This window comes from Pelmatolapia mariae, linkage group LG12, assembly GCF_036321145.2.
Source record: "Pelmatolapia mariae isolate MD_Pm_ZW linkage group LG12, Pm_UMD_F_2, whole genome shotgun sequence".
Lineage (NCBI taxonomy): Eukaryota > Metazoa > Chordata > Actinopteri > Cichliformes > Cichlidae > Pelmatolapia > Pelmatolapia mariae.
In genome coordinates, this window is record NC_086237.1 from 25,604,373 (window position 1) to 25,665,320 (window position 60,948).

The 60,948-nt window shown below is 39.6% G+C and overlaps 3 protein-coding genes across 8 annotated transcripts; all 3 read right to left on the reverse strand.

Annotated features, from left to right (window-relative positions):
• Positions 1-6,454: 6,454 nt before the first annotated feature.
• Positions 6,455-15,041, reverse strand: ndc80 (NDC80 kinetochore complex component). The gene is made up of 17 exons (XM_063489738.1): positions 14,947-15,041; positions 14,389-14,487; positions 13,948-14,031; positions 13,489-13,615; positions 13,123-13,295; positions 12,866-12,968; positions 12,628-12,717; positions 12,318-12,411; positions 11,717-11,817; positions 11,474-11,618; positions 11,001-11,206; positions 10,599-10,748; positions 10,355-10,444; positions 10,172-10,264; positions 9,819-9,949; positions 9,525-9,627; positions 6,455-8,229 (listed from the first exon to the last, which is right to left on the reverse strand). The coding sequence occupies exons 1-17, from the start codon at positions 14,952-14,954 to the stop codon at positions 8,101-8,103; spliced, it is 1,926 nt and encodes a 641-aa protein (XP_063345808.1). The 5' UTR covers positions 14,955-15,041; the 3' UTR covers positions 6,455-8,100.
• A 2,182-nt stretch (positions 15,042-17,223) lies between these two features.
• Positions 17,224-44,203, reverse strand: nipbla (NIPBL cohesin loading factor a). Of its 5 annotated transcripts, none has more exons than XM_063488996.1 (49): positions 43,844-44,203; positions 42,268-42,334; positions 39,348-39,497; positions 38,924-39,089; positions 38,264-38,364; positions 38,027-38,132; positions 37,699-37,862; positions 36,003-36,151; positions 35,718-35,808; positions 35,259-35,480; positions 34,859-35,107; positions 34,005-34,732; positions 32,385-32,598; positions 32,107-32,283; positions 31,786-31,959; positions 31,351-31,512; positions 31,152-31,258; positions 30,965-31,051; positions 30,476-30,707; positions 30,060-30,211; positions 29,873-29,953; positions 29,653-29,753; positions 29,329-29,458; positions 29,133-29,215; positions 28,689-28,821; positions 28,235-28,378; positions 27,993-28,079; positions 27,503-27,723; positions 27,307-27,409; positions 27,122-27,220; positions 26,770-26,916; positions 25,622-25,756; positions 25,414-25,512; positions 25,231-25,284; positions 25,022-25,130; positions 24,764-24,894; positions 24,408-24,548; positions 24,201-24,294; positions 23,796-23,950; positions 23,472-23,562; positions 23,084-23,257; positions 22,717-22,907; positions 22,345-22,452; positions 21,650-21,850; positions 20,950-21,096; positions 20,464-20,849; positions 20,190-20,364; positions 18,283-18,480; positions 17,224-18,168 (listed from the first exon to the last, which is right to left on the reverse strand). In XM_063488996.1, the coding sequence occupies exons 3-49, from the start codon at positions 39,409-39,411 to the stop codon at positions 17,806-17,808; spliced, it is 7,626 nt and encodes a 2,541-aa protein (XP_063345066.1). In that variant the 5' UTR covers positions 39,412-39,497; positions 42,268-42,334; positions 43,844-44,203; the 3' UTR covers positions 17,224-17,805. The 5 variants fall into 5 exon arrangements, with proteins under 5 accessions (XP_063345066.1, XP_063345069.1, XP_063345068.1 ...); XM_063488999.1 differs by having other exon boundaries at positions 34,557-34,732; positions 42,268-42,337; XM_063488998.1 differs by having other exon boundaries at positions 31,152-31,255; positions 42,268-42,337.
• Positions 44,204-46,867: 2,664 nt separating this feature from the next.
• On the reverse strand, positions 46,868-60,640 carry LOC134638904 (excitatory amino acid transporter 1-like). 2 transcript variants are annotated; one of them, XM_063489850.1, is made up of 10 exons: positions 60,521-60,640; positions 59,754-60,078; positions 58,740-58,877; positions 52,592-52,796; positions 52,211-52,253; positions 50,353-50,615; positions 50,039-50,272; positions 49,607-49,801; positions 49,226-49,360; positions 46,868-48,630 (listed from the first exon to the last, which is right to left on the reverse strand). In XM_063489850.1, exons 2-10 carry the CDS (start codon positions 59,935-59,937, stop codon positions 48,423-48,425), a joined length of 1,605 nt encoding a protein of 534 aa, XP_063345920.1. In that variant the 5' UTR covers positions 59,938-60,078; positions 60,521-60,640; the 3' UTR covers positions 46,868-48,422. The 2 variants fall into 2 exon arrangements, with proteins under 2 accessions (XP_063345920.1, XP_063345921.1); XM_063489851.1 differs by lacking the exons at positions 58,740-58,877; positions 59,754-60,078; positions 60,521-60,640 and having other exon boundaries at positions 52,627-52,689.
• Between the last annotated feature and the right edge of the window lie 308 nt (positions 60,641-60,948).

Consider the following 60,948-nt stretch of genomic DNA (forward strand, 5'->3'; position numbering starts at 1 on the left):
AGCTCCAAAAAAAAACCCAAACCAAATAAGGATGTTGTCCAAAAAATACAAAACCTTGGGTATAAAGCCCACAGCTAAGATAAATATGTCGCATGTAAACAACAAGAAAAGTTGATTATTTCAAAAAATTTGCAAATTTGCATCAGTCACATTGAAAAGTCCCCAGCTTGCTCAAAGTTATTGGAAACATGTAAAGGAAAATTACAAAATGCAACGGTAGGAAGGGGAAATTTCCTTCTAAATTAATGCAATATGTGTTTAATTGCTTTGTAGAGAAATAGTCATATTAAACAGGTTGCATTTAATATTTAACAGAAAGATTTATACATACATACACTTGTAAATACACATTTTTGTTGCTATAATTGGGAAGAAATTAATTGGCCTAATGCATTCCTTTTCCCCTTATGTCAGACTGGCCTAGATATAACCTTAACCCTAAAACCAAGTCAGGGCAAAAAAACAGCACTCTTATTAGGTGCAGAAATGTCCTCCCACTGATCTTCTTAAACTGCTCATCACTAAGATAATGGATGGCTAACATACAAATACAGACATGTATGAGCTGTGCTCTTGTCTTCTAACAAAAGCCACAACCACACTCTAAGCTTGAAGCACATGGAAAAAACAACAGCAGAGCATGCCAAAAGTTGACATACAGTACCACTGGACCATATGTGCCTACATAAATCTACTGCTCATCACGATGCTAAAACAATATGTGCTTCCCAACCAAGCAAGCATTCTTCCGGCATTGCACAAGTGTGTCCTCATTTTGTCCTTTATCAGGGAAAGAGAAAAGGATATGGACTGTATATGCATTCATTTTTAAATGAATTTTAAAATGAAGTACATATTACATATATATACATTCATATATATTTGACCTAATGGTCACCCTTTTATCACAATGTTAACCTCTACTAAAGTGACTAGCAGCAGAAAATTTGCAGACAAAGATAGTTTCAAATATCTTCACAATATTATGATCACATGTTCATATCACCCTATTAGCACATTTGAATGCTGTGCATACATTTCATGTTAAACACATGTGCTTGTGCAGAGCACAAACTGCACTTTAGCACGTGAATGGAGAGTAGACTTTTTTTTAAATACCAAAAATACTACTGTTCATAACAGAACTTGTGATCAAATCCAAACCAAACATTAGTGTGTGAGATCCCAAAAATACCTACACAAGTATTTATAAGCCTCTGATCCCCTAACAGACATCTGTTTTCCCCCTGAGGTGAGCGGACCCTGAAATGGATCCCACTAAGCCAGAAAATGACTCACAGAGAGCCAGCAGTTCAAACCTCTGACTCACAGCCCCTTTACAACCTTTCATAGCCTCAAATGACCTTCTTGTGACCCCTCACAATGCCTTAATAACCCCCATTCAGGCCTGAGTGAGTCAGACAAAACTGATGGAAATTTGATCTGTCATGCCCCCCTCACTCTGTAATTCACTCACACTGTCAACTTCTGACATGAAAATCTACATGCTTGCAAGCGCTCAGACATTCATCATGGGCACGCGCACATACGGAGACACACGCTGACTGATGACTGGTGGCTAACTGTCTGTATGAGCGATACATTTCTCTATATGAATATAACAGATAATCACATGACATGATTATTCATGCTTTGATTTGCTTTGGTTGCATGATACAGTAATGTCAATGGTAAAATGGCTTTATTTTGAGAATGTCAAAGTAATTCAACAACAACTTCCTAAATCCTCACAAATCCTTCCTTACAATTTGTTGTACTTGGTTGTATAATCCCAGTAACACACCAAGAGATATATTGACAGATATATATACATATACACACACATAGTGTGTAAATAGTGGATGAAAAGATGCAGTAAAAGCCCTTTTTTATCCCTGTACCTTGAGGTAAAGTGGTTTACGTCACTACGAAGCAGGCAAATATTCAGATGATATTACAAGAAGAGAAAACAAAACATTGTTTCTGGCATACAGAACAGCAGTGAGGGTCTAAAAAACAACTCCATCACACACTGACGGGAAAAAACCACTGGCTTCTTCAAGTAAAGCCAAAAAATTATTTTAATTCCTGTTTTTTACCGTAGTTGAGAAGAGACTGTCCAAATTCTGGTTTTATGGAAGGCTTTTTTGAGTTTTTGCATTCATGCTTCTGAGCGAGTGTTTAAAGAGAGGTATTCACTTTGTTGAAAATTACCAATATCACATAACCAACTAGTTATTCCTGTTGTAGTTTTCTATAAAAATGCAAATTAAGAAGGATATAGCCTCACTTAAGATGACATTTGTCAAGCAGACCCAGTAGACCCACAGAAATCACAGAAGCTATCTAAGTGTCACCTGCTCTTCTTTGATTTTTTTTGTTTAATCTCCAGAAGCTTTATGTATGCCTTATGCTTTTGCTTTGACTAAAAACATCCAGACCTACAATCAGAAGAAGTTGAAAGCACACACATGATGTTGTATCCTTTTATCATGTTTAGTACACGACCTAACATCCTGATACGCAGAACAGCACTATGTGTGAAGTTCACGAAGGTTTACAGCTGTTCTTCTCTTTCCTCTGCATGACTCTGGCATCACTGTGGGAAACATTTTCTGTCTTATTTTTGTAGATAAATCTGCAGTGGAGCTTCCATACTGTGGACACTGTAGATAAATGGCTGTGACACGAAAGGAAAACATTTGAGGACCGGCTATGTCGAATAATGAGCGAGCTTAAATGGAAAAACCTGCTGTGTCTAAGCTGGTCACTCACTGAATCTATTATACAATGAAAGATATCCTGATTGTAGCACTTCACACTGAGGCTGAACACACAGGGATCTGTCATCACACAGTGAAGTCACACAGGAAGCTGCTGTTTTGTCGCCACGGCACGCTGTCATCAAGGGAACCGTAACAAGAAGGAAGCGCCCTTACACGTGCACATGGAGCCGTCTCCTCCTATCATGACAGGCTGAGTGAAGCCCTGCTGCTCTACACAGCTCTCTCACCACCCACCATTCACCCAACTATAAAAGACTTGGTCACTGTTGAAGAGCAAGCTTAGTTAAAAGTTTTGTTAATCAGGTACAGCAGCAAGATTGCGTCGCATTTCCATAAATGTAGCGGAGTCACAAGAAAGTTTTAATCCGTACAATGACTCATCCTACAAAAACACTGGATCTACAGTTCCCATAAGCTAATCTTTTTAATAGATCCACCCTGACTGGTAAATTCCCACATCATCCAGACTCATTGCTTTTACTGTTTAATATATGATATCACCAGGGTCATTTTCTCTGACTTGCCAAAGTCCTCTAGCAGAACAACAGAGAGCAATTATGCAACAGTTTTCACTGTTTGAGAAGCAGAGTTAAACTCAACAAGTATGAAACATTCCTCAGAGATATTAATATGATGGCATCACACAGTTGCTGCACATCCGTGATGTTAATCTCCCACTCCACCGCATCCCAAAATGAATCTTTTGGACTGATATGATGGATCCTATTGCCATTCTCTCACTATCATGTTCAAGATTTGAGGTTTGTGATGTGATGTGTTTTAACTGGTACACTATCCCTGAAAGGGCGTAGGAAAAGTTCTACGCACATTTTCTAGAGCTGTCCACTGGACCAGATTGGAGTGTTTGTTGGGCTAATTCTGGCCCCTGGACCTTCTGTTTGACATCCCTGCTTTAGACTATTCTGGTCGATACTTTGTATACTTGCGATACCCTTATGGGGACAAAATGCCTGCCGCCACGAGTTTGAAAGCATTTTTGAGACTCAAAATGTGGTTTTAGTGTCAGGGTTACAATTAGGTTATGGTTAGGTTTAGACTAAGGGTTAGGGTTAGGCATTCATTTTTGATTTTTAAGGTTAGGGTAAGCAGCTAGGGAAAGCCTTATGTCAATTAGACAATTAGATGTCCCCACTAAGATATGAAAACATGACAGCGCGTGTATGTGTATCTGTGCTTTGATGGAAATAATTTTCATCCCTGTGATTACTTGCAATAAGGATACAAGTCAATAGAAACTACAATATGAAAAAATCTTGTTAAAAAACCACAGACAAATTAGGAGCAGCACAGTGAAATACTTCAAATAAAAATTGGCCAGAGGTTTTCCAGAGTTGGAAAACTACACACCAGATGAAAATGCAACACACCTGTCTCCCCAAAAACATTTTGTACGCAAAGCAGCATAATCTACATTACTTCTATGTCTGCCAGTAAGTTCCCGTCTATAATTAATTTCAAATTCACGTAGACAAGCAGACATTAATCATTCTCCAGGATTTTAAGAATAAACTAACCTTAACCACGGCCCTCCTGCTTTATATCCTTCAGCATTTCAAGCACATTACAAAATAGCTCAAAGAAACAGTTTGTAAAAAGAAAATATGTCACGCACTACGCTTGATACCAACAAAAGCTCATGTAATTATTTCTGAAAGTGGTTGTGTTATTGTTATTAGGAACTGAAGATAGAAGGTAAAGTTTGTCTTCCCCCCCCCTGCATCACTACTGCATGCGTCTGCCACACAGCTATAGCAGAAGTTGATTTGTCCACTAAATCTGGAGACAATTAGTCGCTGGAACAGAAATCAAAATGCCAGAGCTAGTCATAATATAGGTCTAAGGAAGACAGATTTCAGCTACAACAATGGTGTTTTGACAGGGAGCAGGGAGAAAGAAAATAAGAGCGAGTGTGCCTGCGTTTTAAGGCAGAGCATGCTTCTTTCTTTCTTTTCCCCTTTTCTCAGCACCCATTTCCCCACATCTGTAGAACAGATCATACTAGTGGCGGATGGATGAGAGTAACCCCTAATAAGACTCCACATTAACACCTCAGTGCTCTGCTCCATCTCCAAGTCTCTGGTATGATGAATTAGCTGCTGGAAGTCTTGTACGACTTGTGAAGTAACAACACACGCCTTCTATAGGAAACACCAGGATAACCTTTGTATTTCCACACCATCGTATGCAATCCTTCTAACATGTCTCCCAAAATCACAGGCCCTGTGAGCTAGACACAAACACACTCTCACTGAGACAGACAGTGTTGAGCTTTAGCACTCAACCCAGGTTACATTGACTTCCCCTGTGTGAGAGCCAGGGCGTACAGTGTATTAAGAATTCATGGGGGATTTGCATCTTTGACTGCAACAATCCACAATAGAAAATAGGTCGACACAGGCTGAGAGCCACAGCCAGTAAAGGAGTAAACATGTATGCACACACATACTCACGAAAGCACCACACAACGCATAAAGAAGCATGAAAACAAACACAGAGCACAGGTTTTTGCAGAGAGAGAAGCACGCAAATTCCCACGCGCCGAGTCATACACACACACATTTGGGCCACCGCGTACATCCCTCCAGGGGTAGAAAGATACACAAGTCATGACATTCATTCTCTCACACATGCTAAGACGGGTCCTGTAAAATGGCTTTTATGGATGCCACCTGTCTGTATGGGATCAGATAAACATACCGAGGCCTTTCATGTTTAGTTGAATTAAGCCTCTGTGGCTGTTAACTTTCTCTCCGCTACCTCGCCCCACCCAACACACACACGCTCAGTTTGGGATTGTTTCTGCAAGCAGTGGAAGTTATCCATCACATTTTTCATTCCCTCTCTCCATGGAGCCCCTCACAATCACCTCATCTCTCCTTATCACATCTGCCAAAACATTTCTCTCACGCTTGCTGTGCTGAAGGTTTTCAAACGTTCCCTTCTACAAAAAAACCCCACCTCTCACTTTACTGTATTGACACGATGTGGAGTTTCAGGGTTCGGCCGTCACCCCAAATTCCGTGGATGATACTTCAGACATCTGTGCTGTTAAAGGGTGGCGAATTTTTTGGGCGATTGCAACAAACCATTGTTTTAATTTCAGATTTTTTTTGCAGATATTTGATAAATTGCTTAAGCTATAATAACTATACTGCAAGGATGTGCAAAACCTAGATGTAAAAGAAAAGCAGGAAACCATTATATCTTAAATGCTAAGCCGTTTTTTTTTTTTTTTTTTAACTCAAACAATTGACAAACATATGATATTGAATTAACCAGCTGGTTTAATGAACTAGCCATCACTCAGAATTAGAGCAGCAAGTCCAAAAGTAACACACACGGATGCCACCTCCTTTTTTCAGCAGCTACAGAACCATTAAAGCAAAGAAAGAAACCCTAAAGTCAGATTTAACTGCTTTGGGGTTTTTTTGTTTGTTTGTTTTTGCTCCAATTAAACAATCTCTTAATGCTGGTGCCTGTATTCATTCACTTTTTACAGTTTTTTTAGTTAGTTTTTTACTAAGACACCCACAAACCAGCAACAACACATGCAGCTTCAGTTTCACAACAACATGAGAGAACCGGAAAAAGATGTGCTTGTGTGAAATCATAAATCAACACCACCATGTGCAGCAAGGGAGACTGAATCAGAAAAACAGACATCTTTATTTTAGAAGGATCCTTTGAGTCTGTAAACGCTAAAGCTTTGAGACAGTTTGACAAATCCTGGATCGGGAGTGATATTACACCATAGAAAAAGATTTAAAGCTCCTCAGAATGTGTTTTCAAAACCTAAAGTAAGCCAGAATCGCAGTTTGAAGTATACAGATTGCCACAGGGTATCTGGATTCAATATCTGGACTGAGTATTGATGCAAAAAAAACCCAAAAGAAATATTTTGATGCCAAGTATGTAGAGTTAATTGGAAACAGGTACATTAAGCTATGCTGACCATTTCTGGTGAAAGCAGTGAAGAGAGATATGTACCACTTCCTGTTTGTGTCCTCACTGCCAACTTTGCTTCAGCATTTGCAATAAATGCTTCTGCCAGAAGAGCAGAAAATGTTCACTTCAAAAACAAACACTTCATTTACTAATGATCCAGTCAGTTTTATGGGCTTTGGCTGATAATGTGGAACCTAAATACGTTAATGTGCTCGGTAAAAAATAGAATAAATGAGTCTGACACAAATGGAAACTATTCCTGATGTTTGTCCATTAGGTAATTATTTCCTGACCCGATATCTGACTGGAAATTCACAGCTTTAAAAGGTTTGTAAAATAGAAATGCATCCAAATAAACAGAGTATGCATGCCCATTTCCTTATCTTATCCATATTGATTAACCAAAAAATCGATAAAGACTTAACATTACTTAGATTTGGTAGTATTGAAGAAATTGCCTTTACAGAAAGACAGAACTCAACAGTAAATCTTCTGTCAGTTCACTAGAATATGGAGGTAATAAATTCAGTTTTTCCAGCACTATATAAAATCATCATTGTTTTAGTGATCTCATTTTTCAGTCAGACAAGAAGCAACTTGAAACATTTGAGCAGCTGGTGGTGTGTGCTGCCATCTAGTGGCTTCAATACACCATAACAGTTCTAATGAGGTACATGATCGCAATGAGGACTAAAATTCTACATGTCGATTACAGATTCAGCACAGGACAAGCACTACATTTCTTTTCAATTTTCTCAACATCTTTTATTATATCAAATATAACTTAAGAGCTTTTTTTTTAAGTTTATTTGCATTATCGCAAATCTATGTACCCCCCCTCATCATAACTATTTAAAAATTTCAATTGTCATTTCAGCTGCTGTTCTGTAGTTTCAGCAGGGATGCATTCACAGATCACCACATCTCTTCTTGAGCCACAACTTTGTTATGAGACTCAAGCAGGTTGCCTTTTATAAATTAGAGCCAATCATAACACAGGACATTATCTCAATGTGCGAGACAGGAAACAACGCGATGCAGTCACACATGAAGTGAGACAACTGGTCAGTCTGGAAAGCTGATCAGGCTGTGTTACAAATGAGATGGAAGACATTTTTTTTCATTTTGGTAGGTTCTACAAAACAACTTGGAATCTTTTTTTAAATCATTCAGATTTTTAAAAATGTGTTAACCCATTTAATATTCTTTCAAAGTTTGTCGAGTCCAAATGAATAACTCCATTTCTCTGTTGTCCTAAGATCTGAACAATTTGAAAATACAAATAACAGGAAAACCAAACACTTATAATCATCTGAAATCATCTCTGCTTGCCATCCTCATGCCACATTTATACATTTTTTGCCTTGGACATGAAGTCCTTTAGAGTTTCCTGGAGCTTCTGAATGGCAGCCTCGTCTTCTTCAACAGCCTTTGAGCAGATCCGCTGCACTCTGCTGTGCAGATCCTCCAGGCATTTCTGTTGTAGAGGAAGCGCAGGAGACAGCAGTGAGGGTACAAAGTAATATGCAGCATAATCACACATTAAGGCCTCAGCCATACAGGCCTAGAAACTGGTCGGCGACCCTGGCAACCCCTGTTGCATAGAAAAATGTGTTTTCGACGACGCCTGCTAGTGGCCGTTTCCAGAAATTGGTCGCAAAGAAGGTGCTGCACTATAAACCTGCTTGTTCCTAGTGGATTGCTGTGACTGCCTGTAGTTTGCATGGAAGATGCTAATTTATACACAAAAACCTGTTATTTACACTCTGAGCTGTAGTGAAACCTAAAAGTGATGCAAACTGAAAAATGAAGAATTTAATCTTCAAAGTAAAAGTTGTGCATTACAGCTGAAAGCAACATATTTCTCGATGCGCAGCTTCTTCTACATTCACCATTGCCAGTTTTCACTTTTCAGTTTCATTACGATTTGGCAAATAATAAGTGTTTGCACACAAGTCAGCATTTTCTGCAAGTATCAGGGGGTCACTGACAGATCTCTAGGCTTGTGTGACTGGGACTTGGGACAGCCATTAAACTCCAGCAATCACTGGCAACCTGCTAAGGAACACACATTTTCCCCTTCTAGCCACATGTTGCCAGATGTTCATTGACTGGTCTCTCTAGAATTGTGTGACTGGGGTCTACAGCTTTAGACTTCTGCCAGAAATGCACATCCTAACTTGCGTGGTAACCGGAAACTCCTTATATATCCACACCTAAACCTTCCACACCATTGCAGTCGTTGAGGTATGCGTTGACCCAACATGTAGTTGCATTTTTCAGGAGGTGCACATCAGGTTATGTAGCAGGCTGCAGAGCAGGACTAAAATGGGGTTCCGGTTATGCCGCAAGTTACGATGTAGATCTGATGCAGAAGTATAATTCACGTGTAAGATATAAAAGTATTACAAAAATACAAATTCAGAAACACAGATTTAGATAGTTCAGTTTTTCTATACAGATTCTTTGTAGTTGTACAATTTTTTTCTTATGTATTTAGTACAAATCAAATTGAAGTTCAGTATTAGTATTATCCATTGTTATAAATGTAAGGTACAAACACTTCAAGTATAATCTAATCTGTCCTATAGAGCTGTGATGTTTCTGGGGAAGAACGGCAGGGAAACCTCACATCGTAGTGCTTTTGCCTTTTACTTTGATGTAAAATGAATGTTTTGTGCTGACAGAAACTCACAGCTTTGTGTAAATTTAAGCTCATGTCCTGAGACACACTCTTTTGTGGAGAACAAGAGAGAGCTGTAGGAACGTTACCTCTGTAATTGACAAGTGGTTGGCAGCTGTGGTAAAAACAGACGCCAGGTTGTTAGCGACTGTTCGCCTCTCCTCATTGGTCTCCTGCAGCACAAGGTGGTACCTTGTGACAGAAACAAGTCTTAAATCTCATCAATTGGAATAAACAGACACATCATTCACAATAAAGTTCACCTTTGTTTCATTAAATGATGATGAATCTGTATTTTCAGGACTACTTGTGATGATTTTGAATATATAGCAAGAAGAATCTTGAAGAAATGCAAATATGGTACATATATTGTTGTTGCTTACTGTTGCTGTGCTGCTTTCAGCTGCTGCACAGCCTCGCCATAACCATAATTAACTTTCTTCTCGAGAAGTTTACGGTGGTTTTCCACAGACTCCATCTCTACCGCCCACTCCTGTTCCTCTCGAGCCAGCTCCTATACAAACATACAACACGGCAACATGTTTATGAAATACTATTGTGCATTTTCTTCTTAGGTTGTCGTCCTAGGAGAAAATGTCTTTTCCATTATGAATTGGTTTATTAGTTTGAAGCGTTGATAGCTCTTTGGGAGTTACAAAGCTATATTTTATTAACGTGGGTATAATTTTGTTCAGTGGAAACTTTCACTGTTGTGTTGTAGAATACGGGACAATACCTGCTTTTCGCCCTCCCATCGTTCATCTAGTTTGCGGATCTGCTCCCTCAGCTGCTTTAGATCATTGGTCTTATCCGTGATGATAGAATTTACCTAACAGACAAAAATAACACAAATTATAAATGCTGCCATAGAAACAGGTTAATGTGTAGATATGATACAGTACTATCAAATTTTTGTTACCTGTTCACAAGACTCCTCCAAACTGAGTTTCATGTTGGTTAATCGACTGTTCTCCTCCTCAACATCTCCGACCAACTTTCTTAGTTGCATCTGATCAGAACAAGTACACAGAAACACCATCATGTAAAGCTACAACCTGAATATGGAAGTATATTTAATTAGTGGGAAGTAAGTTGTGCCTGGTGAATTTCTTAAGATTTGCTCTTGTAAAAAGCTGCGTAAACAGAATATTAACTGGAGTCACCTGTATCTGTGTTTTACACTGAACCATGCTGCCGGCTCCGCATTCAAAAGGTCGGATCTCGAAATCGTGACCACAGGCGTTCTCTGCAGAAATCGGTATCAGCTTCAGTTTACGTGCCAGCTTGTGGTACTCTGCCAGCTTCAACTCTGCCTGGAACACAGAGGATTGGCGTTGATGGAAAAGAAAAGGGAGAAAAGTAAAAAGTAAAAACCACAGATACTTTTTTCAAAATGATGATGAATGTTTGATGTCAACAGTCTACCCAGACTATAAAACGGGTAGAACACTGACACAGATGCACTGAATAATATTTTCCTAAAATGTAAACATTTAATCAAAACCAGCTAACCAAACAGGACTACAGCTGCCCCTCTTTGCACATATACAAGATGTAAATAGTACCTTCTCTTTCACTTTGGCCAGTGCAATCTCTTCATTCCACTTATGCTGCTCAGCGTTCTCCAGAGACTTGGTGAGACTGGAGATGGTCTGCTGAAGTTCCCTCTTCTCTCTGTTGATCCTCTCGACATCAGCTGGAGTAAACTTCTGATTTTGCAGGAGGTGCTGCAGTTCATTCCTCTCATGTTTCAGAGTTTCCAGGTGGCTGACTAAAAACAATAACCAAAACATTTTCACTGTATGTTTAATATTCAGGAGTCAGTAACTCCCACTGACCACACCACTCTTATTTTACCTTCAATAACCATCTACCACTTTGAACCTGAATGCTGTGCAGTCTTTGCTTATTTTAAGTAACGCTAAAGACAAACATTGTTAAGTTGACTAATCCAGATATAATCGCATAATCACAGAATCCAGTCCTTTCTGCCAAAGACGTGGCTTGCTAACATGGTTAGATCAAATGTGTCATTTACCAGAAGTCTCCAGCTCAGCATTCAGTTCTGAGTCTTTTTTCTCCAGGTTGTCTTTAAAAGAGTCCAAGCTGGCACGATAGCTTTGGAGTTTCTTGAGATCTGCCTGCAGCTTCATCTTTTCCATCCTCTTCGTCATCAGACGGTCCTGCTCAGGAGGAGACAGAACACGTTAACACAACTGGGTACACAATTCAGTCCAGCCTAAAGACAAAATACAGGGGAAAAAAAGAAAAAAAATCTTACGGTCTGACTCTCCTTCTCCAGTTTTTCGACCTCATCAGTAAGGATTCTGTGTTTCTCCTCCATCGTGGCCAGCAGGGCTTCATCAACATTGTAAAGCTTCTCTGTGAACACAAGCAAACACTATCCTTGTTAAAAGCCTTTCAGACAGCACTTGGTGCAGTGCATTAAAGGGGATAACAGGCAAATTAAATCAGACACAGTTTTTGCATTTTTGTAGGTGCAGTCTAGACAAATGTCACTGAATTAAGAATACCACCTGGGTTAACAGGAAAGTCAAGGCCAAATGCTTAGCCAACCTGAGTACTCATGTCCCCCAAGGCCAAGTATATTGTTGTGAAGTTCAAAGAAGATCCATAAAGAGTGGGTAATATAACATTTTTACCAATTTTCACATCATTTAGTGTGACCTTTATCCAATTTTCACCCAAATAAAAGAGCTCAAGTTATTATTGGTATCTACAACTACACAAAATCTAAAAATAATATCTTGACGACTGTGGACACCAGACTGCTAAATAACAGACAGACAAACAACCACAGACAATTACATATTCCCTCCTTTTGTATGGAGAATAATTTCACACAGAGATCTTGTTCTTACTTAGTTTAACGAGGAATGCTTCATCTTCTTCCTCAAATGTGTCATCACCTTGCATGAACTTGGAATATGTCTCAGCTGTGTAGTCCAGGAAGAGCTACATATGAAGAAAGAACATTAAGACAAACTTACAATATAATTATCACACTAGCTTTGCTGAACAACACAGACACGACACATGATTGGCTACAAAAAAGGTACAGTGCCAGTAACTATATAAAGTGGGCTTACACCAATATACAGCACACTCTCTTAACATGTCAGTATACATGATGTTATTTTTCATAGTTTTCACACTGTAAAGTTCCTGTACCTTGTTGAACTCAGCACCTTCTTCAATATTTTCGCCATCTTCACAGAAGTCACTGAACAGCAGCTCCTGTTTGCTCAAACTCCAGTTGATCTGATGCAGAAACACATTAAAAATAAAGAAAACATGCTGACCTTTAGCTTCCACATTTTCTTGTGGGGCATTTGATATTTAGTGCATGTGAACTTTGTTTTAAACGATAACGGTCCAATGTACTTGACAATTTAATGTCATTTCTCACCTTGACATTATCAATAAGCCACATGAGAGCCCCCAGAGCCTGAGGCCAGGTATGGGGAGCTCCAACAGAATACATGGAACACTTGGAGAGAACGAATGGGTACCTTAAACAAGATGCCAAAACAGAGCAAGTCAGGAAAGTTTCTTAAACTACAGAAAATGAGACAAGATATTTCATAATATATTCTTTAACTTTTTCTTTTAAGTGTGGGGAGGGGGTTTAACAACAACAACAGCTGTTAACACTACACATTTTACCCCAAGGTTTTAAAGAGAGCAGGAACCTCCTCTTCAACTTTTGAGTTTGGCATCTCAAAGGTTGGGTCTAGCTGGCAGTAGATGAATTCAAACATCTTCACAAACTCCTTGGTGGATGGAGACTGGAGGGTCTTGGATGACAAAGTGCCCGGGTAACCCTGCTCTGTCAAGAACTAGATCACATGAAAGAAATACACTGTTAGAATTCAAACTAAAATGTATTCTGCAATCATTTAACAACCCTTGTGTGGTAAACGTATCCATCAGAGGTGTGGTAAAAATACTAACCAGCTAAATGAAATAAGGTGTATGTTGCAGTCCCTTATTTCACAGTCCACCTTACACAGACACAGTTTATGTTTTTACCTCGTGCAGCTGCCTGATGCATTGCTGAACATAAGACTTATCGTGTAGAGGTCGAGCATCTTTTATCTTCTCAGTTCCTCCAAACCCCGACATGGTGCTGTTGCGAGGCATCCCGACTCCACTAGTCCTGTTAAAATGCCACATGTCAAAGAGCAGGTTTTTTTTTTAATTTACAAAGAGAGTTAAAATACATTCACACTTAAATCAAGGCATTGCAGAGAATTGTTTCTTTTTTTAATGAAAAAGCATAAATATATTTTTTAAATTTAAGATACATCAGAGTCATTTTACCCTGAGTGGGTTAATTAACGTATTCCACTTTTTACTAGTTTCAGGACCGTTTGTAATCTTCATTTTATTTTCAAATTTCTAATATCTAAGCCCAATCACCTGAGGATTTTACAAAAGTAGTCATTTTGTAGTAATAGTGTAACCGAGTTTTGGAAAATTCAGACATACCTCGGACCAAAGAAGCTGGTCCGTCTTTCAGATGTCCCAGACTGCGGTTTTGGTATGTTGAGCTTTCCAAATGAAGGCTGTTTACTGTGAAAAAAGAAAAAAACTTGAATAATTCATTTGCTAATACCTAGTGAGCCATCTTTCTTCAATGAGTCAATAAATATAACTTCCCCATCCCTGCTTTACCCCATGTATACAATATCACAATATCAATATCATATCATATAAGATTACCCAAACCAAGAAGTCCCAGTCTGTCACAACGCATTTCTAAACAGTCTGTGTGGTCCAAATTAAGCTTTGTTAATTTAATGTTGCGGAGACAACCCCTTATTGAAAGCATTGGGTTACAACAATCAGCTGTTTATCAAATAGATGAGTGAACTAAGTAGTGTAATTGCAGAGCTGAATTTATCACAGGTCAAGTTTCTTTAAACAAACCTCTGAGGCGTCGTATACATCAAGCTCATCCTGTTGCTGTCTTGCACTCGCAGCGACTGCTCCGATGGTCTGCTCCCTTTGACTCGACTCAGCCTTACACTGGAGAAAGTATCACAAAATGGGAACATGTTTTATGAAAGACACTCCAGTGATTCACAACTGTTCGCCGAGTACACAACACCGCCCATTAAGGAGAGCATGTTGGCCACATTTGTAAATGAATGACAACTCTCCGCTAAGGTTGACATACGCTTCAGGAATGTAATGAAGTAGCATTGTTAGCGCCGTTGTCCGTAACCTCTGTAATATTTCAGAGACTCGAAGTTCACTAGACCTAACCCAATACCACGAATAAGTCGTGTTTTACTCTATAAATAGTGTTATAGTTGTGAACAACATTGAATTAACTGCTGCGACATCGTTTAAACTAACGGTCGCTAACGTCCGCAAACAATGACAGCAAATGAATTTGAACTTCGTTAGCTTAGGTTACCAGAAACATTATATTTTGTCAGAATGTCGTTTGGCACTTATTTTCTTGGCCAAAGTTTAACTTACCGCTCCATTTTTTGTCAGTTGTGTTTACCAAATGAACAAAACTTCCGAGCAGATTTGCCCACCCCGCCAAAAAAACATACAAATACTGGAGGGTGGTGACATCACAGCAGTACGGAGAGCCATTTAGTCCAAGAATGTTTCGCTCGGATTGATGCCGCGTCTACGGATGAGATCGGATTGGGGAACTCCAGGCCTGTCCTGCAGGTTTTAGATATTTTAGATGTAGACACGCTAAAGGCGACATGCTGTAGTTGAAAGTAAGCATCAGAATGGGAAAGAAAGGTGCTTTAAGTGACTTTGAACGGCATGATTGATAGTGCCAGAAAGGGTGCTCCGTGTTTCAGAAACAGCTGATCTGCTGGGATTTTCCCGCAGGTTTACAGAGAACGATCCAAAAAAGAGAAAATATCCAGTGGGCAGCAGAAAAAATGCCTAGTTCATTTCAGGTCAAAGAATGGCCAGACTTCTTCGGCATAATAGGAAGGCAACAGTAACTCAAATAATGCCTTGTTACAAGAAATGTTTGCAGAAGAGCAACTTTGCCAAGAAGCCACACAAAAACCGGGACTGTTATGGATCGCGGCAAACGGAACTCAGTTCAACTCAATATAATTTTTTTCTATTTACAAGCTTCTTGGCATAGACAGTCTATACAGCATAGGTTACACACTAAAGCAGAAGACAACACCAGGTGCCATTGCTATCAGTTAAGAACAGGATACTAAGGGGGTTACAGTTCCCAAGGGCACAAAATTGGACAACAGAAGATTGGTAAAGGCCTAGGCTTCTGGTGGCTTCCAATGATGCACCGAGTGTTTATTCTTTACTCGCTGCATTTCACTTTCTGCGTTTATTTAAAAAACTTAATTAGTTATTATAGATTACAACACGACTTGACTATCTTCCATAGCGTGCCGTTTCTCTTGTCCCCTCCACTCATCTCCAAGTGGTCTGGCAGACAGCTGCACCTCCTTGAGCCTGGTTCTGCCAAAGGTTTCTTCCCATTAAAAGGTAGTTTTTCCTTCCCACCATTGCCAAGTGCTTGCTCATAGGTGGGGTCACCTGATTGTTGAAGTTTTGTCCATGTTATTGTAGGGTACTTTCCTTACAATATAAAGTGCATTGAGGTGACTGTTGTTGTGATTTGGCACTATATAGATAAAGTTGGTTGTCAGAATTTCTGATAAAAAAAAAACATGAAAGCATGGAGCCGTCCTGTCTTTTATCAAGTGTTCAGGATGCTGGTAATGTAATAGTGTATAGTATATTTTCTTGTCACCCTTTGAGCCCGTTTTTACCACCATGGTTTAAACACCACAGCCTACATGAGTACCGCTGCGGACCATGTCCATCCCTTTATGACCACAGTTTACCACTTTCAGCAAAATAATGCACCAAGTCACAAACGCAAATCATCTCGAACTGCTTTCTTGAACATGAGTTCATTGCACTCAAATGACCCCCAGTTAGAAAATCTTAATCCACAGAGTACCTTTGGGATGTGGTGGAATAGTGTATATATGCTTACCAAATGTAAGGACAGCAGCACTCTCATATTCATGTAAAAATGCTTCATTTGTACATGAGGATGAGATCTAAAAAATATAAGAAAAATATTTATCTCCCAGACTTAATCAAATACAATATTCATATTACTGGATAAGTCCTCTGACAACTTTCGACTCTAATACTTAAGTTGCCTGACAGGTTTGTATAATATGATTCAGCAAAATCAAAAACTATACTATAAATCACTTTATGCACACTTTAGGAAAAACTGTGATAAAATGATCATCCTTTGGACAAAAATCCTATAATCTGACATCATGTAAAGACTCTCAGTGATATCCGTCCAATGATTTTCTTCACTTTTGCAAGATGAACAGACTGGATTAACACTTTGAGCAGACAAGTGACAAAGAGAAGTAGAAAATTTATTGCAGTATTTGTTCCACCAAAAGGGTATGAATCCCCTTTCCTCTTATTACTAGGGTGACCTAATACAACAAAATCTACATTTACAAAATATCCTCCTGCAATAGGCCACATATACTGCATGCGTAGTTCGAAATAGAATAAATTATATTCAGAGGACTCTGCCATTGTACAGCATGGACAAATAAAAGTGAACAAAAATAAAAATTCTTGTTTTTTTGTTTGTTTTTTGTCATCTGTTTTTTTCCTCAAATATCTAAAAGCTAAAAGGAAAAAACCATCCGGTTGCTAGTAGTATAATAAACTCCAAAAACACTTTAATAAGAACATCAAAAAGACTAATTTCCAACATTCACTTAAGGTTTTATTCTTTTTTTTACAGCTTTTTTGTCTTCAGAGATATAAACATTTTAATTTTTTGTCGTGTTAAACTATGATACAGTGGGAGTAGAAATGAGCGACTAGAATCTGCTGCACAACAGCGAAGGAGCTCCCACAACAATGTCGACAAAACATTTCCCTCCAGGTCTCGTCTCTGATAGCCTTTTAAGGGATAATCGGGGTGAATTATTCCTTTAATGCCTTCAGGATTCTATCCTCTGAACTTGTACACAAACGAAACATGAGCAGTCCCTCTAATATAAGTCTTATGTTTTGTGTCATTTTTGCAAGAATAACTCATGTAAAAGTATGTAGTGTCAAATATTCTTGCCCTCGTGTTTTCTTACAAAAATGAGGAAGGAGAGAGGGAGGGTAGGAATCCAGTGAAGTTTGGCTGTGTTGTTGGAGGTGGCAGGTTGAGGAGGAGAAGGAGCAGGAGCAGTGAAGAGGAGGATTTATAATAAAGTAGAAATGGAGCAGGGGAACCAAAAAAAAAAAAAAGGAAAAAAAAACAAAACAAAAAACCCCACCACATTGGAGCCATTAGCTAGCCCCTCCTTCCCGTGCTGCATACAGTGAGCGTAAAGTCTGTACTACTTTGTTGCTCAGTTTGTGGTTGCTGGTCAAGGCAATCTTCTTGTAAATGATGTCCGACTCCTTAATAGTGTCCACCCAAGGCACCAGTTTTCGGCCATCACGTTTCTTGGCTTCTGCCCAGGGCCCCGAGTACGAACCAGCCATCCAGTGGATGCTGTACCCATTTGAGGTCTTTTGGATGACTCGAGCTATCTGCGGCCGGTCTTTATATTTGGGGCAGCAAAGCGCAATCACATCCATAACCTCCACTGTCTCACTCATCCGACCAGGATCCGAAGAGTCACCTGCTCGCCTTGACTTTCGAGAGGACTGTAGAGAGCAAAGAACAAAAAAAAAAAAAATTTTTTTTAAGAAATTTCCTTAATTTCCTCAATTGCTTTTAATTAGCATTTTACAAAAAGAGTGTGTATCCATTTATCTCACCCCTGGGGTCCTCTCGTCACCATCACTATCATCATCATCCGTCTCTGGTCCGGCCTGATTGCGCGGACTCGGTCCTGACAGGGGGCCGGAGCCTCCCAATAGAGCGTTTATGGCTTTGTTTCTGATGTTCGCACTGGCAGATGCTTCCCCCTCCTCATCCTCTTCATCTGGGTCCAGATGTTCCATCAGAACTTTGAACTGTGAAAAGTAAAAAGACAAGAAACCAACTTTGAGACGAAGCTTCAGGCTAATCAGCAGTTATAACACTGCAAACCAAATATTGAATAAAGGGCAAAACTCATATTCACTGCAGTCTGTTTGAATTAGAGATGGACCGATCCGGTATTACATATCGGTATCGGTCCGATACTGACCTAAATTACTGGATCGGATATCGGAGAGGAAAAAAAAAAAGTAATCCGATCCATTAAATATCACGAAAGCACCTCACAAAACTTGCAACATGGCGCAACTCAGCTCATAACCTTAGCACGTCGGAGCAGTATGCGTCACGTGATAGAGCGGCTGTGGCGTGCGAGACCTGTCGGCGGTCTGGTTGAGCATTTGGAGCCTCGCTACCAAACCGGCATTTCATCTCCGAGAAAGTTATCCCAGAGAGAAGTAAAGCAAGTCTGTAAGTTCATCTCTGAATGTTTGTAAAGCATTCCCACGTTAAGCTTAACAACCGATATATGGAGCGACTGCCTCTTCTCTCTCCCTCCCTCTCCTGTTGCTACTTCAATCATAAAACTGATCAATGATTGGCTGATCGGCTTTTCTGTCGCGAGTCCCGTCTCTCTTGTTTGTTTATGGCCGACTTTGCACCAGAAAGAGGAAACCAGCAGCTGAACAACAGCAGCGCGTTTAAGCTTGATAAGCTGTTGTTAGAATTTATTTAATATTACTTTCTACACCAGGATCCTTTTCTACGTAGCTGACGGCTGGTAACTGTGCAGGAGCGGGTCTAGCAAGGTTATGCCAGGGGGGCAGATAGGGCATTAACAGGGAAAAGGGGGTACAAAGAAATACTTTTCCTTCTTATTCTCATTTAAAATGTCTAGCTTTTAATAAATAATTATTTGAATCTTACACCTAAAGTTTTAATCTGATGTAAAATGTATAGAAGTCTATTACTGTATATAGTAACTATACCCTAGTAAGCTATAGTACTTTTCCTTTTGGGAAGGTACCATCTGTGTAGTCTGCAGTTCTGTTGAAGAAAGATGTTGAATCTACTTAATTATTGTGGAAAAATAATTGATTTCTGTGCATTTTTTTTTTTTTTAAACACGTGCATTAAATTAAAGTTGATTACGTCGATTAAGCATCGCGAGGGTGGGGGTGGGTCCCTATTTTTTTTTTGCTGGGAGTTGGCAACCCTTACTTACTTAGGTTGCTTAATATTTCTGCTAAGTACTCTTTAAAATACCAGATTAGGGAGGATGGTGTAGGTTTAAGTTTATTAGATTGATCAGTATTGCTGAACTATGAAATATTTTGGGCGCAGTGTATTTTTTGCACACAGCCTTAACAGAATAGCTTTAGTGTTTTTTTAAACTTGAGTATGAACTTATACAAAATGCAGCAAGATATTAAAAAAACAGTTTTATTGATTAAAAAATACACTATATCGGATTCATATCGGTATCGGCAGATATCCAAATTTATAATATCGGTATCGGACATAAAATGTGGTATCGTGCCATCTCTAGTTTGAATCGCAAATTTAAGGCAAAACTCATACTTCAGTAAGTTCAGTAAGTAAGAAAAAATTATTAAAAAACGTTTTTGTGTGATAATTAAATTCTACACTAAACCCGTGTATGTAACTGCTTAGAGGACAGACAATAATATAAACCAGTGAACTCAAAACACTTTAGTCAGGCTGATTACACTTTGTTACTTACATCTAGATACTGTTTGACTATCTGCTTCTTTACACCGTCTGTCAGCGTGGCGTGAGCCATGTTGTTGGAGATAAAGTCGATGGTTTGTCGTGGGTGAAAGTGAATGTTGCCTTTTCTGTTCACTGCCTTGTCGTACACTTTGGCTGACTCTGTTGGAGAGTACTTCTGGATTTTACTGTTGGAAGACGAAACATTTTTTGGTCAGTTGTAGAAGTCACAAGGTCACATTTTGGCAGATGTTCTGAGTTCGTTAAATCAATCCACAATTACTAACCTGTCAGAGAATCCATATTGGTTTTTCAGATGCTGTTTAAGCACCAGCAGAAGCAGAATGCCCTGAACTGCGTTTGCAAAGTCCAAGAGACCTGTGGGATTATCTGGGAGGAGCCTCATTACTTTCTCCACATCGTCCACATCCAAATCTTCCAGATCAGACTCGGACTCCGAGCTCTCTGAGTTTGCAACAGGTTTTTTCGTCTTTTTTGGCCGTCGTACCACATCCTCGTCAGTGTCTTCATTGTCCTCACCATTGCTGTTCTCTGCATCTTCACTCCTCCAAGAGTCGCAGTTCATCTTTTCCTCATCATCCTCTCCATCTGATGTGTTCTTCCACTCTTTCTTGACCTTTTTCTCCTTACGTCTTGGTTCCTTTAAAAGAAGCTGGACAGAAAGGAAAATCTATTAATATTTTTTTTGTTCCAGCAGTGTAATTCTCTGGATTAAAAAAAAAAGAAAAGAATAAATGTCAGGTCTTCCCCACCTCTTTAAAGGTTTGCAACAAGTTGCTGCCAGAGACGGACAGAGTGATGTCTATATGGTGCATGATGAAGAGAGGCTCCTCCTGGCTCTGGTATGGAAAACAAGCAAGGTTGTCTGCGATAAACAGGAGCATGTTTACGTCCGTCTTCTGCAGAAAGAAAAGAAATGTAGAGCTTGATTAAAAGTTAGCACTTGGTACAAAATAACAGTGCAATATTACCCAATTTGAGTTCAAATGCTCATACATAAAAAGTTAACTGTGTATAGTGTAATCAGAAAAGATGTAATATTGTAGACTGAACTTCAGCATTTGTCGCTTAATAAAAAGGTCTTCCTTTAAGATCAGTGTTATCCAAGCTCAGCAACCAGAGGAATCTGAAAGCTCATGTTTTCATTTGTCTGGATTCCCTTTTCTCTCTTTACATGTGGCCTAATATGGGTATTATTGTACACATTGTGTTGTTCTGATTTGTTGTAATTCTATCTAGTTGTAACCAGCGGCATTTCTAGACTAATTTACATTTGCGTAATGATGTCAGGCTAGGTCTAACCTTAAGAGTTGTCATAACACACCTGTTATTGCACTTACCACAAAGCAAAGAACACAAAGTATATTTTTACATTGCATATGGTTAATTAGGAAACACCATTTGGCACTAAGTAGCGATAATATGTGCTAAGATGAATGCTGGTTAACTCACAGCACTGTCATCAAAGAGGTTCAGCAGCGAGATGAGAAAAGCCCTCCGGTGTTGTCGGTTCCCCCGGATCATAGTGAAGAGGTGGGAGCAGAGTGCCGAGTGGGTCTCGTCCTGTCTGAATCCTCTTATGATGGATTTACGAGATGAATTAATGGCCTGCTGCAAACTGTATGACATCTTCATCCCAGCAACTGCCTTCATCTGTCATAAAATACATTGGGTGATGAGTGTTAGAAACACAGCATTTCCTATAACTACTGGGACAATTATTGTCCTGACAATGTTCCTTTAAAAAAAAAAGTATCATGTACACTCACTTTATTAAAAAAAAGATCCAGAACATGATCTCTTAAGAGACTGGAAACTGTTCTGGCATTAAATGGTGCAGTGGGTAGAATAAATGTTGTGATCTGTACAGAGTGTACCCTGCCTTTCGCCCTGACACACCTGGATAGGCTCTAGCACCCCAAAACCTTCAACTGGACAAGCGGTTAAGAAAATGCACGGATGGATTTTTTAGTCACATAAATCTAAGGCTCATCTTGTCCATACCGTATCACTGTTATTCTGGTTGTTTTTTGCAGCTGTTTGTGCTAAAGGTAAAGAGGGTTAAAAGAAGACAAAACCCCCCCCCCCAAAAAGTAACAAGGTAAGACCTAAATCTGGAATGCGAAAAAATTAAAACACCAACTCACGTGGATGAATCCTGTGTACTTCTTGTCAATCTCCACCAGCTGCTGGTCTGCTTTGTTCCTCATGCTGGGCTCTGGGTCTGTTCCCATTGCAATGAGGTAGGGTACACACTACACAGAAAGGATAAAAGCAGTGAAGTTCACATGGATATGCATTTTACTTCTGTTCATGAAAAAAAGAGAAAACAGATTAAAATGAAAGTAACTAGTGATTTTACAATAACTACAAACTAATGAATATTGGTTAGCTTTAAGATGCTTGCAAACAAAAATTACTTTGAGGGAAAAAAAGTGCTATCAATAGACCAAACACAAACAATTATTTATTGATAGTGATATAATAATGACACGTGACAAGTTCTTGCTTTCAATTACCTGTACAGGATGGATGAGACCCTGGTTGAGCGTGAGAGCTATGACGTTGAGAGCAAAGTGACGTACGCTGGATTGGGTGTGGAAGAAAGCCTCCAACACCTGCTTTAAATAAAGCTGCATAATGGAGCTGCTCATCCCCGAAGAGATGTCTCCCATCTCCTTCAGATCCTCTTGTTTGGACATTTTCTTCCCTACAAGTACAAAAAACCATAAAATATACAGATTGTCCCTTCTAGACGATGTTCATTTTTATATAGTGAAGTAATAAAATCACTTGAATTGACAAAATGTTATAACAAGCATATTATTCACTGTGGAACATAGATGATGACGTCTAAAAGCTGTTTAAAAAAAGAAATCTACTTACATTCTCTGTCTGCTTCCTGCATCCGCGTGTCTTCCTCCTGAAGGTATGTCTGGAGGTTTTTGAGGATCTGAATTTTGAGGTTAATTGAGGAGCCACTGTCAGCCAGGATGCCATTATACAAAGACTTCACCTCAGGCATAAACATCTGGCTGGGATGCATGATCACAAGGAAACCTGTGTGAAAAGAATAACAAAGATCAAATACAATACAAAATAAGTAAATGACACATCCTTCTATATAATCTCAACCTGCTGTGGCCAGGGAATCATTTGGAAATCGGCTTTTAGCCCATCTCTGGTCTTTATATTATAGTCCTATAAGCTGGTAAAATGACACTGTAGGTCCTGGAGTCAGTCTAATCACATAAAAAAAAAATTATGTTCTTACCTAAGCCAATGATGGCTTTGGTCTTGACCTCCTCATCTTCATGCTTGGTGAAGTATAGCAGCAGCTCAAGAACTTTCTCCTTGATAACAACCTTGATAACATGTCAACACATAATTATGAAACTGCAGACATTTTCATACATTTTTTTAAAACAGCAATCATAAAGTTGCATAATGAGCTGCTTCATCATAGTCAATCGTGGTTGTGGACAAGATCCTCAAAGAAGAAGATAACTGGACGTAAAGCTGTAATCCAAAGTAAGACCCAGTTTCCATTTGAAATGTTCATTTCTAATCAATAATTAATCATTAACTACTACCCTACCTTGGTGGTGCCCTTGAACTCTTCCAGATCAAAATCAAAGTGTCGGGCCAGGGCACCCACGGTGAAGAGGGATCGCAGCAGGAAAGGCTTGTTTGCTACCAACTTTGTGTCGTTTGGGTCCTCCTGATGCTGAACCTTCAGCCTGTTAAGTGCACCTAAGAGGGGACGAAAAAAACATTTGAATGGAATTTTTTAAATTCCATTCAATTTCTGTCTGTTTATAGGCCTTCTGCAATGTTTTTTGGAGAACTTGTGGCTAAACTAAATCCACTCTTCTGAAGAAAGAGTGGGATATAAATAGTTACATTTCTTTGGCTTTTGAATGGATTAAGGTGGCACTTCAGCAGAGCTATGCTATCCCTATAAAACACAAACATTATTACTCCAGGCATTAGCATCTCTCACCATAGAATCTGTTGAAGCAAGCCCACACAAACTTATAGTTGTGTGTGACTTTGTTCACAACGGCTCCGAGACAGCTCACACAGTGTTGGACCACCTGAACAAAGGAAGATAAACCATCATGTTACCTCTTTAACAAAACTGGTTACAGGTTATATACTTAAATTGGGCAAACTTATATAAACTTGTTAAAACACTGCTGCCACGCACTGTCATGCCATATTTGATGATGAGCTTCATGAGGTCTTCTTCAATGGTTGCAAGGAAAGTTGCACTGGGGTGCTCCATCAGAGGAACCACAAGCTCCAAAATCTTTGCCACATTACAGATAACCATGAAGTCATTGGCAGTCTGCAGGGGAAACAAAATATGAATGTTATAAAAGTATATTAGGAAAGATCAACTCCAAGAAAGTACTCCTTCTCCCTTTCAATCGAATCATTAACTTAACAACTGAATTATCTTTACATATCAACACCAATATAAAGTTATAGTATACTAGTAAACATTATCACATTAATAACTCTTCAAGAACAAAAAATGTTAGTAATTTTGAAACAACTTACATTACACTTTGTCGTCAGGTAGGGCTGCATGGTCATAGCATGTTTGACCATAAGTTGGGCGCTGATCTTGCTGAACAAGTACAAGGTGGTGATACATGCCACTAGCCGTGTTGAGTTCACCCCCTTGTTCTCTACAGAGGGAAAAGGAGTTAAAAATACATGCAAAATTACTTATATTTGTCTTTTACAGAAGTACAATGCTTAGGCAAGGATATATGTTTACATTTAAATATCTAACCAATATATATCCAAACATACCTGCAAGAGACTCCTCGTATTTAAGGATGTGTTCAACCAGATTGTCAACGAGCTGAACACAAGCCTTTTCGGCTGGCTTATATGATGCGTCCTCTTCAGATTTGAGGAGCTAAAGAAAGGAGAAAAATGTTTATAAGGTTTTAAACAATAACAGATCTCAAAATATACAATAACAGATATCTATTATATAATGAAGCTCAAATGCTAACATTTTGAAGAAGCTGTTCAAACCAATCATAGCCGGTGTCTCGACAGGCTGCAACCTAAAGACATCAGAGGAAATGATTAATAATATGTAATCATCAACTACTGCTTGAGAACTGACACCCTGCTGTTTTTTTATATTTATAATTTTAAATTATTCAACGAAGTGGTAATTCAGTTAAATGTACCACATCAGTGATGTTGAGAATCTTCCTGGTCATGGTTTCTTTGTCGTGGGCTGGAGTTGGAGTAAACCACAGCTTCTGGAATGTCTCATTCACCAGTTTCTATAAATAAGAAATGCAATAATAAAAAAATGAAATAATAAATATCTACAAAGAATTCTATGAAGAATGGAAGGCACGTCTTAACAACCATCAGTAAGCAGATCCATACCTTAATTCCTTCCTCGTCATTGACCCTGCGGATCATCTTCACGCACATCTCAGTAATCTTACTGAAGGTCGGTTGCTCCAGACAAATATCTCTGAGGATTTTGATCACCCGTTTTCTCACACTGATACCAGTGTCCTAAAATAAAAAGCAATTAAATTAATAAACTGAAGTATCATTTTTAAAATGAATTTTAAAAAAGGCTCCTACAATGTTTATAAGAGAAATGTATGCATTTGGTGTAGTAGCATTTTTTCACCAACAGGTGGCAGAATAAGACTGTAATGAAGAGTGAACTTCTCATGAACCCACTTGAACATTTCCATGACAACAGGGACAACAATCTCAACTGTTCACTTCCCAGATGCTAAGCACAGAGAGTAACTATAAAGACTTTGAGTTCACCTGAATTTTAGTACTAACAGCATGTTGTCACGTGTGCTTTTTAATCCTAAACTCTTAAACTGCTGCTGGAAAACAGATTTAAATAACTCATGCAATAGAAAACCCGAAACTGCCCTATTAACCATTTTTTTAGGACTCTCCAAATACATTTCTGATGTCCACTTGGTGGACCCCCCTCCAAAACAAAACAAACCCCAACCAAACACAAAACAAGCCAACAACCGCATTACTAGCCCAGAAGAAGTGTGCAGCAATCAGAGAAAAACACAATATTTACATGTATGCAGTTCATCAACAGACATATCAGTATTTCTAGTATTGATCTGTGTAAGAAACCATCCTGCAGGTGCTAGGGACAGCTTAACAATGAAAGCACAAGTGAAGGGCCAAGCAAAAACACAGCAACTAAAAGCCCACAGTACAATGATGAATATGCCAAAACAGTGTTAAAGCTAAAATAATTATAGTAATAATAATTCTAATGCTATATTTCCTCATTATCTATGGAAAAAATCAGTCATGTCCATATCAATCAATTGGTACAGGATTGAAAAATGTTAGCTATTCTGACAAATGCACTAAGTCCTAAACCCAGCATCCTAATGTCACACTCAAGGTGTGGTGGACATCATCACACGATGGACCTAGCATGTGAAGTCACAGCTGTGTTTTTTGTTTTTGCACCTTTAGCACCTATATGCAAACCACAGCATAACTGGGAATAAGTGACTGACTGGACAACTTACCAGTATCCTCTCTATGAGCATGTCGTAATATTGCTCAGTGAGTTGGGGTCTGCTGAGCACAAACTTGCCCAGCAGCTCTACAGCTGCCTCTCTCACACTGGTGGAGTTGTCCATTAAACGACCATGGACACCACGCTGCATGTCGGACTGCAGACAAAGAGAGCAATCAGTCAGCGTATAGCAAACTACAAGAATTACAAGATACCTTCTGAACAGAATGCTGCAGAATAAGAAGTAAATTTTGAAAGAGCAAAGCCATACAAAGAATATAAGTTAAGACAGCATCATGTGCAGTAAAAAACAAAGTTAACAATTAATGCACTTGCTAATATAAACAGAGATAGAGACATACCCTTGCCAGTATGCTGGGATCAACAGCCACGACCTCAGACAGACATTTCATGGCTTTAGTCCTTACAGCGATGGCACTTTCTCCAAGGACTCGTAAAATCTGGTAAAGAACAAAGAATGTTTATGTTTCTCTGAGGGGGGGGGGGGGTTGAAATGCTTTTGCTAAAAAGAAAATCAAACTCTTACCTGTGTTAAATAAATATCAAAGCTCTGGGCGAACGGCCTCATAGAGGCCAAATAACGCACAATCAAACAGGCATCTTCATAGTCCACAGTGTCAGAGTTCATTCTGTTGAGAAGCAGGTTACAGATTTGCACAGTCACACAACTGCACTTGTGCAAATAAAAGAAAGTACACTGCTGATATATCGCACATTCTTACTTCAGTGTGGTGAAATGAGCTGGCGTGGTCTTAATGATGTTGCGCAGGAACTTCTTGCGCTTCTCAGCACGCTGCATAATTTCTCCGGTAGCTTCCACCTCCTTGGCATGTTGCGGGCCGTCTGAAGAGTCTTCGTCCTTTGGATTCTGGTTCCGCATGGACTTTTCAGCCTCGGTGGTGGCATCGCGGAACCACTGAGCAATGTAAAACTTTCTAGCAAACTAGAATGCAAAACAGGTCTCAGTATTACATTCATCGCATACAAAGAAAATAATTACTTGCAGTAAGGAACATTTTTATTTGCACACAGAGATAACATGAGCAAATACCGTTTTAAACCATTTAAGATATGTCTTCTTATTTAAGAGAAGAAAGATTTATTAATATGGTAGTTTCCAACAGATTCCTCAAAAGCCAGTTCAAATGCAATGTGAAACTTATATCTAAACCTTAAAAAATTCACCACATTCAACCTAATAAAAATACCCACCACCAGTGAGGCATCTGTCTCAGCGTTCTCCTCCAAGTAGTCCAGCAGAGCCTTCTGTAGCTGTTGGGTCTCATCGCTGCCTTGAGACTTTAAACGGGGAAGAATAAGTGGGAAAATATGTTAAAAGGTAGGAATGTAAATCATCAAGCAAGGACACATTTTCTGCTTTTTACTCATTTCTGTCCCCATAAAAAACAAATAAACAGTATCCCAAATCATTAAATGCGAAGCTGTCCTTTTACCTCTTGTACAATACGATCAATTGATCTCTGGTCCATCTTGCTTGTCACTGCATCCTTCCTCAGACGTGCAGCCACTGTGCCCAGATAGTCTAGAGATGCTACTCTCAGAGCCATCTCTGTCTGCTTATTACTGAACTGGTGTACCTAATAGGAGAAAAAGGCACAGGAATGGATGAACACAAGAACACTCTCATTTAAAAGCCAAACAGAAAAAAAACCTGCTATCATAAAGTTGATTTTCATAAACCACAGAGGTCAAGTTTGAACAACTGTGACACAAATGCTTTGAAAATGTTGTATAAAATAGGAGCATTTGCTTTCCTGGAGCCTCCATGACTTTTAACAAAAGGATGGCAAAGTCATCTCTTGCTATTAATCTGGATCATCTGTTCTCGGAAACACTGAGAAAAATACTTGCAGTTCCAGTTTAAAGAAAGATCTTAGTCATGCTAACCAGCAGTCTCCCAAGCAAACTGAGCAGCAGCTCTGCAGCAGGCCATTCTGGTTTGTTCACTGTTGAAAGTAGGTCCTGGACAAAGTTCTCAAATAATGGACGGTAATCTTCTTCTCCCTGCTTGCTGCCACACCTGAGGGAGGCAAAAAAGGAAGAAAGGGGATAAATAACAGGGAAATAACTGGACCAATCTGAGAGCATAATGAAAAATGATTAATGGTAACAATTATAATCAAGGTCAGACAGTCAACGATCAGAATTAAGACAGAAGTTTTAATACGGCTGAACAAGCTGGCAGAATACATCTGGAAAATCCTATAGAGTTGCAGCTACTTCAAAATGTTCCTAGTTTTTCTCAATGTTGACTGATGACAAAATGGATCTTAGCAACATTCAACAATGTCATCAAAAAGTATAAATAGGAAGAAAACAATCTGAAATTACTTTTTAAGGAAGACTGAGAGGAAGTTTTGCGCAGTTCTCATTGCCGTCTCATAAGAGTTTGTTATCAACACGTCCTGATCCACCTGAAAACAAAAAAGAGCTCTTGAGCAAATGGTGTGTCTGACTGCATGTTGTATTGAATAAAACTATATTTGCTGATGTTTTTATGGGTTTTCATGTCAGCTTGTGCACCTACCTTGGTGTCATACTCTTCAAAAACATCTTTGTCACTGGGTAGGTGGACCACACACTGGATCAGCTGCAGAACCAGTGCTGTTACCATTTGGATGTACATCGGTTCTCCATCCTGGTCTGAACTGTTCAGCCTAAGACACAGAAGGTCAGGATAAGTCATAAGTTACTAGCATTGCACAATCCAGTAAAAAAAACATCAACACATCTGCACAATTTTTATTTCTACATTGATGGTCAGACAATTCTCAAAGCTCTCAATTCATGCATTAACCTAGCAACTCTGAATAGCCTTAAATTTATGTGAATTAGTGTGAAAATGGGTTACCTGAAATTCCTGAGGGAGCGTTTGCTGGTGGGCAGTCTGGCCAAAGAGGTAAAGATCTCCTCAAGGATCAGCTGCCGATGCTTCTCATAACGTGAGAACACCTGTATACAGCAGAATATGAAAAAAAATGTAAAAAGATAAAAATTGCAAAATAACATTCTGGACCAAATGCCCTAAAAGGATGCTTTTAAATAAACACTGAATTTTTGTGCAGACGTACCGCTGTAACTAGTTTAATGGCACACAGCTGAAGCTCACTGACATTCTCTACAAAGAATGGAGTGATTCCCATAGAAGAAACCTGGAAGAAAGGGACATGCACAATATGAGAAATCATCCAAAATGCAATGCATGTCTGCATGGCTGACTTAAACTAATGTACTAAGTGCAACACTCTTAGCGTTTACCTGGAGGATGGTGGTGTCTGTAAGCAACTGTATCTCTAGGAGCTCAGAGATGTTGCTGACAATGTCACACACTTTGTTGTATAACATGACTATGACACGCTGCTTGTGTGTGGAGCATTTTGCACGCTTTGCCTTCGAGCTCAACATGCCACCTATAAAAACAACAGAAGTCTGTTAATTTTTTAAAAGATGAACATAATAAGAAAATTAAAAATCTTAAATTAAGAATCTTAATTTAAGAAATACTATAATTTTGCAAGCTAAAAAAAATTGTTCCTGATTTCATAAAGCAATCATCTATTTCAGTTTGTCAAACTGGCACTGGCTTATTTATCATTTGGTCTACTACTAATGTTAAGTTTATGATGAGTTTCTAAAGTTAATAAAGAAAAATGAATACAGAATTCTTCCTGTACCTCCATGCGGGTCCACCCTGTAGACTGGATCATACTGTGGATACAGTGTGTTCTGAAGATGAAACTTGGTGTACTGCAGCACCCGCTCTATGACATCTTCTATGTAGACAGCCTTCGGCATGTGTGCTGAGGTCATAATGTTCAGAGCTGTCAGACAGGCATCTGCAGACTTTGTGACTCTCTCCATTATCAGATCTCTCCAAAGTCTTTCCTCGTCTTCAGCGTCATGGTCCTGTGGTTAAAAAGTAAAGAATGTGAACACTTTCTACATCAATAAACCAGTGTCAGAATGAGGAAGGCTATTATGTATTTCAGGAAGAAATCTGGAGTATTTGTTATGATTGTCAGCTATTTCAGTATTATTATGTTTTGTTCATGGTCTCTGTATATAGACTTCCGCAGTGCATCACTGCAGGGAGAAAAATACTCCAGATATTAGGTAATGCTGAAAGAATAAGAAAAATAGGAAAAGGGAGGAAGGGCGCTCACATGGTTCATCATGGTGGATAGCTTGGACCCATCCTGGATATTCTTTTCAAGGATATTCAGAAGCTTCACCAACTTGTCTGATGGGATCTGTAAGAACAGACACTGGTTTTAGATCTACATCTGAAGAACCATTACAAACCCACAACATCCCAAATGATGTTTTTTATGAATAAATAGAATATAGTACCCTGCTGGAGATGCCCATGGCCTTAATTTTGGCAGATTCGCTACCCAGCTCACTCAGCTGGTGTTTACCAAGCAGCAATTCCTGAGGTATCTCATCATCGTCTCCTGCTAGAAAACATAAACCAATAAATTAGGACTAAACGCTAGTAAAATATAAGAAAACCAACATATCCACATTGACAGTCAGTACTGATACTTACCCATAGTAGTAAAATCCACATCCTCCAGATTTTCCAGTATGTTGTCAATGCTTGCCAAGAACCTCTTGAATGTAGAAGAGTCCATCAGTTCTTCTTGGGTCAGCTTGGGTTCATAAGCTTTCCGTTTCTTCTGCTTTTCCTTCATCTTCATTTTTCTGGCAACTAAGTGTGAGGGGGGGGGGGGGGTCGCAAGAAAAAAAATCTACTGTAAAAATCTGCTGTCAAGTTTTTTACATATCAGATTTACCTGATACTATTAAGCAAAATTAAGGTGGCATTTATTTTTATGCATTTAAACATGTAAACACCCAACTCCACAATCAAAAATGGCAGTTTGATTTAATTCTGAACACCCAACAAAGGCATAATAATCTCTTCTACTACACACGTTTCAGAAGGGAAACAAAGATCATTTGTAGCACTTAAATTACAGACCTTCACTCATGCTCGGAGGTGGCGAATCTTCCTCAGATGAGTCTCGGTAGCGGCTCCCTGATCCTCGGCGGCTGTCTCGGTGCCCACTTTTCCGGTGTTCCCCTGACCCTCTGCGCTCCCTCTCTTCAAACTCCCAAGCTCTGTCTTTCTCTCTGCGCTGCCGCTTCCTTGCAGCTGTAGAGATTTAGCATAAAATAATAAGGTCTAAACTCTAAAAAAAGAAGCTAAAATTAAAAAAATAAATAAATAAATTCTCACATCTAGTAAAAGAACCTGCAAAAAATAGTTTGGTATAAGTTAGAATTGAATGAATTGACTCACACTCTCCAGTTGCATCATAGTCTTCATCGGAGCTGACCTCAGCATATTTGGGCCTCTCATTTACTGTGCTTCGTTTCCTCTTGTTCATCTTTACCCTTTCACATAAGGGCATGGTAGACTCGATCTCTGCCAGCAGCTCTGGGGGCAGCTCCTTCAAAACTGCTGGGTCCATACCACCTGAAAATTTGACAATAATATTATACAATTATTAGCAAAATAATTTCATTGTATAGAGTGAAAAAACACATGGTAAATATAATTTAAAAACAGCTTCTTACTTTTGCCGGACTTTCCTGAGGAGAGTCGGTTCTTTCCAGACTTGCTGTGCCGAATGATCCTCTGGATCTGGTCAACTGATAGCTTTTTTAGAACCACTACAGGCTTGGGGCGCTTCTCCAAGTCCTGCACCAATCCCAGCCTCTCCAGTTTAACTTTTGGCTGGCCCCACATTTGACTTTCAGTCGACCCACTGCCTTCCTTGTCACGATTGATCTGGGAGGAAAAAATAAGATAGGAGTGAGAAAAAACATCCAGTATAGTCAAGTTCAAACATCAATATGTTCCACACTTCACACAATTAGACAGAAAACATGGGCTTCATTCAGAACAGAAAATAAGGTGTGAATAATGACTCAAACTGAAATGAAATTGGTGATTTTGATGTTAGTTTCCAGTGTCCAGTGTCTTGATAGCAAAGCACAAAGATATATTCCACTGTTTTTCCAAAAATATCCAGGTCTTAACTTGTAGAACAAACAGTGAACACATCGTGTTGTCGACACTGCAGTGCAGACAGCAAATACCCACTTCTAATTGGGAGTGACTAGCCAAAACGTAGGATGCAATTTTGGATGTTCCCACTTGTATTGCACTTGCAGTGCAACAAGTAGTTTGTGCTAATTGTGCTAAGTGAAAAGTGGGAGTGAGCTGCAGCTCATTGATGCAACCTTTGTTCACATTAAGAATATATTTAAGAAGCTTTGTCAAGTCCACAAATCCTTAGTGTCTGAATAACATTTAAATACCTAACCAGCTATTTTTAACATCATTTCAGTCATCGTACCACTCTTGATCTTCAACGTCATGTCAACAATTTGGGCATAAAATTTCTTACAACATGATTTTTCCCATGATTGTCCTCATAGTCAACCCGTTATGAGGACAGTCATAAATTCTTAGTGAACACTGCACTGGCAGCATTTCCTACACAACCATAGACAGACATGCTCTGTCAATTACCAGCTAAATCATTGCTAAGTACTACTAAGAACTTCCAGATGTCTATTCACTACAGAACCACTGGTGTTGTCCAGCCCCACCTCCAAGTCTAGCCTCGCCTCTATCCTAACCACAGAGAGCTCTTGAACTTCAACCACTTGAACTTCTAATCTGAAGAGAGTGCATATATAGTTTGATTATGTCTGGATAATTTAAGCATAAAAAATTGAAGCAAATTTTTCTTTGGCATCGCCAGTCAAGATGGACAGGAAAGTCAGGCCTAGTACATAACCAAACAGAGGACTAGCCAGGAAGGACAAAACCTTTGGCAGAGGGGTCACACTCAACCAGGTGAAGTGCTTACAGAAATTATTTACTTGCATGCAATCCCCCCCACAAAAAAACAGCAGTGGAAGATTTCTTTAAATGTGCTTGCTTTCATTCATACAAGACAAACAAAATAATTGCTTCTACTTTTTCTACTCTAAAAGACAGTTAAGTGTGGTTAATGTGTTAAAGGAAATTAAAGACCAACACCGAGAATAAAAAAAGGCTTACAAATGGGAAACTAAAACCAAAAGAGTGTATAATGGTATGATTTGGTTTTGTGAGATTGCAGGCAGTGACAGCTGAATGATTGGTAGGTGGGTAGATATTTGTTTTGGGTCAGCCCAGATCACCTTAGGGATCTGGAAGTTCTTCAGTGCGCCACTATGCCCTCCCAGAAGCTGAGCAGGGAAAGAATCTGGAAGTTTAGCACCAGAAGCTGACGAGGGGAGTTTGGAACCATCTTGTCTACTGCTGCTCCGACCAGGGTCTCCAGTGGAGGAAGCCCTGAAGCCAGACCTATCTCGATCGCTTCGGGAGCGAGAATCAGGGGACCGCCTGTCTCGGCCAGTCTCACTCCGATGCCTCCTATCCCTGTCAGACTCACGGTCCCTGTTTGACGACTTGGGCAATTCTCCACGTCTGTCTGAGGACTTCTCATCATGTCTGTGCTTTGAGGATTCCCGACCTTCTCTCCTGCTGTCATGCTTATCGACCCTGTTCTTGATGACTTCTGGTCGTCCATCTGGTTTCAATCGCAAAACTGTGTCAGAACCCTCCACAGCAGCTGGCCCACTAGCTGGTTCTTCAGGCCAGCGTTGGGCCTCAAGGGCAGGGACAGGGGCAGCCAGACAGGGGTCGAGCTGACCGTCAGCTCGGCCTGCCTGTTGGAGGTCGATGCTCACCATGAGGGGAGGGCGGCTGGCACCGTTCCCAGCTGCAGTGGCCTCTTGCGGAGTCAGTTTGCCAGCATTGCCCCCTCCTGTTGATCCACTGCCCGGGGCACCTGTGGGGCCACCTGGTCCCCCTGCACCTGGTTCCAGAGGAAAGGAGTCCTGCTTTCTCTTCTTCAGTGGCTTATCTGTAAAGAGATAGACAAGTAATTAAAATTAAATACCATGACAAGATGTTATAATTCAAAGCAAAACATTTTTTAGCTGTAGAGTTATATGTAAATGTTAATTCTATATGAACTTCTCTTACACACCTTTATCTTGCACCTCCTTGGAGCACTTCTCACTAGCAGCCTCTCGTTCTATCCTTTCAATTTCAGCAAGTGCATCCAGCTCTGCCTCATCATAAGGGGAACTGGGAGGCTGAAGCCCACTGGCACCACCTACTTGCTGCTGATGTTGCAGCCGCGCTCCCAGATTTTGCTGGAGAACAGGAACCTGCTGAAAGCCCAGTTCCGCCTCCATATTGTCTGAGTTCTGATCCATGCCTGGCATAACATCACCTGAGATATTAACAGAAACACTTTACGTGGTTGGATTCAAAAGGGGTGGTGGTAGTCCTGTTGATCTAAAATGATGCATCACAATGTACCTCATCAGCATTTCTAGTAGATCAAATAGCTATGAAACTGATGGAGAAAAACAACATCTTACCTGGGGGATCCGACTCATTTGACTTGACCCTGGACAGCTTGAGGGTGAGCTTTGTTGAGTCCTTGTTTGGAGAGCTAACAATGTCGTACATATCTTTCTCCTCTTTTACTATTGGGACTTTCTTTCTTTGCTGTAGCTGCTGTTTCTGGTCAGGTACTCCTTCCCTTGGTGAGGGTGCATACGGGGGTGGTGACTGGAGAATCAGTGGGGGACGAGAACCCGCTGTGAAGAAGCAACACGAGGAAGAGGAGATAAGAGTAGTGAAAAAGTGACATTCTTCAGAAAACATTAAACTACACAAATCCAGACATCTCTCTCTGATTACTACTAACAACACCAATGAGGGATAATAGCCTCAAAGCAGTGTTACAGAGCATGTAGCAGCTTCTCCCATAATGAAGAAAAGGTAAGCAAAGTGTATGCACTGTAGTGCCTCCTTTCCACTTCGAGTGTCCTTACGTTTGGGCGTTCCTTCACTGCTAGCTGGGGAGCACCCTGACTGTGGAGACCTCAGAGGAAAAGATGGATTCCTCATGGCAGAATCACCCTCCTGCAAAAGAGAGACAATACAAACATAAGTTAGCATGTAACACCTTTACACTCAACTTTCAACATTGCTCTCAATTATATCAACACAGCTACTGTTAAGACCTAAATAAATTGTACCAGATAAATATATTCAGGGTTTTATTGTGGTATGTAGTAAATACACATTCATCTATTTAAAAACGGTGTCAGTTGTACCTCATTTCCCAGTCGATGTACAATGTTCAGGTAGTCTTCAGTACCATGTCTGTCTGAGTGGTGGTTGGCAGCATTAGGGATCTGCCCTGTTACTTTGCCCTCATGGATGTTTCTTATCCCACCTGGAACCATGGGACTGGCCACAGACACTAGCAGAAAAAAGGCATTATTTTATTACTATCCACTAGTAGGGAAATACAAACATTGCTGATTAAAACAAAATAAATACAATTCTTTTGAACTGGAGGTGTACCCAAAAATTGCTGATAAAATAAGTAAGTATGCATATGACCAGTGATTTTTTTTAAATGCTTCGAAGTTCCTCAAAGAGATTTCATCAGGCAAAATAATAAGTGAATCAATAATTTCAACCATCAGGACCATATAGAAAGGCAATCAGAAGTTAGGTTTCATATACAAATACTCAAGAGCTACAAGATTAAACTTGCTGACATGTGAATAACTCATGATTTTGTTACAATGGAACGGAGAACCTTGAGTTCTGACTTTGAGTGCCTCCTTTTGTAATAGCACTCCCCAACAACTTCCTCCCCAGGGAAGACAATGTATCCCACCACACCATAAATACTGTTCAAGTATGGAACAAGAAGGTGAATAAAAGCCCATGCCATCAAGGTTATTATACCTTACTAAAACTAATCTAAAAACTAACAATAGATGTGAAGAAAGATTCGAGTTAACTAAAAATAAAAAACAGATATTGGAAAAAATTGGAGAAACTAGCCTTAATTTTAATCCAACTTAAAAAAAACAAACAAAAAAAAACTACATTTCAACTTGCCTGATGAGGCTGTGCTGTTTGTTCAAACCGCTTTCAAAAGGTTTTTTCTGACATATGCCTTTCATACAGTTATAATCAAAACGACTAAAACTAGCACTGAAACCAATAAACTAAACATTTTAAAACAATAAAAACTAAACTGAAACAAAAAATATTTTTGGAAACCAACTGAAACTATGCTAAATTGTGAAAAATGTCAAGATAAAATAAAAAAAAAAAGAATTAGAAAATACTAAATTATAATAACTCTCCAAGGCATAAACGAAGAATGTAATCTCGATGTACCAAAACACAGCTGATCCACAGTCTCCACCCCACAAACCACAGACCAAATGTGTCAAACACTAGGACACCCAGAGGTCCAGTGTTCATGCCCAGATGTGTCAGAGCTATTTCAGAACAAGAGAGACCAACACAAAATATGCACACAGTTTAAAATGTGTACCTAATCAGTGTATAGTCAACCTGTTTGTGTATAACCACCAAACTTTTGTTGGCGCTTAGTCAATAATATTTGAGAATCGAACGACACTGTTAAAACACACACACAGAATTAACAGAAAAGGGTAATGTTTGTGTACACCAGCAATGGCCTTGTAAATAGAAAACATAAATATTTCAAAAAATTATATTTAATTATAGGAGCCATAATTATCTGATGTGAGAACTTAAGTGTACATTCGATTTATGTATGAAGAATATGAATTTAGTCAAACCCCTGCTTATTATTCAAACCAAAGGGAACAGAGTTTCCAGAAGACAAAGCTAAGATATGGCTGACGAAATCAAACAAAGATGCCATCAGACTTAGTCGCAAGTTTAATATTAGAAAAAAATTAATGATGAGCTCTGAGTCTCCATGCATGCGCATTAACATTAAACACAGGTTCTCACCTTGTTGAATCTGTTGGTGTTGGTTATAGCTGGGTGGTTGTTGGTGGGGATACTGCTGTATGTAACCTGTGGCAGGGCTCTGAGGAGTGTATGGGCTGGGTACTGGACTGTTCTGTTGGCCCATGTACCGGCTACTGGAACCCGTCGGAGGTGTCACAAACCGGCTAGAACAGAGAAAATGTAAGGACAGCAAATAAGAAGAAACACACTGCATAAACAAAAAAAACCCCAAACATTTATTTAAATTCAAACATGATGCATTTGTATTGTGCTTTAATTAACATTTAAAATTTAAAGTTGGAATAAACCAGACTCTTGTCAATCTTGCCTTGGTGGATTGGGAGAAATCGCAGCTGGCTGGAAGTTTGCAGACTGGGCAGGGCTATGCATGGAATTCATCTTAAAAGGTTGTACCATTGGCTGCTGCATGACATCTGTTTAGAAACAAAATTGAGAACTGAAATGAATAACCTTTATAGAAAAAAATATACACAAAGCTTGATTTTTTTGGTTTTTATATTAGTAACATAACGACTTAATGTGCAACAGGTAACTGCGCCCATACTTTTCTCCCTGAAGATGCCAGGGTTCCTGGCCAGCATGGTCTGCAGCAACAGTGGTGCATCTCCCTCTGGTTCATCGCTACCCAGGTTGTCCTTCAGCTCTCTGAAAACACACAAAACGAGTTCACATCAAAACACAATGAGGCAGATTAGAAAGGTGTCAGATTTAATGTCAAAAGCAGAAAGAAAATGCTGAATACATTTTAAGCAGTAAACAAAAATTTGACTATAAGGCCAATTCGGAATCAGCAAATAACCTAACATGAACATCTTTGAACTGGATTGGAAACTGGAGCACCTGGAGAGAACACAAATAGTTTTCTCTCCAGTACACGGGTTTTTGGCTTTTTAGGTGTAGTATTTGCACCTAGAAAAGTTTCCTGCAGTGGAAGCATTAACATTCATGGTAGTCTTTCATCTCTCTGATTCATTAAAAATTAATCTTTTGTGTTTTAATTAGTTAAAGAATTAAGCAATGCCGCTCCATCTCTTCTGCTTTAAATCAGCTTTAAAGCCAAGTTATCCTGACGTCTGAGCTTTAACAGCCAAAACATTTCCATGAAAACATGTTGGGGTTTTTGTTTGTTTGTTTGTTTTTTAGTTGGCCTTGTGTCTTTGTTCATCCAGACAGCATATTGTCTTACAGACACTTATATACTCACATGTGCTCTGTGGAGACCTGGTTCAGACCATGGGCTAGCTGGGAGGCCAGATTCTCATCCCGGCAGCCCAGTAGGCATGTAACTTCCTCCGCAATCCTCCCATTGTATAGGAGGCTTTTAGTGGTGGTGGCAGGTAGAGGAGAAGGGAGGGGCAGCTGGTTCAACACTGATACAAGAGGAGAGAGTTTTCAGCAAATATACATTTTAGGAGTTAAAATGTGAGCAATACAGGACATAAGATCTCAGAAAAGTTTAGAGAAGCAGAAGTAAATGGGGGAAAAAACAAAAAAAATGCGCATGTAATCACTATTGCACATTTACATCTGTTCAGACCGAATGTTGCAGTTTAGGATTTAACACTGGGAGAGAAGACATAACAGAACTGTGAAAACTTGTGTTTGTAACATAACTATGTGACACTCACAGTCTGTGAGGCTAGCGATCCCAGCAAGAGTGGTGATGGGAACATGAGGCATATCCCCATTCATGCTGAAGGTGAGGGTGGGGGAGTGTGTTGATACACAGGCAGATCAGGGGGTCGATGGACGACACCCGTCCTCACATCTCCTGGCACCTAGCAGAGACAGGGAGGTCGGTAAGAGAAAGACAAAAGCAGCTTTAGTGATGGACAAGAAAAGAGAGAAAGAACTGCCACAGTACAGAATTACAAAATGAGTTAATGGTCATAAAAATGTATACAAAGAAATTATTTAACACAAAAATGCCATAATTAGTCATATTATTTAAATATAAAAACAGACCCAAATATTTGTTGTATTTTCTCTGTCTGCCTTTATGCTGACATTGCGTTTCATGTGGCAATGGTGTGCGCTGTAATAAATGTCCAGCTAGAGCGTGTCAATCAAAATAAAATGCTGTGTTCTTCATTAGTTATTCAATTATGATCTTACGTTTTTCACAGCATTTAGTAATGCCATGCAGCTAGTACAAGCGCAGGTTAGATGTGTCACTGAAGAAATGCCCCACAGATACAAAAGCACCGAGAACTGAATCCTGAGGAATGTACCACAAGGCGTGATTAATGGTTACTGGGGCATGTTGTGTGTGTAGCCAGTTTTCAATGTCACAAGGGTGGCTTTCTTTAAATCTGGCCTCATAATCTTTCATTTTTATATTTAACGTTTCTGATTAAAATTGGTTGCAACATGTGCAACCCTTTCGCTGACAGATATTCTCAACTGAGGGAAGACAGCACGTTATATATGCAAAACCAATGAGCCGCTCATTGGTAATGCCATCGTACAAAGCCAAGCAGGTACAGTAGCACGAACTGTATGCATCACAAACCGACAAGCATACAGTCTGTGATGCAAAAACATTTTTAGTACTCAATTTCACTCCATTAGTGTTTATTACACAGATGATTCAAAACAAAAACTTAATTACTAAGTCAATTAACTAAAGTGCTTTCCACACTGCCCTGTACTTTAACAGGGTAGGGTTAGAGAGACAGTCTTGGACCTAAATGCACTTCCTGGGAATCATGTTAAATATATCACTTTTTTAAGGTTAAGAGCTCTAATGTAAAGTTGTCACTTCAGAAAAAAAACACAAGCTCCGAGTGTGCATTGAGTGGTAAAATAAGCACATACAACTGGATATTATTCTCTTGTCTTAATTGCAGACACGTTGCAGTTTGTTTGCAATTTGTGATTATTCTTCATAATGTGTATCAGTATATTATCTTTATGAAAACACGTGCAAAGTCAGATTTTTGTGTGTGAAAAAAGCCTGATTTAACAAAAGTTTTTTTATTAAGTTGCCAGACACTATTGGGATATCCATAATTTTAGTTTTGTGTCTGTGTGTACTTGCTTTGTCGTATAGCCCTCAGGTCACAAAGTTACAGATCAACACAACTAATTGTTACATGACATACATGTCACACTAAAAATACACTACAATACATTTTTCCTGAATCCCCACATAATACTAAGTAATACTACTGAGTTATCTGGTTAGGGAATAGCGCTTTCTGAGTGCTATTCAATAGTCAACTGTTTGTACATTTGTGGGTGCTACCAGCAGCTCCCATCTCCCAAGTATCACAGAAAGTGAAGCTGGATTTCCACCAGAAATGTTGTTAAACCCAGAACTGCTGCAGGTTACTAGGGCATTATCCACCTGTACCACCACATACTGTGTGTGTGTGTGTGTGTGTGTGTGTGTGTGTGTGTGTGTGTGTGTGTGTGTCAAACAGCTGTGTGACAAAGGCCTAGGTGTAGCTCTCACCGCTTCAGACTTTACACACACACACTGTTGTCAGTGCAAGGTGAAAAAGAGAGAGAGAGAGAGAGAGAGAGAGAGAGAGAGAGAGAGAGAGAGAGAGAGAGAGCAGAAAATGATTGAGTCTACTGTAACTGCCACAGATATTAGCACCTGAACATAAACGGTGTTACATTTTAACACCTGCCAGGTTCTGTCCTCCTTTTTGTTTTATTTTGACTTTTTTCTTGCTATATTAACTTTTTCCAGCCTATTATTACAGGTAAATAATGGTTAATGGTAATTTCAAATCTTAACAGTTGTAGCTGTGTTAAAAAACCCAAAAAACACTTAAGAGGCAGGGAGTAATGGGAACAGACTGCAAATGATTCCCAACTGTAAATATGCAATCCATGCATGTTAATGACACAGAACAATATTTTCTGTATAAAGTATTTGGCAGAGCACTTGGCTATGGGTCCCTAACCCCACTTTGAGAACCACTGATTTATATGACATTGTATTTTATTCACACCTCTCCTAAGAGCAGAAATACAAAATATACACAAACAAATATTGAGGAAGGGGTGTAAATGCAATAGCACAACATCAACAAAACTTTAAAAGCTTGCCTTACTCAGCTAAATGAAAGGACTAAGGCTGATACGGGATGACTGCCCCTCAGCACACGTTTTTAAATATTATACAGCCTCAAGATAATGCATTTCCGTAAATGAGCCACAACGATTTCTAATACCAAAAGCACTGTTAATCTGAATAGGGATTCATCTTGTGTTACTACGATTTAACTACATTGCCTGATACCTAAACATCACTCATTTCAAACCATACAGCTCGCTGTGAGAAACCTTGAAAACCTGTGGCCTTTTTTTTGGATTGAAATCCCTTTGCTTGTTAGAGATCCTTAACCTCTGACAAATGTGTGTGGGGGGCACACAAGCAAAGAAAAAAAGGCAGCTGTAATGTTTTTAGCACATCTAATCACAACCTCTTGACAAGATACTTTGCACTTTACACTATTTTTAAGACAGGAAATAACAACAATGTCAATATAAAAGGTAAGTGGTTTAAGCTTTTGCAAATATAAATAATGATACCTTTTTGACGAACTCTGTGCAGTCTCCTGTGGACTCACTGACATTTCAGATAAAAAAGTCCTTCAATCTGCTGAAAAAGAAAATAGCTTTGCATCACACTCTGTAACCTAAAACTGCATTTTACTCTTAGTTGTAAAGACTTCAAAAGAAGTTCTGCTTACAGCCAGCCAATGGAGCTAAACCAAAACAGTAAAATAATGCCAGTGCCTGCATTATTGTTTTGCTATGAAGATCTCGTTAACACTACATTATCCGTAAAATTGAATGAAAAGTGTGTGGCACTGACTTCTAAGAGAGAGCAACAAGTTTTGATCAACTTCCGCACATCACTAAAGCCATGCAAATATGTAAACAACATACTGCAACGCGACATGAACTGAAAGCATGCGATCCCTAATAGGCAAAACTTATCGTGCGCGGCAAAACTGTTGCAGGGCACCGACAGACGGATACTGTAAACAGTGCATTAGCACGCGGCAACTTTAGCATGCTCAGAGGTAGAGTGGTTTCCCTATGCATGCAGGGGCTTGGCTGACAGCTGTGAGACTGACAGGCAGGAGGCAGCACAAAGGAACAGATGCACTGTGATGGTGGCGGTAGTAGTGGGGGCTGCAACCTCCAGAAGCCATCAGCCCCCGTGCACATTCTGCACACTGGCTAATTCGAGAAAGCCAATGAAACTGTACTGCCTCTGGTCAAGGGGAAAAATATCTGACAACATGCATACCTAACTCAAACAGTAAAGCAAGGAAGAGCAGGAGCAGCGTACGTTTCTGCGCGAACCATAGTCAAAATATTTCACAGCAGGTTCGCCACCAAAACCACTACTAGCCCTGCCAAAGGCTCCAATAACCCGAAACACAGCCTAAGATGTCAAACAGCATTAATAATAACAGCAAAAAAGTTAGCTCCCGTGCAGTTAATATTAGCATCAATTTCAATGTTTATCTTAGCACAACTGCAAGCGGCAGCTCGCTACTTGCGAACAAAACCTCTCCAACCGTTGCACTGCCAAGAAGTTGACTGTCTGGATCGTTCAAGCTAAGCGTGAAGCTAGTGTTACCACTGAGTATAGCAGCTAAAATGAGTAACGCTAGCTGCCCAACATTCACTAACAACAATAGTCGTGTTTTAATAGCTAGCCAGTTATGCTAACTAGCTGTAAATGTTGTCAGTTAGCTCCTAATGCTGCTGCTCGTTCAAATAAACGGAAGGCAATGCAAATAATACGAGCGCTACTAGGGGTTTATGAATTTTTAGCAAATTTCCATTTTGTTCGGGGAGGAAACGGCGCATTTGTAAATAGATGTAAAGAAAACGGCACAGACTCCTAATTCCGTGGCAACGGCCCAATCCTCGGGCTCGACAAATGACATCCAGTCCAGGCCGTGCGCCTCGGCACAGCAAAAACACACCTAAGCTAGCCTGGCTGGCTAGTTCGCTAGCTTCCGTTACCTCCCGGTCAACGATTAACGACGCCGTAGGTGGTCTCACGGCAGAACATTTATCAACGTTATTGATAATAGTCGGAATTTTAAAAGTTGGATTAAAGATACAGATGTGTGATTATATTTACCTTCGGATGTTGCGTTCAAAGGGAGGGGAATGTTTTAGCTTGGTTTGTGTCCGTATCTCTAGCTCCCCCTTTCTTCTCTCTCGCAGCTCCTCCAGAAGGAACTCTAGTGGCTTGCCAACTAGCCGATGAGCTAGCCTGCTAGCTATCAACAATAATCCGGGTCGGGCTGATTCGTTCTTCTTCCGTCACTCAAGGGTGAATATTTCAGCGTACAATCATGGGGAAACATTCGTTCTTCGGAGTTTCAGTCGGTCTGCGCCGACATAATCAATGAATGCAGCCAATTTCGACAGTAAATGAGAAATATGACGATTGTTGCGATCATCAAGAGGCTCTCCTCTCGTAGAACAAAATGCCGACCGGAAGTTCTGCCGTCTGACTGACCAAAGATCTCAGGAGTGACTCCCTCCATCGGCGCCAAACAAAATGCCATGCGACATTTCGTGTTTTTGCCCCTAGGGAGCGCTGTAAGACAAGTTTCTTTTCAGTGGCCTGTTTACTTTACAGTCAATTAAAAATTTTGGATTTGGTAAATATACTATAGACACCCATATGAACAAATTATTAATATATTTTTTGGAAAATAAATAGCCGATGGAATTACAACAAATGTATCAGTATAACCCCCCCCCCCCCCGCCCTCCATACATGTAGCTTATGTAGATGCATTTAAAAATATACACAGTGCACCTGTCTGTAATAATTTCAGTTGGCTGTGTTAAAAGTGTTAAAGTCAAAGCAGGAATACTTTACTGGAATCAGAATACCAGATTAATAAGTGATATAAAACTACTCGTGAAGCATACCTCTTTCAGAGTGTTAACATATTATTTCATTGTTACTACATTAACATTAATGCCGGGCTCACACTGTGCGATTTTTGGCCCATTTTGAGCCGATTTTTGAGTCGTGCGACCGTTTTGGCGATCGGCCCGATTTTGGCCTTCATCGTGCGTCGTGCATCGTGTAGTATACGTGGGGTAACGAGAGGCGATTAACACCTCACGACCAGCTCCCGATCATCAATCGCTTGGTCGTGAGGATTTCAAACCTGTTTGAAATCCTCGCGACCGTCGTGAGGGTGTCACCGCAGCTTCTCGCACTGCGCACGCGCAAACACAAATGTCAGCGAAAAAGACGGCGCAGCACGGGAGTGCAGCGTGTGATCTGGACACAAGCGATGGAGGCACAACTTGTAGAACTATGGCAAGCTCACCCGAGCCTTTTCGATGTGGCCTCACAAAATTATCACGACCACAACAACCGTGAAAATAGTTGGATTTACATTGCTGCTCAATCACAGCTGCCTGATCAATGTTTTTAATTAGCAATTTAGCAAAGTTGATGGTGGTGGTGTGCGTGTCTATGTGAGTGAAAGACCGAGAGGGAGAGCGAGCGACAGATTTTCTGTTATAACCTTCATTTTATGGACGCACAGTGTGAGCACTCAGGTCGCATCCGAGCATCGGGCCGTATAGTGTGAGACCCTGCATCGTGACCTGTGAACTTCTAACCCCTGCGAGTCAATCGTACAGTTTGAGCAGGAGCTGAATCGCGCGACTGAAAAAATCGCACAGTGTGAGCCTGGCATAACATAAACTTTACTTTAGCAGCTATGAAATTTAGCGGGGCATTTTTTATTTTTTTTGCCTTGTTCCCTTTTCATACGTGTGGGGTTTTTTGTTTTGTTTGTTTGTGTGTCTGTTGAGTTACATTCAGATGAGAAGCATGTTAACTGATTTACAAAAATCTGTTTAACCTGCTCAGCACAGTCTTGTCCAGGATAATTGAACATATATTTATGCACAGCTCTCATTAGCTCCCTCCACAGCATTTCAAATGGGCTGATGTCTGGACATTGACTGGGCCAACACCTTGACCGACTCTTTTGCTATACAGAGTTCATTGTCACTTAACAACTGTAAGGTGCCAAGGTCCAGTGGCTGCAAAACAAGCTCAAATAACCAGCTCTCCACCTCCATGCTTGACAGTTGGTATGAGTTGTTTGTGCTCATAGGCTGTGTTTGGTTTTCTCCAAACATGATGCTGTGTACTATGGCCAAACATCTCCACTTTGATCTCATCTGTACAAAGGATATTTTTCCAGAGGTTTTATGGTTTATTCAGATGCAACCTTAGATGTGCTGCCACTTTCTTTTTGGAGAGAAAAGGCTTTCTCCTGTCAAACCTACCAAATGAGTCATACTTGTTCAATCTTTTTCAAATTGTGCTGTCATGAACTTGAACATGCTAACTGAGACCTGCGGAGTCTGAAATGTACCTTTGTTGTTCTTGTTGTTTTTGGTTTTTTGCCGTTTCACTGAGCACTGTACAGTCTCACGTGGTGTGAAGTTGGTTGGATGTCCACTCTTGTGAACATCTGCACCTGTCTTTTTTCACTTGTGAATAATCTTTTTTACTGTAGAAGAAGGGACATTTTTGGAAAATGGCCTTAAGACTCTTCCTAGAGTGATGGGCAGCTGCAATTTCTACTCTAAGATCATCGCTGATGGCTTTCTTCTTGGGCACTGTGTAAACACACACCTGAATGCTTCAGACCAGCAATCTGCCAAAACCTGCTGTTATAGGGGTCCTCACACTTGCTGATGACTGATTATTCAAGTTCATTTGATTAGCAACTCCTTGCTGCTACTTACCCTAACAATTCCTTTTTTATACTCCATTTCTGCCTTTTGACCAAATCTTTTTCTTAAATAAATAATGACACTATCTGATATGTCATGTTTAGTAATTCATCTGAACTTTTATTTGCCTTATTTTAAGACCTGCCCAGGATTAAATGTTTTATTTTAAGTTATGTAATGTATAAAGAACTGAATCAAGGTCTGCTTTCTTCCTCATATAAACTTGAATGAATACATTCTTGACAGTATGTTCACAACCGCTAAAAGTGGATTTCAAAGATTTATTAAATTTATATGTGATTTCCAAAGGCTTAGCTAAGAATTCACTGATTATTTCACATTTCTGATAATCGTGATCAAACAATAAACACACAACCAAAGATTTTATTTTTTTTATTCAAAAAAGCAAAACAAAACAAACAAAATAATCATGCAAGATAAAACTACAACTCTCATTATTTCCTGTTCGTGTGTGTCTGTATGTGTACCTGTGAATTCATGAGAAAATCATATCAAGAGAGACACCAGCAACTGTAAACAAACGATCTATTCATTTTCCTCAAGTGTGTAAAGAGAAACATTTGGTCCTTTAATCAGGCACCGTTTGCATTTGTAAAGAGGAACTAGAGGAAATGTTAGTTTGGTAAGAGCATCTTTACATTTACAATCCTCAAGTAACCTTTTGTCATTTTAAGCTACAATTAATATACACATTTATCTACATTTCCCTATACAATTACATTATGTTCAGATGGATCTTCTATACAAAGAAACTGCTATGCATTCTATATGTCCTTTATATTGAATTAGCTCAAATGTAAAGCTAAGCGTTAAACTAAAAGGCTCTGATGTAAAATCTGTTAGATCTCTATCTAAATCAAAGAAGAGTACACATAAAATTGTACTTTCTACAGCAAACTGAATTCAGAAAAATCCACCATAATGTATTCTAGAAAAATATGAAAATTTAACATCCAACCTATCATTTAACTCTTTTTTTTCCAGGCAATTATTTTTCAGTCTGAAGGCGCCACCTTACAGTCACCACATTATTACTGTCTTTATATTGAAACAGCACCATGTTTTGTTGGTTGCTGTTAAGCTATAGAGAAATTTGGATTACAGACTCATTTTTTGGTTAAAAAAAATCTACTGACTTAAAGTTCGAATCTGCAGCTAAGCAGATTTAAAGAGAAAAAACACGAGTGAGTAGTTTTGGTATGTCACTATTTATGATTATAGTGATTGAGGTGATAGTTATAGAGAGAAAGAGAGAGAGCTTTGTTTGCCTGACAGCACATACTGCTTTGGATAGTTAAGGGATAAATGACTTTTTGTAAATATATCATTCATTCAGCTGATATCTGTACAATGATCATAAAAAATAAAGTCACAAATGACTGTACAGAAGTTGTAGTAGCCCTTTTTCCTCCAAAGAGGCTGAAAAATGTTGGCCATTTAGTCCATGTGCATGAAGTCTCCTGATAGATTTTTACTACCACTTAACAACATTTCTCATAAACATAACCAATGAAAAACAATTAAAGCCAGAAAATGTGTGCAAGTGGGCTGCTTTCCCGATACAGCAATACTGGCCTCTAGTGGGTAAGGTTAGTCATCACAGTTCTGGGAGAGGTTGGATAACATGCACGCCATGGACCACTGGGCTCTGTTTTCATTCTTAATAGTAAACAGCTGCCACCCTCTGGCATAACATATAGTACTGTTAGGAATAGCACAAAGCTACTAATCACTTCAAGTGTGCGGGATGTGAAGGAAGCCTCACACATTAGTGAAACTCACTTGGCTGAAATAGATTCTAGCTGTAAATCACTTTAATCATACGATCTCATCAGATGAAAACTTTAGAAGTCAAAAGGACTTTGAGAGTTGAAAATGTGGTTCAAAGCAGTGCAGCAAATTTAACCCTGGCTTTACATCTTGGTCTCATTGCTGACAGGATGCTCATTTTCGTACTCATTCTCCTGGTTGATGAGCCGGTATGGCTTCTTCTCTGCCTCCTCCACCACTGAGTTGCCCACCTCGGGGTCAGTGTTCTGCAACTCATGGCGAGACAGATGTTCCACTATGCCTGCACCAATGGAGTCCCCAAGGACATTAGTAGTGGTGCGCAACCGGTCCCTAATAAAAGACAGGTGACAACAGGAGGTTAGACATGAAACATAAGAGGACAAACCAAAGCAAGACAGTACACAAAAGATGCTAAACTTAACAAAAAAAAGCACACCGACATGTGTTCATAAAAATGAATTTAATTAGAAAATTGTAAGCATGATTTTAGAATTGTTTCAGGCTATCCTCAGACTGAATGTACACAGCCAGTAGATGGGAGGAAGAAGGGGCTAGCGCAGCAGATAGTTGTGGATTGAATCAAATCCAGATGGATTACGGATCGTGGAATGTGAAAGGAGTGTCTCTGGAAGCTGTCCTCTTATCCTCTAATCAAGAGTGCAAGGCACAACAGATATTTCTGCTAGGTCAAAATTGATTGAATTCATACCACACAGCAGCACTACATTTTATTTTCTCAAAATTAAATCCTCCCCGTTCCTCCCTCATACCAAACTATTTCCAGTTTGTACAGTGAGTGATGCAATTTCACAGCTAAATTGTGAAAAAGCCTGGCTTAGTCTCCTTTTTTTACTGACTGCACAGAAGAACATTAGTTTTTTTTTTGTTTGTGTTTTTTTTGTAGCAATATAAAGCCAGTACTTACAGGAACCAATCAACGGCAATGATGAGTGAGATGTCATCTGTGGGAAGGCCTACAGATGTTAGCACTATCACCATGGTGACCAGTCCTGCCTGAGGGATTCCAGCTGCTCCAATACTGGCTGCAGTAGCTGTGATACTAAAACAAATAAAGGCAGATGGAGCGAATTACCTGGAAATTCAATTTCTGTCCCCATATTAAGTCATTCTATGGTAATAACACTGAAGAGGGTCACTTAAATGTATTCCCTTGGCTACAATACTACTTATTTATTCCTCTCCAACTAATTGGTGGCAAAGAAACACCATGCGTAAATGCACACAAAATCTAAGGGAAATTGTGACAAAACAAATCTGATAAAAGAGTGCAGTGTACAGCACATACCTGATGGTGAGAATCTGTCCAAAGTTAAGTTGATAGTCATTGACCTGAGCGATAAAAATAGCTGCCAGGGCTTCATACAGAGCAGTGCCGTCCATGTTTATGGTGGCACCAACGGGGAGCACAAAGCGGGTCACGCGTTTGTCCACCTTGTTGTTTTCCTCCAGGCATTTGAAGGTGATAGGCAATGTGGCAGAGCTGCAAGACGACAGAAAGAGCAAGAGACGGCGGTGTAATAATTAATTTATTAATATTATTAATCTGACACAATTTATTTTGCTGATTGATATGTTAATAAAAGTTATTGCAGTTTGTTTTTAACTCATCTGGGAACAGCACAGACATTAGTGTCACACATGTAAAATCTGCTTCCAGATCACTAAAACAACACAAAAGTGAATAATATTAAACTTCTTTTGGATGATGCTTCTTTACCTGGATGATGTTCCTAGAGCAGTGATGAGCGCCTGCAACAGGCCACCAATGAAGACAAAGGGGTTCTTCCTGGTGATGACGAAGTAGAGAGTGGGCAGGACAAAAATGGCGTGGATGAGCAGCCCGCAAATGACTGTCACTGTATACATTCCCAGCTGGCCACCCATAGCCGAAATGTCATCCATCTCCACAATCTTACCAGCAATCAGGAACAAGATACCAATGGGGGCATACCTGAAGAAAGATGGCTGTTATGAATTTGTAAGCTAAACACGTCATTTATCCATCCAATAAACATCCTTCGTGGTACTTACCACATTATTATGGCAACCAGCCTCATGATGGCCTCGTTCAGGCAGTCAAAGAAGTCCTTTAGTGGTTGTCCCTGTTCTCTCATGTTCCCGATGATGAGACCAAAGCATATGGAGAACACCACCAGCCCGAGTGCATTGATTCCATTTACCAATCCTGGCACAGGGATCATCTCCTCTATTTGTTGGGTGCCACTGGGTGCGACTAATGTGTCGTTTATAGTCATCGTCACATTAACTACTCGCTTGGCGTATTGCGTCTTGAACTGGGATTTACCAAAGAAAGAAGACAGCTCTCAAACAGTAGTTTCTAAATATCTGGGCAAAGTAATTAAAAATAATTAAACAGAAAAAATGGCTTAGCTTAAAGATAGCATTAAAGATTACTATGAAACTGATGTGTAATATATAACTTAAAAATGAGCATTTCAGAATGCATTTGGATAAGAATTCTGTGTCTGTGTGACGTCAGCAAGTTTTCACTGGAATAAGATGCCAGATGATCCTGATGTATGGTTTAAAATCTGGATAAATTTGTTCTAGATAAAATGTAGAGAAACAACAAGCAAATGCAAGCCATCCAGTTATGATGTACCCTAACACCAATAGTCTTTAACATTCTTTCTTAGGTTTACTTTTCCTTTCAGATGAGTGGGGTCAATCAAGACAGATCAAGGGTCAGGCCAGCTCAAATCAACATGGGACTTGTTCTCGACATATATAATTATTGCTGTGAAAGTTTAGTTTTATATATCAAATACTTTTCAAGATTCAGAAATGTCACTAATTGTCTTTTACAGTGGTTTTTTTATTACCACATGCACAAATATTACTTAACAGGCTTGAATTTTTTCAAGCTTCTGGTTATCAGACATTTTCTGATGCATCTACCCAAATTATAGATCTGGATTCATTTTGATGATAAGAAAGACAAGTGAAAATTTCAGGTTTTTATCTTTAACTCAAACATTGCCTCAGATTCAGTGTGCAAAGAAAATGGCCTGAAGTGGGTTGACTGACCATTTTCAAAAAATATCTGTTGTAAATTGTTTGATTTATGAGAATAAAATGTCACAGAACTCATTATATTCAAACTTTGGACTATAAAATTTTTATGCAAATAAAAGAGGGTAGAATAGAAATGTTCTAAAAATTTGCTTATTTGAGATGGAATGACCCAAGGGAACACATCTGTCTGATCCTTCAGACCGCCCAGATAGAAGATGCCAGAGCAAATATAAGATCAGTTGCCGGAGATGCCAGAGCAGAGGTCCCGAGGTCAGACCAGCAGACTGACCTCAGGTCCTCTGTGTAGCTTCTGCAAGACAAGATCTTTGCAGATCTCACTAAAATAGCAAGACCTAACGAAAAAGTGGAATCAACTCCAGAAAAAAAAAGAAACCTTCACAAATGTTCACAAAATATCACAACCCACAAACACATCTCAGCGTACCTAAATTGTGTTCAAATGAGGAAGCAAAAGTCATAATAGGATAACATGTGTTGTGTGGAGATGTGTTTGAATGGCTTGCTGGGTGTGCCATCACTGTCCCAAAATACTTTTTGTCTATTTTAATTACTTTTTGCAATGCCCACCTTACCAGAGACTGAAATAAATAAAGCACGTCTAATGTGTTTTTATAAGGATGCTACCAAAGGAGTTAATCATGGAATTTAACTCCACTGTTTATTTCGGCAGCATAGGTCAGAAATGACAATGGCAAAATGAAAAGGATTACTAACTGTGAGTCTTTAAACAATGCTAACTGTGCACTCAGGTACAGATGTGAGACATCTGTGTGAGATAATCAATTTTCTTTAAGTATAGAAGAAAACGGGAAATATGTGGAGGAAAAATGACCTGTTTGGTGCAAGCCTCCACGAGGTTAGGTGGAAACATGTTCCTGCAAAACACAACAAAATCAGTACATTTAAAAATTAGAATGAATAAATTACAAACTACAAATGCATATTGATTAAAACAAAACAAAACAACCAAACAATCAAAAAGGAATTGTATAGGATATTAAGACCATTGTGTGATTTTGCAGTGCATTTTGCAGCATTAAAAGATAAAACAACTTAAAAAATCCTTCTCCAAGGTTGAACACCTCCATCTCAGTGACCTATATCAAAAGGGCAATTAGTAAGGGACTATGAATCCTCATTTTTGCTGATTCAGTCATTGTACTGGAGTGATCTTGTGAGAACGCTTGTTTGGTCAGAATGCATAAAGGTATACCTGATAAGATCCAGAAAGGCATCAGCAGCGCTGACCTGCTCTATCTGCTGCTGCTTGGAGAACTCATCCTTTGATCCTTTTCCAGGGTGAATAATGAGCACCATGACAATACCAATGAAAACAGCGATGATGGTTGTAGTGGTGTAATAGACAACTGCTCTTATTCCCATTTTACCAGAAGCACGACTGTCCAGAGCAGCAATACCTGCAAAATGACAAATCATAAACATATGAGCACAGTTTTAAAAATAAATAAACACATTCACTGACAGCTGTACTTTTGGAAGAAGCATGGAGTGACTCATGCTGTAATAACTCCTATATACGGAGGACTAATGAAGAAACAGTGCCATAAAGGTTGTGTTGGGCATGATGTAAATTAGTCACCGCATAGTTCGTGACTGTAATATTTAATAATTTCTTTATAGTAGCATAAAAAGAATGTGGTTATTTTTTAAATAGGGTGCAATAATACTAAAGTGAAGTTTGTAAAGATGGAGCATGTTCCTGTTTTTGTGATGGTTTCTATAAAAAGAATAATGCAGTAATCCTGCCCAGGGATTTTTATTGATGCATCACTAAAGTCTATCCCTGTGAGCATATGGTTAGTTTGGGAAATGAGGCTGTAATTATAGATCGAATATCTCCATCTGGATTATCTGAATGACTATCCGTGACAACAAAAAGCGGCAAGAAACACAATCTGAGTGACCTCTCCTGATGGAAAAACAACACCTAAAGCACACAGCCCAGGGGAAAATGTAATGCGCAAAACTGCACATACTTTCCAAGTTGTCAATTACAATTTGGGGGATAAACTCTGTAGAAATGAATTGGCAGTTGAATTAAAAACTAGAGCTGGCGTCGTTCCGTGAACTCTCTTTATCGCTAAAAAGTTCTACATGTCCTTATCAACATTAGTTTGGTGTGCACACACTGTGCAGAGATGTAGGTTGCAGATAAGCAGTCTAACGTCAGCTCAATGTTTGTGTGACAGAAGGGGGGAAAAACTAAGTATGAAGCACATTAAACCACTGGCAAGGCTTAGGAAGCAGCTGAGAGCACAATGTGACAATTTTATGCTGAAAGAATGGGTTGTAGCAGGAGTCACAACAAACAACAAAAGATCCAGTTACCAAAAAGTTGTTGATTTCTGCTCTACAGTAGGTTATGTCTGGTAAATTGTGCATTCCTGTGAGAAAAGCTGGATACTGGGTAATTACACAAACTCTGAACTGTCAGTTTTACTACACAATTATTATTCAGATATATGGAGATATCAAACTTTCCAATAAAATCTCCCACATTTGAAGGCAAACCTTTTGTGTGTGTGTGTGTGTGTGTGTGTGTGTGTGTGTGTGTGTGTGTGTGTGTGTGTGTGTGTGTGTGTGTGTGTGTGTGTGTGTGTGTGAGTGTGTGTGTGTGTAGGTGTGTGTGTGTGTGTGTTCCTGTCTAGCTATCTTTGTGAAGACCGAAATCTGCATTTGTGAGAACCAACAGTCACTTGTGAAGACACACAACCCGGTCCTCGCAAATTTGAAGGCATTTAAAGGCATTTTGAGGCTCAAAATGTGGTTTTAGTGTCAGGGTTACTATTAGGTTATGGTTAGGTTTAGGGTAAGGGTTAGGGTTAGGTATTCATTTTTAATGGTTAGGGTTAGGGTAAGGGGCTAAGGAAAGCATTATGTCAATGAAGGTCCTCACTAAGATAGCTGAACGGGGTTGCGTGTGTGTGTGTGTGTAGCTAGTTACTGCCATAAAAATCAGCAAGTTACTGCGTTATTTTCTTCTTCTTTTTTCTGTTTTATGGTATGTACTAACCAGCGTAAAGGTGTAATACCTTCACCAGCTATGTTGGCATGACAACCAGACAGGTACCTCTGCTATTTAAATGCAATATTAGCACTTACATTTATAGGCTATAAATTTCATAGAGCTTGATACACCGACACTAAAATTATAATAAAAGCAAATAAACAAAATTATTTTTAGCTTCAGAAAGAAACTTTAAAAGAAATATCTGGTTCTCAGAAAGAAATCGATGCTGCAGAATAGCTGAAGTTTAACGGCCACCAGAAAGAATTTGTGAGAGAGTCGCAGCGCCTGGAGGCTAAACTGTCCTCCACAGTTCTAATAGCATTAAACAGACTTTGTAGGGATAATGGTAGCAAGAAGAAATACAGCCATTCAGAGAGCTGGATTTAGAAACTGACAAGGCGCTTCAATGGGCGTGATAGTGGTGTTGTATTTTTAAAGTGTCAGGTCCTATTATGGCCATTATCTTTATTCAGAGCTGAGGAAGGCAAAGAAAGCTTTGTGTGATGAGAGATGTATGTGTTTCTTTCGCATGTGTCACTTTGATACTGTGTATACCACAGTGTGTGTGTGAGAACCAGTTTGAGTTTTAATTGGAGGTGAAGGCATTTTGGTCTGTCCTCATTTAGGCCTCATTTGGCACAGACTTGAAAGTTATATTGAGGGCTAAGACTTGGTCATAGGGGTCAGGTTACAACTGGGTATAGATCAAGGCTGGGTTAAAGGTTGCAATTTGGTATTTAGTTGTGATGTTTAAGGTTACGGTGAGATGCCAGCAAATGGATTATGTCAGTCGGCATCCAGACAAAGAGCACAATTGTGAGTGTGTGTCTCTGTTTGTCCGTGGGTGGGTGGGTGTAGCTATTGCCCCTGCTTTGGCCCTCTCTGTACCTCTTGTCTTAACATGGCCAGACTTGAGCTTTTATCCGATTCTTTTTGATCCTCTTCCTTCCCTCCTCACCGTTCCCCTTCCTCGTTCTCTTCTCCCAAATTCTTCGCCTCCTTTCTCTGCCACCCCTCCATCATCACCCCTTATTTCAGAGTGTCCCCCAGCACACCTCCCCTGCTTTCCCTTCTTTCCAAACCCACGTCTCACCTCACTCCTCCCCCTTTTTTTTCCTTTTTTTGGGGGGGAGACTGATCTTATTGCTTCAATCCTCTTTCATTGCCACCCCTTCCCTCCCAATCAACCCCCTTCTCTTGCTTTCCCCCAATTCCCTTTCTGACAGCCCTGGGAAAACTTGTTGACTTAGTTAGCCCCAGACGCACACAATGATCTCCAGCATGTTGTCCAGGCAACAGCGGACACAGCCGTACCAATTCCATCTTTTCAAAAGAACGAAAGATTGAGGGAGAGGAAGGACAATGACTTTCTTTTTTCATATGGGCAATGTTCATCAAATACAAAAGTAGGCCTGCCTTGGGGAGGAAGTTGAAATGCAGGACATTGTAATTCCAAGAGGTCGGCCCTTAATGCAAAGACAAACTCCACGGTTCTAGCAATTCTTTACCTGCCAGTTTAAGGTCAGTCAATACCTCTGCACCTTAGTGGGTGTAACTACAAATAACAACAACTTACTTTTAGTGCAGTAACTGCAAATAGACATATTGACTGTAGTTTTGTAGAAAGGGGCACTTCATATTTAGATTGGTGTTTTTAAACTTGCAGCTTAGCTGATGAGATCCTGTACCTTTCAATCCCTCTCATTTCATGTAGCTAAAATTCTTATGTGCATGCAGGACAGTGCAGAGGAAGGAAATCATGCTGCAGAACATTCTTATGAGACCTGCACTGGCACTCTTGGACTTTATTTCCTTGTAAAACTACACTTTTATACTGGCACACTTCGAAAGATTTGATTTATGTTCCTCTTCCAGAAACTTCCTCTGACTTCCCTCTCATGATCCCTTCACATTATTTTTTTTTTACTGCCCATCTCTCTTGTTCCTATCCAGCCCATTCTTGGCTGTATAAATGTTCTGTGGTGGAGTTGGCTCTCACAATGAAATGCCTGAGGACAATATGGATTGAGAGGTTAGTTTATGTGAGTGGGCGAGTGAAGGAGTGCATGTAAAAGAGAGCTATAGAGAGAGAGAGAGAGAAACTGAATGAAATGTAATTTTGAAAAAGAGGAACATTCTCTGTATTCTCTCTTTCTTATTCTATCATTAATATTCTATCATTATTCTATCATTCTCTAATAAGCCTTCTCCTTCCTGCCTGTCCTCTTTCTCCTCTGTGTTTTGTTCAAAATACCTTTGAGGTCTTTAAACTGATTCAGAGTTCTACTTCACTTTTAGAAGAAATCAATACAGAGGCAAATCCTTTTCAGCTAGAACAACCCATTTCACACAGAAGCACTACCCAGTCTTGGGAGCGTGACAGTCATATTGCACAGGGCTACAGGTTCACAAAAGACAACTCATGACTGTGAGGCTCCTATGCTCTATAATATGTTATTCTCAAAGTCATGAAAGTATGCAAAGCAATCAGTCCTATAGAGCTTAATGAAAATACTTAAAGATGAAATATATGTTACTTTCAGCTCAACTAGAGTTGGACACCTTTTAACTGTGTTCTAAAAGAACTTGTAATGCAATAACTTTACCCCATTAAAATAATAAAGATACCTGAATGATCAAGAGACAAATACAGATGAGAAAAAAACCCTTTGGTTTTATGAATATGCATGAAAGTCTATTTTTAAACAAAGTATTTGTAATTAAAATGTATGAATGAAGTGATAGTTGTTGTTTTTTTTTAACTTACAATAATCAGATTTCTGCAAATTATTGTTATACTGTTTATAATGGTTACTGGAATTTGTTTTCCATGTGCTACTATTTATCTCTTCATGCAGATGATGTTTGCTGTTACAGCATCGGCTACGTGCAGCAGTGTAGTGTTTGACTGTCTGGTTCTGAAGGAAACCGAATAGCGTCTAATAACTTGTATTAGTTTGTGACTAAGGCAGAATCCTTTTTCTTTTTTTTTGATTACCACATGCTATTGGTCATGTGACATGATGTCAGAGGATGCTGTTGTTATGCCCTGCTGAAGCACAAAGAAGGTTATTATCGGACAATTGTCTATGTCATCCCTTCAGGAGACTGGCCCCTCCGATCCCCTCCAATCAGTGCTCAATGACTGGACGTTAGGCCCTCCTATCTATTTCGTCAATGCAGTTGACTCGTATTTTGGAAATTTACACGTTCCATAACTTTATTCATTCTTTCACTTGCTACAATCGAGTCCTCGTGTGTGTCTGACTTGCATTAAACACTTGAAAACTTTGTGTCATTTGTTTTTGTTTTGTTTTTGTTCTGCAATATTTGGCCAAATTTACACGAGCTGCATAAACAAAAGGCAAATCTTTCAACAAATTCTGATGGCTTCAAATGAAACAAAATGTACCGTGACTGCTGTGGACATGCTGTTGCAAGATTAGAGCATTACTGCACTGATCAAGCATGTGATTGAGTCTCTCTCTCTCTCTCTCTTATGAGGTCATCCTAACCACATCTACGTGAGGCCTAAAAGAAACAAGCACCACTGGGTGAACACACTCTGCCATTCATGAAGGGTTATTTTGGTCAGCAAGCCACAAAACAGCAAACAACACTATCAGCTTCTTAAAATAAACACGGAAGAGTTTTAAGACATCCACATACATAAAATCCCATAAAAACAGAGTCATGTGCTCCTTTTTCATATGTGAAAACTGATGTTTTGCTGCACTTCCACAACAGGATAGCAGGGACTCAGAGTACACATTAGTAGAAGGGAGGCATTTCTACAGTAGATACTGTATTACAAAATCGGAAGAAAGCTGTGGAGACATGCTGAGTAGGCACTCTGAATTACTGCTGTGGATGTGTGGCTAAGACAAAGAGTAGTATTATGTATTTATGATATTGGGAGTAAAGTGCTGGGTATATTGTTGTTCGAAGTGTACGTTTCTGAGAGGTAAGCCAGAAATAGACAATGACTACAAGTTACTTACCTTAATAATATATTAAAAACGTGTGTCAGATGTATTTAACTTAGTTAATTAATGCAGTTACTCATAGAGTAACTAAATCATTTCTATTTGAGACATTTTTTCATAAATGACTTTTCTAAGTCATCATTCACGATTTAAAGTAACCCTTAAAACTTGACTATTTTTATTGTTGTTGTTGATGGGGGTTAGTTCTCTCCTAATCTGATGTACTTGTGACTAAAACAAGAATAAAACAAGGTTCTGACAGCAAGTAGTCTATGTATTTTTCATGGAGATGCATCGGTATCTTTCAGTGTCCTGATTGCTCTAAAATGTTTTGATGCCCATACCTGTAATGAGACTGGAAACCAGCAGGGGCAGCACCAGCATCTGAAGCATTCGCATCAGCAGTTCTCCAGGAAAAGAGAAGAATTTAATTTCACGGTAAGACATGTTATATGGCCGAAGGGCAAATCCCAGGATTATACCTGCAGTGTGAAGCAGAAGCAAAGCAGAAACTTAATGTCACCATTTTAAGTTGACATGACAACATGAGCTTAATAGAGTCCCAGATTTAACGCCAACACGGGGATGAATACATCCTTAATATGAGTTAAAATTAATAGTAGGCTATAATGCGTGTGACTACTTTCAAAAAAAGATCATCTCAAAGTAGGTGGCGCTATAGTGTTGAAAGTGAAAAGCACTTGATGTGACGTTCAGACTCTTCAAAACACCAGTGGTTGCGCAATGGTTGCGACTCCTGCTTTAATTGATTTTTAAAATGAGATTTTCTAGTTAAAATGTCTGTTTTTATCTTCGGTTTCAGTGAAGTCTGTGTCTTCAATGAGCTGTTTGTTCACTCCATCAGTAATCCGCAGATAAGCCCAGGTGGCTGACCCTGCAGCCTGAAGCGAGGAATATCCGGAGTTTAACAATCAATCAAATGTGTTTGTTGTGGCATGGTGTAATTCTAGCAGGGCTGCAGATGTCCAGGCAGCAGGCGGCCCGGCTTACATCCTACTGAGTAAGAGTCAGAGGTTAGAGCACTGAGCTGACCTTTGGCTTGATGCAAAGGCCAGTTAAAGGGTCAGCTAAAGGCCAGTTAAGAAGTTAATTTACGTTCCCTGTATTCTTTCATTTGGAGAGTTTGTGTTTATTCATCCTCCTTTTTTAGTACAGCATGGAGCTGTTGGTCGCAAATTCATGGATTATTTGCATGATGCTTAAAATGTGCTGCACCCTACAAGTTTGAAGAGAGGAGGGCTATGTGGTGTACTCCAGTAATCTTCAGTTTTTAATGAACTGATTTATTCTTCATCTAAAACATGCCTGAAGTAAAAAATAAATCCTCCCCCACTTACCAATAATAACTGCAGCAACAGTGAGAATCACAAAGGCATTTCTGGTAAAAAATCCCTTCACATCATCTTTTGTCATGTTCTCCACCTTCTGTCTGGCTTTTATTGATCGGGACTGGATTCCGGCTCGGATTTGTTTGAGACCACTCCGGGTCTTCTGCTGGTTCTCACCGTTGCTTTGAGTCATAGCTGCGAGTGAAATCTTTAGATCTGTTATGAATGTGGGAAAACCTGAACTCCACTCAGCTGTGACAGGAGCACCTTAAAGGTGCTGATGATTCACTTGTTCCGTTGCTCTTCTCTGTCACGCCTTCTCCTTTGGAAGTGCCTGGTTGAGAGGGAAGAAAATATTTTAAGTTACCCAACTATTAAGATTAGACAGTCATGCAGTTAGTTGAATCAGATAACAGAGGTTAGTGACTCTATCATATTTTGAAACTACTACAGCAGATGAACAACATACATTTAAGTGAGACTGAAAAATTACTAATATCCCATTGCAACTTCTGACAGATGACAGTAATAATTTAGCAGCACCATCCCACAAGATAACGTTTTAACCCTTCCTTGGAGACATGCTTTCTTATGACAAGCCCATGTGCTGCTATGCAAAGGGCTGCACACTTCCTCTTATGCACACTAGCTTCAACACACGTGTACAGTTTCCCACACATCCACACACACAAACACAGCTTCTGGTTAGATGGGTAAATGTATCTGCAAACACATAAACTGGTATAAAATACTAAAAGTAGAAGTTGTTTCTGTACCTTTAGACTCAAGTGAATGCTTCCTTTGGAGTAAAGTCTCAGTTTCTCTGAGGAAAGTTGTGTCTTAAAGCTTGATCAGTGGGAGACGGACAGAGGAGCTCTTTGGCTTTCAGCTGGCTGGCGTGAACAACCAGCAATGAAGAGAAACAGGGAAAAAAGGACAGGGGAGGAGAAAGGAAAGGAGGGAGGAGTGGTGGGATTGAGGGAATGAAAGAGCCAGTGAGAGAATGGAGGCGGTGCTGGAGTAGAAGAAAAACTGGCCAGTCACTCATATAGTGTGCGCTTGTGGGGAGGTGAGGCGGGGACTAAAAAAAAAGTGAAGTTAGGTAAAGGAGGGGGTCGCTTTTCAGACGAGGGAAGCTTGAGGAATAATGAGCTTTCCAAGTAGGAAAAAGAGAAAGAACCTTCTTGTTTTTTTCTGTCTCTGT

Bases quoted from the DNA above. Each gene is read 5' to 3' on its own strand.
- LOC134638904 (XM_063489850.1), bottom strand. From the start codon at position 59,937: ATGACTCAAAGCAACGGTGAGAACCAGCAGAAGACCCGGAGTGGTCTC. The intron at 52,797-58,739 runs GTATGGGCATCA...GTCATTTTGCAG, and splicing joins GGTTTCCAGTCTCATTACAG to GTATTGCTGCTCTGGACAGT. The intron at 48,631-49,225 runs GTAAGTACTGGC...GTCTTTTATTAG, and splicing joins ATTGCCGTTGATTGGTTCCT to GGACCGGTTGCGCACCACTA.
- nipbla (XM_063488997.1), bottom strand. From the start codon at position 39,411: ATGAATGGGGATATGCCTCATGTTCCCATCACCACTCTTGCTGGGATC. The intron at 27,410-27,502 runs GTAAGAATGTGC...GCTTCTCAACAG, and splicing joins GCTCATTTCACCACACTGAA to AATGAACTCTGACACTGTGG. The intron at 22,908-23,083 runs GTAAGTAGATTT...TTGTACTTGTAG, and splicing joins GCAGGAAGCAGACAGAGAAT to GGAAGAAAATGTCCAAACAA.
- ndc80 (XM_063489738.1), bottom strand. The intron at 14,032-14,388 runs GTTTGTTTAAAG...CTTTTTTCACAG, and splicing joins ATGTATACGACGCCTCAGAG to TAAACAGCCTTCATTTGGAA. The intron at 13,616-13,947 runs GTATGTCTGAAT...GCATTTTAACAG, and splicing joins ACCAGCTTCTTTGGTCCGAG to GACTAGTGGAGTCGGGATGC.